The sequence below is a fragment of the Lynx canadensis genome, chromosome B1 (assembly GCF_007474595.2).
Source record: "Lynx canadensis isolate LIC74 chromosome B1, mLynCan4.pri.v2, whole genome shotgun sequence".
Classification (NCBI taxonomy): domain Eukaryota; kingdom Metazoa; phylum Chordata; class Mammalia; order Carnivora; family Felidae; genus Lynx; species Lynx canadensis.
In genome coordinates, this window is record NC_044306.2 from 21,446,868 (window position 1) to 21,518,956 (window position 72,089).

A 72,089-nucleotide genomic window follows, 5' to 3' on the forward strand; every position below is an offset into this window, starting at 1 on the left:
CTTTGTCAAAGATGAGTTGGCCATACGTTTGTGGGTCTAGTTCTGGGGTTTCTATTCTATTCCATTGGTCTGTGTGTCTGTTTTTGTGCCAATACCATGCTGTCTTGATGATGACAGCTTTGTAGTAGAGGCTAAAGTCTGGGATTGTGATGCCTCCTGCTTTGGTCTTCTTCTTCAAAATTCCTTTGGCTATTCGGGGCCTTTTGTGGTTCCATATGAATTTTAGGATTGCTTGTTCTAATTTTGAGAAGAATGCTGGTGCAATTTTGATTGGGATTGATTGAATGTGTAGATAGCTTTGGGTAGTATTGACATTTTGACAATATTTATTTTTCCAATCCATGAGCAGGGAATGTCTTTCCATTTCTTTAAGTCTTCTTCAATTACCTTCATAAGCTTTCTATAGTTTTCAGCATACAGATCCTTTACATCTTTGGTTAGATTTATTCCTAGGTATTTTATGTTTCTTGGTGCAATTGTGATTGGGATCATTTTCTTTATTTGTCTTTCTGTTGCTTCATTGTTAGTGTATAAGAATGCAACTGATTTCTGGACATTGATTTTGTATCCTGCAACTTTGCTGAATTCATGTATCAGTTCTAGCAGACTTTTGGTGGAGTCTATCGGATTTTCCATGTATAATATCATGTCATCTGCAAAAAGCGAAAGCTTGACTTCATCTTTGCCAATTTTGATGCCTTTGATTTCCTTTTGTTGTCTGATTGCTGATGCTAGAACTTCCAGCACTATGTTAAACAACAGCGGTGAGAGTGGGCATCCCTGTCGTGTTCCTGATCTCAGGGAAAAAGCTCTCAGTTTTTCCCCGTTGAGGATGATGTTAGCTGTGGGCTTTTCATAAATGGCTTTTATGATCTTTAAGTATGTTCCTTCTATCCCGACTTTCTCAAGGGTTTTTATTAAGAAAGGGTGCTGGATTTTGTCAAAGGCCTTTTCTGCATCGATTGACAGGATCATATGGTTCTTCTCTTTTTTTTTGTTAATGTGATGTATCACGTTGATTGATTTGCGAATGTTGAACCAGCCCTGCATCCCAGGAATGAATCCCACTTGATCATGGTGAATAATTCTTTTTATATGCTGTTGAATTCGATTTGCTAGTATCTTATTGAGAATTTTTGCATCCATATTCATCAGGGATATTGGCCTGTAGTTCTCTTTTTTGACTGGGTCTCTGTCTGGTTTAGGAATCAAAGTAATACTGGCTTCATAGAATGAGTCTGGAAGTTTTCCTTCCCTTTCTATTTCTTGGAATAGCTTGAGAAGGATAGGTATTATCTCTGCTTTAAATGTCTGGTAGAACTCCCCTGGGAAGCCATCTGGTCCTGGACTCTTATTTGTTGGGAGATTTTTGATAACCGATTCAATTTCTTCGCTGGTTATGGGTCTGTTCAAGCTTTCTATTTCCTCCTGATTGAGTTTTGGAAGAGTGTGGGTGTTCAGGAATGTGTCCATTTCTTCCAGGTTGTCCAATTTGTTGGCATATAATTTTTCATAGTATTCCCTGATAATTGTTTGTATCTCTGAGGGATTGGTTGTAATCATTCCATTTTCATTCATGATTTTATCTATTTGGGTCATCTCCCTTTTCTTTTTGAGAAGCCTGGCTAGAGGTTTGTCAATTTTGTTTATTTTTTCAAAAAACCAACTCTTGGTTTCGTTGATCTGCTCTACAGTTTTTTTAGATTCTATATTGTTTATTTCTGCTCTGATCTTTATTATTTCTCTTCTTCTGCTGGGTTTAGGCTGCCTTTGCTGTTCTGCTTCTATTTCCTTTAGGTGTGCTGTTAGATTTTGTATTTGGGATTTTTCTTGTTTCTTGAGATAGGCCTGGATTGCAATGTATTTTCCTCTCAGGACTGCCTTCGCCGCGTCCCAAAGCGTTTGGATTGTTGTATTTTCATTTTCGTTTGTTTCCATATATTTTTTGATTTCTTCTCTAATTGCCTGGTTGACCCACTCATTCGTTAGTAGGGTGTTCTTTAACCTCCACGCTTTTGGAGGTTTTCCAGACTTTTTCCTGTGGTTGATTTCAAGCTTCATAGCATTGTGGTCTGGAAGTATGCATGGTATAATTTCAATTCTTGTAAACTTATGAAGGGCTGTTTTGTGACCCAGTATATGATCTATCTTGGAGAATGTTCCATGTGCACTCGAGAAGAAAGTATATTCTGTTGCTTTGGGATGCAGAGTTCTAAATATATCTGTGAAGTCCATCTGATCCAATGTCTCATTCAGGGCCCTTGTTTCTTTATTGACTGTGTGTCTAGATGATCTATCCATTTCTGTAAGTGGGGTGTTAAAGTCCCCAGCAATTACCACATTCTTATCAATAAGGTTGCTTCTGTTTATGAGTAATTGTTTTATATACTTGGGGGCTCCGGTATTCGGCGCATAGACATTTATAATTGTTAGCTCTTCCTGATGGATAGACCCTGTAACTATTATATAATGTCCTTCTTCATCTCTTGTTACAGCCTTTAATTTAAAGTCTAGTTTGTCTGATATAAGTATGGCTACTCCAGCTTTCTTTAGGCTTCCAGTAGCATGATAAATAGTTCTCCATCCCCTCACTCTGAATCTAAAGGTGTCCTCAGGTCTAAAATGAGTCTCTTGTAGACAGCAAATAGATGGGTCTTGTTTTTTTATCCATTCTGATACCCTATGTCTTTTGGTTGGCGCATTTAATCTGTTTACATTCAGTGTTATTATAGAAAGATACGGGTTTAGAGTCATTGTGATGTCTGCATGTTTTATGCTTGTAGTGATGTCTCTGGTACTTTGTCTCACGGGGTCCCCCTTAGAATCTCTTGTAGGGCTGGTTTAGTGGTGACAAATTCCTTCAGTTTTTGTTTGTTTGGGAAGACCTTTATCTCTCCTTCTATTCTAAATGACAGACTTGCTGGATAAAGGATTCTCGGCTGCATATTTTTGCTGTCTAGCACCCTGAAAATCTTGTGCCAATTCTTTCTGGCCTGCCAAGTTTCAAAAGAGAGATCAGTCACGAGTCTTATAGGTCTCCCTTTATATGTGAGGGCACGTTTACCCCTTGCTGCTTTCAGAATTTTCTCTTTATCCTTGTATTTTGCCAGTTTCACTATGATATGTCGTGCAGAAGATCGATTCAAGTTACGTCTGAAGGGAGTTCTCTGTGCCTCTTGGATTTCAATGCCTTTTTCCTTCCCCAGTTCAGGGAAGTTCTCAGCTATTATTTCTTCAAGTACCCCTTCAGCACCTTTCCCTCTCTCTTCCTCCTCTGGAATACCAATTATGCATATATTATTTCTTTTTAGTGTATCACTTAGTTCTCTAATTTTCCCCTCATACTCCTGGATTTTTTTATCTCTCTTTTTCTCAGCTTCCTCTTTTTCCATAACTTTATCTTCTAGTTCACCTATTCTCTCCTCTGCCTCTTCCATCCGAGCTGTGGTGGTTTGCATTTTGTTTTGCATTTCATTTAAAGCGTTTTTCAGCTCCTCGTGACTGTTCCTTAGTCCCTTGATCTCTGTAGCAAGAGATTCTCTGCTGTCCTGTATACTGTTTTCCAGCCCAGCGATTAATTTTATGACTATTATTCTAAATTCACTTTCTGTTATATTATTTAAGTCCTTTTTGATCAGCTCATTAGCTGTTGTTATTTCCTGGAGATTCTTCTGAGGGGAATTCTTCCGCTTGGTCATTTTGGATAGTCCCTGGTGTGGTGAGGACCTGCAGGGCACTTCCCCTGTGCTGTGGTGTATAACTGGAGTTGGTGGGCGGGGCCGCAGTCAGTCCTGATGTCTGCCCCCAGCCCACCACTGGGGCCACAGTCAGAGTGGTGTGTGCCTTCTCTTCCCCTCTCCTAGGGGCGGGATTCACTGTGGGGTGGCGTGGCCCGTCTGGGCTACTTGCACACTGCCAGGCTTGTGATGCTGGGGATCTGGCGTATTAGCTGGGGTGGGAAGGCAAGGTGCACGGTGGGAGGGGGGGGCAGGCTTAGCTCGCTTCTCCTTAGGTGATCCACTTCAGGAGGGGCCCTGTGGCAGCGGGAGGGAGTCAGATCCGCTGCCGGAGGTTTGGCTCCGCAGAAGCACAGAGTTGGTTGTTTGCGCGGAGCGAGCAATTTCCCTGGCAGGAACCGGTTCCCTTTGGGATTTTGGCTGGGGGATGGGCGGGGGAGATGGCGCTGGCGAGCGCCTTTGTTCCCCGCCAAACTGAGCTCTGTCGTCCGGGGGCTCCGCAGCTCACCCTCCCTTTGTCCTCCAGCCTTCCCGCTTTCCGAGCAGAGCTGTTAACTTCTGACCTCCCAGACGCTAAGTCGCGCTTGCTGTCGGAACACAGTCCGTCAGGCCCCTCCGCTTTTGCAAGCCGGACTCGGGGGCTCTGCTTGGCTGGCGAGCCGCCCCTCCGCCCCGGCTCCCTCCAGCCAGTCCGTGGAGCGCGCACCGCCTCGCCGCCCTTCCTACCCTCTTCCGTGGGCCTCTCGTCTGCACTTGGGTCCGGTGACTCCGTTCTGCTAATCCTCTGGCGGTTTTCTGGGTTATTTAGGCAGGTGTAGGTGGAATCTAAGTGATCAGCAGGACGCGCGGTGATCCCAGCGTCCTCCTACGCCGCCATCTTCTGTAATTTTTTCTATATAGTTTTCCATAGTGGCTGCACCAGTTTGCATTCCCATCAACAGTGTATGAAGGTTTTCTTTTCTCCAATCCTGGCCAGGATGTTATTTTTGTCTTTTTGGTAATAGCCATATATATACTGTGTATGGTATGAGGTGATACTCCATTGCAGTTTTGATATACATTTCCCTGATTAGTGATGTTTAACACACTTTCATGTACCTTTTGGCCATCTGTATGTCTTCTTTGGAAAAATGTAAGTTTTCAGCACATTTTTAAAATCAGGTCGGTTTTTTGAAATTAAATTATGTAAGTCCTTTATATATTTTGGGTGGTAACCAAAATTGAATGTTTGATTTGCAGTGAACTTTTCCCATTCAGTGGGCTGCGTTTTCATTTTGGTTATGGCTTACTTCATTCACTTTACAAAAGCTTTTTTTTTTTCATGTAATCTCATTTGTTTATTTTAATTTTTTGGTGTCCTTGCCTGAAAATAGTTGGTCCAAAAAATATTTTACAAACAGATCGATGTCAAAAAGATTACTGTTTATATTTTCTTCCATGATTTTTATGGTTTTAGGTCTTACGTAAAGTCACATCTTTAATACATTTTGAATTTGTTTTTTGTATGTGGTGTAAGTAAATGGCCCAGTTTGATGTTTTGCGTGTAGCTGTCCAGTTTCCTCAACATCATTCATTGAAGAGGCTGTTTTTCCCCATTTTATATTCTTGCCTTGTTTGTCATAGACTAGTTGACCATGTATGTGTTGGTTAATTTCTGAGCTCTCTCTTGTGTTCCATTGATCAATATGTTTGTTTTTATGCCAGTACTATAGTTTTGATTACTATAGCTTTGTAATATGGTTTGATATCATGGAGCGTGATACTTCTAGCTTTGTTCTTTCTCAAGATTTCTTTGGCTGTTTGGGGTCTTTTGTGGTCTGTACGAATTTTAGAAATATTTATTCTAGTTTTGTGAAAAATGCCATGGATATTTTCATGGGTATTGAATTGAATCCATAGATTTTTGGGGTAGTATGAACATTTTAACAATATTAAGTCTTAATAGGGTACCTGGGTGGCTCAGTCAGTTGAGCGTCCACCTTTGGCTCAGGTCATGATCTTACAGTTCATGAGGTTGAGCCCCACATCTGGCTTGCTGTTGTCAGTGCCAAAGCTGTCCTCGCAGAGAGCCTGCTTTGGATCTTCTGTCCCCTTCCGTCTTCGTCCCTCCCCTGCTTGTGCTCACACTTGCTCTCTCTCTCAAAAATAAATAAACATAAAAAAAAACCCCAATATTAACTCCTCCAATCTGTGAACATACTATGTTTGTTCATTTATTTGTGTCGTCTTTAATTTCTTTCATAATATGTTATAATTTTCAGAGTATTGATATCTTCTTTCCTTGGTAAAATTTATTCCTAGATACTCCATTTTTTTGATGCAATTATAAGTAGGATTATTTTTTAAATTTCTATTTCTGATAGTTCTTTATTAGTATATGGAAACGTCACAGATGTTAATTCTGTATCCTGCAACTTTACTAAATTCACCTATTAGTTCTAATAGTTTTTGGTGGCATTTTTAGGGTTTTCTATATGTAGCATCATGTTGTCTGCAAATGGCAATAGTTTTACTTCTTTCTTTCCAATCTGGATGCTTTCATTTCTTTTTCTTGCCCAAATACCAAATACCATTTTGAATAAAAGTGATGAGAGTGGGCTTCCTTGTCTTGTTCCTGATCTCAGAGGAAAAGCTCTCTCAAAAGTTTTTCACCATTGACTTTGATGTTAGCTGTGGGCCTGTCATATATGGCCTATATTATTTTGCAGTATATTCCCTCTAAACCCATTGTGTTGACTTTTTATCACAAACGGTTGTCAAATTTCGTCAATGCTTTTTCTGCATCTATTGAAATACGATTTTTATTCTTCATTTTGTTAATGTAATGTATCATATTGATTGATTTATGAATATTGAACCAGCCTTGCATCCCTGGAATAAATCCCACTTGATCATTGGTGTATATCCTTCCAACACATTACTGGATTTGGTTTGGTAATGTTTTGTTGAGGGTTTTACATGTATGTTATGTTTAGGGATACTGGCCTGTAATTTTGTTTTTCTCTGGTATCTTTGTGGTTTTGATATCATGGTAATGCTGGCTTTGTAAAATGAATTTGGAAGCATTTCTTCCTCTTTAATTTCTTGAAATAATTTGTGAAAGATAATTACTATCTTCTTTAAGTTCGGTAGAATTCACCTGTGAAGCCATCTGGTCCTAGGCTCTGGTTTTTGAAAGTTTTAAAATTACTAATTCAATTTCCTCACTTGTAATCAGCTTATTCAGATTTTCTATTTCTTTATGATTCAGCCCTGGGAGGTTATGCTTCACTTTTGGAAGGTTGTGTCTTTCCAGGGATTTATTCGTTTCTTCCATGTTTTCCAATGTGTTGGCATGTAGTTTGTAATAGTCTCTTATGATCCTTTGTATTCCTGTGGTGTCAGTTGTAACTTCTACTCTTTCATTTCTGATTTTACTTATTTGAGTCCTCTCTCACTTTTTCCTGTTAAGTCAGGCTAGAGGTTTAGCCATTTTGTTTAGCTATTCCGAGAACCAATTTTTAGTTTCATTGATCTTTTCTGTTGTTAAGTCTCTGTTTCATTTATTTCCACACTGATATTTATTATTTCCTTCCTTCTGCTAACTTTGGGTTTTGTTTGATCTTCTTTTTCTAGTTCCTTTAGGTGTAAATTCAGATTGTTTATTTATGATTTTTCTTGTTTCTTGAAGTAGGCCTGTATGGCTATGAGCTTCCCTCTTAGAACTGGTTTGACATTCTGTGTTTGTTCCTATGAATTAGGTGGAAAAACTACTTCTGTTCTGGAAAGACTGGCCTTGTGTAGGAGCATCCCCTGTGTAGACTGCATGTGCCTGGCAGTTTGGCGGGTTGAGGCAGGGGTTCCAGGGTGTGCCCAGTCAGGGCACTTTGGTTGGATGGCTAGTGCTGGAGCAAGTGTGTGTGGGGGGCATGTTCATGTGGGATCATGGTCTGCCTTGGTGGGTTGGCTAAGACTGGAGCAAAAGTGGTCTGGGACTGTCCTGGGGTGTGCTGTACCAGGGCTTCCCTGGTGGGACAGCTGGAGATGGAGTGGGCATGGGTGGCGGGTCTGTCCCAGGATGTGCTGCACCAAGGCTGCCTTGGTGGTATAGCTGCATCGGGTACAGGCAAGTTGGTCTCAGAGTGTGCCATGCTGGGGCTACCTTGGCAGGATGGCTGGAGTTGGGGTGGGCACAGCTGGGGAGGCCTGGGGCTCATGGTGCTGGAGGCACCTTGTGGAGATGGCTGGAGCTGGTGTAGGCTAGGCCTGGCGTGCACTGAGGCAGCCCTAGCGGGCTGGAAAAGGCATTTAGGCCCTGCTCCCACTTGCACCCAAGATAGAGGGGAATGTAAAAAAATGGCACTCACCAGTGTCTTGGACTCTAGAAAGAATTCCAACAGTTTCCTCCCAGTTTGGTAGATGCCCTAGGGTTAGTAAATGGTTTTCCTTAGTTAGAAGTCTAGTTTCCCTTTAAACAGGTGTCTTTTTTTTTCCCACTGTGTCCCAGTGTGGGTGAGTCTGACCATTGATATCACTGCTCAGTGATATTCCTCTCTACTGCATTCCCCACCGTGGGGGTAGGGTTCCCATCATTACTTGTCCCCAACTCTTCTACCCTGTCTGTGTGGTCCCTCTACCATTTGTTCTGCAAATGCTGCTCATTCAGCCCTCAGTCCTTCTTCAGAACGACTTGGTCTACATAGGTATAGATTCAGTGTGTCAGTGGGAGGAGGTGAGTTCATTGTCTTTCTACATTGCCGTCTGGGGCCTCCGTCTTGCACACACTCTTGTGTTTCTCACAATCTGTGAGGTAGATACTATCTTTTTTAGCCTGTTTTACACACGAGAATTTAAATGTTGTGGCCAAGATTATTTAGTTAAAAGTGGTAGACCTGAGACCATAGCGAGGGAGATTAGTTGAAGACTCTAACTCTATAATCATTTTTCAATTTCCTGATTAGTATTTGTTGAACGTTTAGTGCATAGTAAATGCCTAGCGTCTAATAAGTGTTAAAAATAAAAGCTGTTATTAATATTGTTATTATTCAAAGTGAAACAGTTTTATTCTCCAATTGGCTTGCTTCCTTGGAGTATAGTGGCCAGGGTCTGAGGGAAAGCTGTTAGAAAGTTGAATGGACAAGTCTGTGAAACTTCTCCGAAAAAGTCTGTCTACAATAATCCTGGGGCAGATATGCCTTGAGTCAAATCAGCTGATTTGGCCTAAGGCTATCTCAAACAGCCTTGTAGAATACGAATCCTCATTTTAAATTTGAGGATCTAACGCTGCTGAATGTTTCACAAATCTTACTTACAATCAATGTTACACTTCCATGGAAGCTATAAAATATATTTCAGTGACTGGAAGCCATTCAAAAGATTATCTAGAGATTTACTACTTTTAAATTGGAAGCAGAATAAATGCAGTGGCTGAGCAACAGAGGAGAAACGTCAGGGCCGAATCTTCACCTAATCCTTACCACCATTTTCTGTTGGTCTTTCCTCATTTCCATCAAATTTGACCTTTAATAAAAGATTTATGGTAATAAAAGGGGAATACTCATTTAAATTTAAAATGGTTGTACTGATTTAGAGTAACAGCATGTCCAAAAAGATTAGGTAATATGCCAGGATATATAGAGCGTGTTGGACAGAATTCTGTTCACAGAGGAGTGGGTTCCCCACATTAACTCTAATGGTTAGATAGGGGGTTCTCATGATCCTATCTCACAGGTTAGGCAGATTTGAAAATAATTATACACGTAAAACACTTGTGCAGTGCTGAACACATAATAGATTGTATTATTTTTCCTACCCCAATTATTAATATAAAAATACCTCGAGGGCTTTTTTTTTCTTATTGGAGACTTCTAGATACCTAAAGGGATGTGTTGAGGATGACTGAATGAACCCCCTTTTAAAAATGAAAATACTACATAAATTACTGAATTTGTATGTGTTTATAGCACTATATGAAGTTAGGGGGAGAGGGAAGGCATTATTTTCTTGTGAAAAATCTCTGAGGAACTGGGAACGTCCATTAACCTCTCTGGCTAAGGTAAGAGCCTAAGAAAAACAAAACAGAGTGGTTTGGACTGTCTTTTGTTACCATGTAGTCTGGCCTTGACCAAAGAACTGCTTATTACATTAGGTCCTTTATTATTGAAGACACTTGTTCTAATTCTTAGTTTTTAACCTGTCAGTGATATCTGGCTAACTTGATTCCTGCAAATGTGCTCGTTTGTTTTGTTTTTCATTTTATGGACATTGCAAGATGGAAGCAGGTCTTTTCTTGAGACAAAGCTTTTATCTCTCTTCTCAGTGCTCTGACACTTCCTTCTTAAGAATATTAGATACAGTATTGGCACTAGCAATAAATAGAGAGAAGTTTCTGGGGGAAATATTTAAAAAATTTCGTTTCCTTCAGTATCTTTCCACCCCCGTTGAAGTAGTCTACTTGTTATTCATTGACTCACGGTAGAGATGCAGTAGGGAGGGAAACCAGGTAAATAGTCTTTCTGGAATTGGTTTCTGAAGACTGAATTTATTAAGGAGTTTAGACTTGGGTCCTTCTGCGGGGAACATCAAAAGCAAGCATAAGTAAATTCTGAAGACCTAATGTACAACATGCTGAGTATAGTTAATAATAATGTATTGTAGACTTGTAATTTGGTTCCAGGCATCGTTCTCAGCTCTTAAAGGTCACCTACTTTCCTTGGCTAATGGGTCCCTGTGTCTTCAAAGCCAGCAACTATGGCTTGGGTTCTTTTCATGCTTCATTGTTCTGCCTTCCCTTTTGTATTCTCTCTCTCTCACTTTCTCTGCAGACAGATAAGGTCCTCATCTTTTAAGACTATGTGATTAGCTTGAGTTCACCAGCATAATCTAGGATAATCTCCCTATTTCACTTTAATCACATCTGTCAAGTCCTTTTTGGCCTGTAATGTCATATGCATGTTCTGATGGTTAGGATATAATCACTACTCATGGTGGTGTGGGGAAATCATTCTTCTGCCCACAGAGCTTCTTTATTTTCACACTTGGTTAGTCATTTGGGAATAAGAGATTACAGGGCTCACTTCCATTCTATACTCAACTGCAATGCACAAATTCTTAAATTCCATCTTTATTTACAGTAATCTATCTAGACCAAGGTTTCTTAACTTCCGCATTATTGACATTTTGGACTGGATAGTCTTTGTTGTGTAGATCTGACCTGTGCATGGGAGGATGTTGAACAGCATTCCTGGATTCTACCACTAGATGTCAGTAGTTCCTCTTCCAGTGTAACAACCAGGAAAACCCAGCTCCAGACATTGCTAAATGTCCTTTTGGGGGGACAGTATCACTCCTCCTTGGGAACTACTCATCTAGACTGACCAGGTCTATTTGACTAAAAAACTGCCATTGTTTTTTGTTTTAATTAGAGCCCCCCACTTTTCTTCATGTCTGTAAAATTCCACTGGCACATTTACAACAAGATCTGATCAAAATCAACTTTTCCTCTTGTGCGACGCCCCTCCTCCAGGAGGAACAAGTTACTTTCTTTCTCTTTCTTTCGTTTTGAGTAGGCTTCATGTCCAGAGTGTGGAGCCCAATGTAGGGCTTGAATTCACAACCCTGAGATCAAGACCTGAGAGGGGACTAAAAGTTGGATGTTTAACCAACTGATCCACCCAGGAGCCCCATGTAGTTACTTTCTATGAAGCCATTAACTGCTTCCTTCCTAATTTGATAGTTAACCCCTATACATTATTTCTTTTTTTGAATTTCCTTGTTAGTAACTTAATTAGTATTTTTGCAAGGCAACCATAATTCTTTCAATGTATTACCTATTGATATCTTTTACACATTTTTCTATTCCAATGATTATTTTTTGCTTATTAATTCAATAGGTCTTGCTGTATTTAATATATTAACTTACTCTGCAATATATACTGTGAATGATTTTTTTTTTCCAGTTTTAGGCATTATAATGTATTATGATGCCCAAGATATCAGAACAGAAAATGAAGATCCAATCTATAAAGATATTCTGAAAGAAGATACCAAAATAAAAGAATGTAAGGAACAATATAAGATAAAAGGAAACAATTCTAAAATCCCATTAAAGTATTGAGAATTCATTCATTTGGCAGTTACTAATTACAGAGTGCCTTTTCTGTCCCAGGCACTGTTTTAGGCACTTTGGATACACTTTGGATATTTGGAACATGGTAGAGAATGCTTTCTGCCTTTTTGGAATTTATTACTAGTGGGTGGGGACAGAAAAAAGTAAAAATACTGACTAAATTAAATGGCATGGAGGAAGATGAAAAGTACTATGGAAAAATAAGACAGAATAGAGCAAGGTAGGCAATCAGAAATTCTGAGGGCAGAATGGGGAGTTTCAGTTTATAATACCAAATAGCGTCGTCAGGTATCACTGTGAAGGTAAGATCAGACACATGATTTGAGGGCTGCCTGGCTTGCTCAGTTGGTAGAGCGTGGGACTCTTGATCTTTGGGTTGTGAGTTCAAGCCCCATATTGGGTGTAGAGATTACTTAAAAATAAAACCTTAAGACAAATAAACAACAACAACAAAAAAGAAACAAGACTTGGAAGAGGTGAAGGAATTAGCCATGTGGGTGTCTTGGGGAAACACATTCCGGGCAGAGGAAACACCAGTGAAAGCCTCTAAGATGGAAACTTGCCTGGCTTGTTTAAGAGACGGCAGGAGAGAACAGTGTGGAGCAGAGAGGATAATGAGTGATGAGCTCAGCTAGTTATTATGTCCGAGGAAAACTGGAAGCCATTACAGGGTTTTGGGCAGAGAAGCAGCATGATGTAATTTACATTTTTGTCTAACATTTTATTCTGAATGAACTTCACTCTTACAAAAGTTACAAAAAGTAGTGCAGACAGTCCCTGTATACCCTTTACCCAACTTCCTTCAATGTTAATACATTATGTAGCCACAGTGTAATTACTGAACCAAGGAAATTGATATTGATGTGATACTTACTCTACAGACATTATTTAAATTTTCCCAATATTAGAACTAATGCCCCCTTTCTAGATCCTTTTCTACACTCTCATACTACTGCATTTATTTGTTACCAGTTTTGAAGACTACTAGCTATTTATTTTATAGGATGGGTCTCAAATTTCGTCTGATGTTTTGCCATGATCAAACTGATGTGTAATTTTTGCAAGACTAATGCAGAAGTGATGTGCCCTTCTGGGTGGATCATGCCAGGGTGTACATGATATTGATATGCTTCCTTACAGTGATGATCACTTGATTAAGGTGGTACCTGCCAGATTTCTGTGATATGAAGTTACAATTGTCAATTTTTAAACCGCCAGTATATTGTGGGGAGATCCTTTGAGAATATGTTTCTTATATTATTTTCACCAACTAGATTTATTTATTTATTTATTTATTTATTTATTTATTTATTTATTTATATAAATACATATATTTATATAACACCCAGTGCTCATCCCAACAAATGCCCCCCCAATGCCCATTACTGATTTTCCCCTCTCCCTCACCCCCCACCCCCATTAACCTTCAGTTTGTTCTCTGTATTTAAGAGTCTCTTATGGGTTTGCCTCCCTCTCTGTTTGAAACTTTTTTACCTTTCCCTTCCCCCATGGTCTTCTGTTAAGTCTCTCAAGTTCCTCATATGAATGAAAACATGATTATCTTTCTCTGACTGACTTATTTCACTCAGCATGATACCCTCCAGTTCCATCTATGTTGTTGCAAATGGCAGGATTTCATTCTTTCTCATTGCCAAGTAGTATTCCATTGTATGTATAAACCACTTCTTTATCCATTCATCAGTTGTTGGACATTTGGGCTCTTTCTATGATTTGGCTATTGTTGAAAGCACTGCTATAAATGTTGGGGTACATGTGCCCCTATGAATCAGCACTCCTGTATCCTTTGGATAAATTCCTAGTAGTGCTGTTGCTGGGTCATAGGGTAGCTCTACTTTTCATTTTTTGAGGAACCTCCGCACTGTTTGCCAGAGCGGCTGCATCAATATTTCTCATTTGTCCCAGATTTGTCCCAGCTACTTCAAGTTAGTTTTGGCGTCCTTTGACATGCCCCATTATTTTTCAACCATTTTCTTAATGTACTGGCACTGTAAGATAGAATATACGGATATAGGGATATCGGGTATGAAGATATTTCAGTAAGTTAAGTGAGATGAGGTGGCTTGGTCCATGGAAGTAACAAAAAAAGTAAAGACAAGGGGTTGGATTCTATATATATTTGGATGATGTAACCAAAAGATTTACTGCTGGAAAGGATATGGGGTATGATAAAAAGAGAGGGATCGGAGATGGTTACAATTTGGAAATGACAAAGGAAGACGGGAGAGCAGGTTTTGGGGAAAGTCTTAGGAGTTTAGTTTTGAGTATGCTGTGTTTGAGATGTACTGAAAACAGCCAAATGGGGATTGTATTGGTCTGTTCAGGTTGCTGTAACAAAGTGCCATAGACTAGCTGACTTAAGCGATAGAAATGTATTTCTCATAGTTCTAGAGGCTAAACATCCATGATCGAGATGTTGGCAATTATGGTTTCTGCTGAGGAAAATGGCCTGCAGATGGTTGTCTTGAGCTGTATCCAATTGGCCTTTCCTTCTGTGATTTTGATGAAGAGAGAGCAATCTCTCTGGTGTCTCTTCTTATAAGGACAGTAATCCTGTTGGATCAAGGCCCCACCCTTGTGACTTCATTTAACCTTAATTACTTCTTTAGTGGCCTCATCTCCAACTACAGTCAAGCTGAGGGTTAGGGCTTCAATGCATCAGCTCTGGGGTGGACACAGACATTCAGTCCATTACAGGAATTTTGAGTAGGCAGTGGAAAAATAAGTTTTGGATTTGGAAGAGATGCTTGAACTGAAGATCTCAATGATACTTTTGGGAGCTATCTGCATGTAGATGAGAGTTTTGACTATCAGACTGATGAGACCATCAAAGCAGGGAATGCAGATAGAGAAGGTGGAGGACCAAAGACTGAGTCTTGAGTTTTTAGAATGAAATCGAGAGAGAAATCTGAGATCAAGTAAAAAGGCAGATCTTTTGAAGAACTTCGGTGTGGAAGAAAACAAAGATATGTGGCACTATCCAGAAGAAAGAATGGCATCAATTTTTTTACTTTAAAGATGGAGCATCAGTAGAATATAAGCTGATAGAAATAATCCAGTAGCAAGAGGAAATTGATAATATAGCAAAGGGAGGAAGGAATCACTGGACAGATATCCTTGGATAGGTTAAAGGGAACCGGTTATAGTCTACAGGTCAAATAAGTACTGTTAGAAAAGAGAAAGAATCATTTATCTCAGGGAAAAGTTGGGATGGAAGAGTGAACGAAAATGCTGGTTGGAGGGTCGATATGATTGTGAGAGTCTGAGAGGGTTTTTTTGTGTAGGAAACAAGATCATCTGCTGAGAATGAAGAAAGGGAGCAAGGGCTGGAGGTTTGAGGTGGAGCGGAGAAGGTGGGAGATAGTCATCTAAGTAAGTGGAGTATAAATGGACTGAATAAAGTATAACATGATTCCCAGAAAGCATTATGAGATTGATTGTTTCATGCTCATGAATATAAAACAAGTAAGACGTGCCAATCTGATTGTGGGTTTTTCTTCATCTAAATTTACCCACCTAAGTTCAGGGGGGAGAGTAGGGAGAGAGTTGGATTTACCCTGTATGTGGTTTTGTCATAAGAAAACAAGAAGAAAGAGATCATTGAAGTCATATGCAAAGATGTGATTATAATCATTGATCATGGAATCTCAATGGGGTCAAGAAAGAAGTAGGATGCAGGGGGTGTTTGAAAGTAAAAGTTGGAGGTGATAATGGATTGTCATTTCTGTGAGGACAAAAGATTGTTTGAAATGGGTGCTACAGGAAGTGAGCAAACAAGATCAAAGGTGGTGGTCAAAGAATGGGAATCTTGAAATGGAGATTATGAAGAAAATGTTGTTATTACTGGTGACAAAGTCTAGTGATGACCATAAGCAGTGATTGCAAATTCATAAGTTTTGTGTCCATATGTGTGTTTTAATATACTCTGTGGAAAGAAAGAATAGTTCTGTATTACCATGTTAGGGAATATTTGAACTATGTAGAACTCCTAGAATTTTCAGAAGGTAAGTAGAAAAAGAAAAAAAATAGTACATGATTTTATCTCATCTCTATTAAAGCCTGGTTTTGATGACTAGTGATGATTTTTAAGAGTTTAATGTCATAAAGAGATCCATGGCTGATGAAAGCAGTTCTAAATCTATAAAAAGGTAGAGTTTTGAAAATTGTCTTAATTTCAACAAACTTTGACACACACACACACACACACACACACACACACACACACATCTTTTTTCCCTAAGTTCTGAAATGTGTGGTCACTGTGCAGATCACTGACCATCTGGAACCTACTCAATTCATAGACATTTTCAATCTGGTTTCTAGGCAGTTCTCCTAGAAATGAAGCAGTACCTCCATGAATACGAAATGTTTATGAATAAACTGGAACCATGGCTTTCCTGCTATTCTTCTGACCTTTGCGAGTCAAATGCAAAATCCAATATCACAGACCACAGATTTTTATAGGATCAAGACATGACCTGGAATTATTTTCATTGCACTTAAGTAGCTGCACTCTGATCTAGAAAAGCATTGTTTGTTCAGATCAATGGGTTTCCATTATTTCTTGCTTGGTTTAACTGGTTGAAGTTCAAATTTAACCACAACTCATTCGTTAGAAAGATGTGGATTTTTAATGTACATTTCAGTAATTTTTTGGTGTCCCTGAAATATGTTTATAGTGATCAGATTCAGACCAGAGAACGAAGCCTAAGATAAAATTTGATTGAATTACTTCCTATCTCGTGTTCATGGCAGTTCATTTTTTAAAAACATTATCTACCTACTTACTTACCCACCTATCTACTTATTTATTTATATTCCTCTGAATCTACAATAATGCAGAACTTTGAAAACTGTCTTATCTCAACTAACCACACTACAGAAAAGAATTAAGGCAGCCTATGGCAGTCTGTACTTGTTATACAAACTTATTTGCCCTTTTTTGGACGCAAAATCCACTAACAGTGGTTCTTTTCCACTTAGGTTCCGACAGCCTTCTCTGCGACATAACTGTACTTCTAGATATAATACCTTGCTTCCTGAGGCTTTCACGGGAGGTTCTGGGTCCATGGCTTCAACTCTCTTTCTGGTCCAGATTCAGTACCAGCCAGGTTAAGCTTGGCAACAATGCTCCTCAGGTAAAGGTGACATAGCATTTATATTCATTTATGCCTTCAGATGATCTGTGAGACTGAATATAATTATGTACTGGAGTGAGAAATCCAGGTAAGTCAAAGTGATGCAGGAATTCAGTATAAAATTAAGATCTGGCTGGGATGTTTCTTTGCTTTTACTTATTTTGAGCAGGTATTTAATTTTCAGGGTCTTCTCCAATCCTAAGGACCAGAGGATAGAAAGTCTTTCATTATACTTGGAAACTTTGAATGCTTCTCCTTGATCATGGTTGTAATGCCTTTGCCACTTTTGACCAAATTTCTGGTTCTGGTCTCAAAAAGTAGATGGAAATGACAGGGCAGAATATTATATATATATTATATAACATTATATATATATATTATATACATATAATTATATATATATTATATATATATTATAGACATATATATCTATATATATATCTATATATGTCTATATATGTATATATGTCTATATATGTATATATACATATATAAACATATATAGATATAGATAGATATATTATATATATAATATATATATTATTTATAATATATAATATATATTTATAATATATATTATATATTATATATAACATATGTATATTATATACATATAATACATATTATATACATGTGTATTATATACATGTATATAGAATATGTATATGAAATAATATATATATATTTAATTTATTATTTTTTCTTTTGAGAAGGATTAGTGTTTGCTATCTACTTGGTGTGATTTCAGAATTCTCAGATCTCTGAAATACTTTCTCCACTAACTCCTTGTTGTCTGATACGTTTCCAGTAACTTTCTTCTTCATTGATTTAAAGCTTTATTCATGGTTAAAAATACAAATGTCTGTATTTCATGTAAGTAATCGTCTCAAGCAAGTGTGACAAGCTCTGCGGGTCACTGCCCTCTGCATGGGTTTTGAAGGAGAGCTAACAGAAAAGGTAACAAATTTATTTTGAGAGAGACTAAGAGAATATGAGTGGGGGAGGGGCAGAGAAAGAGAGGGAGAGAGAGAATCCCAAGCAGGTTCTACACTGTCAGCGCAGAGCCCTATGCGGTGCTCGATCTCACAACCGTGAGACCACGACCCGAGCCAAAATCAAGAGTCAGATGCTTAACTGATCAAGCCCCCCAGGCGCCCCTCATGTTCTTCTTATCAAACTTCCTCCTCAACTTACTGGTCGTATTCAAGCCTGGTTTCTCCTTCCTTCCTTGTTTCCTCCTGCCTTCCCTCTCTTCTTCCTCCCTTTTTACTTTTGCTTTTCCTGGCTCTTTTCCTGTTGATCTGTTTTTTCATTTATAAATTTCAGAAAAATCTCCAGTATATATCTCAGTTTTGATGATTCTGTTTAATATTTATTTATTTTATTTCTAGACATGGTAGTCTCCTTTAATTAGCAGATCCACTTTTTTCCCCCTCTTACATCTCATGAAAAATTTCTTTAATATAGAAATGTACTGTTTTCTCCTCTTCCATTTATAGGACAGAATACAAGGTTTCCCCAGAATGAAGACCAATTGATTTTCTTTTGCTAGATCATCATTATCTGTCTGAGGTATCTATTAACTCTCTCCTCAGGGATTCACCATCTGTGTGTTTATTCTCTGTGTTCTTTTGGCCTCTGATTGGGTATTTGGCCTCACGTGTTTTGTGCGATTTCAAATTTATTTATTATTTCTGTAATAGTATTGCTTTGATCCCCAGTTTATCTTTTTAGCTTTGTAATCTCATTTTTCACTTTATTCTGTTGTCTTATCCTTTCATCTTGAATGTCTTGTTTCATTGATTTCATGTTGTTCGTGAGTTCTTCTAAAGTACAAATGACTTATTGTGGAGATTTTTTCCTCTTGTTCTTTGGGTAGAGTTTAACTCAGTAACTGATTCTATTTGCTGTTCCTCCTCCGTCTCTCTCTCTCTCTCTCTCCTTTCATTTCACTGAACTTTTCCTCCTTATTTTGTTTGGAATTTTAAATAAGAATTACATGTTTCTTATTATAAGAAAACATTCTGGAAAGGTATAAAGAAGAATTTTTTCTTTGCTCTGCACTCCCCCACCATGATCTCCTGAGGTTACTGTTGCTAATGTTATATGTATATATCCATAAAACAAAATTTGCTTTTGTTTTAAAGATTTTATTTTTAATAATCTCAACACCCAGGGTAGGGCTTGAACTCAAAACCTTGAGATCAAGAGTCACATGCTCCACCGACTGAACCAGCCAGTCACTCCAAAAATTTGCTTTTTTTAAGCTTAATAATCCCCAGTAAATCTCTTCCCCAAGCACTGATCTAACTCATTTTTAAACAGAGCTGCCTGATAGTCTGTTATATGGATGTGCTAAATCTTATTCAATTATACCACTATCAGGAGCGTTTTCTTTGTTGTTACTGTAAACAATACTTCAGAAGATGCTAAAGTGCTACATTTGTGTATACTAATGGTTTTATATTTGTTGAATTGATTCCAAAAGGGGAATTACTGGCGCAGAAGGTATGTGCATTCAGTTATTGATAGACACTATTGGATTACTTTCCAGAATGCTCCTCAAAGTTCATACTTGCTTTAGCATTGCATGTGAGTGGCTATTTTAGATATAAAAAAAAACAAAAATCGTTCTCATGTGTATGAAGTCTTATTTTCAAATTGCTACATTTATTCTCAAATTACCCTGAGTTAATAATTAAATTACTTTAGTTATTATTTTGCTACCACATAAGTTCTGTGTTCTTTTCTTTTTTCTTTTTTTTTCTTTTCTGGAATTGATTTTATTTTGGTTGATATTGGGCTTTTTTTTTCCTTTCATTTTTCAGACATTTTTGAACAATTATTCAAAAAAGTCTTTTGAGCACTTTTTGTGCCCCAGGCACTATTCTAGGCACTGTGGATAGTGTCAGAAACAAAGCTGACAACCGTGCCCCACGGAGCTTTCATCCTGGAGTGTGAAAAATATATGAGTAGACAAAAAATAAATATCATAAGTTGACATAGCACTCAGCTGTGGGATATTCATATGGTAGAGAGTGACTAGGTGGTCAGGGAAAACCCGTCTAAGGAACCTGGGGCTTTAAAGAAAAAAATAGTAACTATCCATGGGAAGGTCTGGGAGAAGAGCATTTCAGGGAGAGGGAGAGCAATTATCAGGGTTTTGAGGTTGGGGCAGTCTTCAGTAATCTCTAATGAGCCCAGGCCTGAGTGTTTACAGCAGAGTGAGAGAAAAGGAGGCATACATGAGATGAAGTAAGGAAAACCGGCAAGGGCAATGGCACCTGTGATCTCCTTGCCGTGGTAAAGGGTTTGAATTTCATGGTGAGTGACGAAGGAGTCCTTTGGGTGGATTCTGGGAGGGATCTAACTTTTGATTTACGTTCTGAAAAGGTCACTCTGGGTTCTCAGTGGAGAATGCATTGTAGGAAATCACAATACATCTGAACGCTTTGTAGGAAACCCAGGGCAGGGGTGGAGGTAGGATAGCTAAAAGGCTTTTGTGGACATTCCCAGTTAAAAGATGGTATTGGCTAGGACTTCACGGTGTCAGTGAAGCAAGGAAAAGTGGACTAGTTCGAGGTAGGTTTAGGAGTAGAAATTGACAGAACTTGCGTATGGACTGAGGGGGAAAAGAAGCATCAACCGTGACTCCTAGGTTTTGGCCTGAGCAATTCAGTGGCCTGGTGTGCCACCTACCAAGATAAGGAGAGAGCAGCAAAGGAGCTCCTGGGTGGGTCGGTCGGTTAAGCACCCGACTCTTGATTTCGGCTCGGGTCACAATCTCAAGGTTGGTGAGATTGAGCCCACTCTTGGGCTCTATGCTGACAGTGTGGGGCCTGCTTGGGATTCTCTCTCTCCCCTCCCTCCCACATCCTTCCCCCACTCATGCATGTGCATGTGTGCATTCTCTCTCTGTCAAAAATAAATAAATAATACACTTTAAAATAGTCAAGAATTGTCATTTAAAAATAATAGAGCAGAAAAGAGATTTGAGGGATGGTAGATTAAGAGTTCTTTGCTTTTTGAGATTTAAAAACAGTAAGAAATTGGTATTGTGGTATAGATTTCAGAGGTACCAGCAAGTACCAGAGGTACTTGAAATGATGGAATTAATTTTCGTACATGTCAAAGAATAACTTAATAGAAAACTTGACAAGTGAGATCTGGGTACGTGAATGGGGCTAGTCGGATCTAAGGCTTTTTGTAAGGACAGTAGAATGGGAGCTGGTTTTAATTATGGAGCCCAGAAGCCCAAATGCTGAGGACCTCACTCTTGAGTGTCAGCACTTACATTAGCTGTCCTAGTTCTCTGTGGGTAATTCATTCAAGTATTGTATTGTTACTAGCAAAGACCTTTTATTTTTCTCTAGAGTCTGCATGTGCAACAGATCTAAGTCGAAGTGGGTTAAAAATCCCATATAGAGGGACACCTGGGTGGCTCAGTTAATTAAACTTTGACTCTTGATATTGGCACATATCATGATCTCACAGTTTGTGAAATCAAGACCCATGGTAGCCTGCTTGGGATTCTCTCTCTCCCTCTTTCTCTTCCCCTCTCTGCTCTCTTTCTCTCTCTCTCAAAATAAACTGTAAAAAAAAATTAAAACTGCAATATAGAGACTTTAAAAAAATTTTTTTTAATGTTTATTTATTATTGAGAGACAGAGAGCCACAAAGTGTGAGCACGGGAGGGGTAGAGAGAGGGGGGAGACAGAGAGTCTGAAGCAGGCTCCAGGCTCTGAGCTGTCAGCACAGAGCCTGATGCAGGGTTTGAACTCACAAACTGTGAGATCATGACCTGAGCCGAAGTTGGAAGCCCAACCAACTGAGCCACCCAGGTGCCCCACACAATATAGAGACTTTTAACCCATCTCCTTGTGCTCAGTTTCTTACTGCCATGCTCTTTCAGACCATCTTTCAGATTTCCAGATCGTTCTGAGATTCTTGATGAGCAGGCTGATGCTTTCCACTGTAGGACCCTTTGCTTCCTTCTCTCTCACACTGTATGCTTTCATTCTCATAGACCATTTTGGAACTTACCCCATTCATGACTGCCTCCCACCTTTTCTCTTTATTGTTGATGGATCACAGCTTTGTGATGCTCTTATTGTTATTTTCTTTTTTTTTTTTTTTTAAAGCTTAGTTCTTTGAGAGAGAAAGAGAGACTGGGGGAGTGGGAGAGACAGACAGAGAATCCTAAGCAGGCTCTGCACCATCAGCACAGAGCTTGATGTGGGGCCTGAACCCCCAGAGTGTGAGATCATGACCTGAGCTGAAACTAAGAGCTCGATGCTCAACTGACTGAGACACCCAGGCACCCCACGTATTATTATTTTCTAATTTTTTAAAATTTTCTTTCTTAATTTTTTTGAACATTTATTTATTTATTGACAGAGACAGAGCATGAGCAGGGCAAGGGCAGAGAGAGAGGGGACCATAGAATCTGAAACAGAGTCAAGGCTCTGAGCTGAGCAGAGTCCGATGTGGGACTTGAACTCACAGGTGGTGAGATCATGACCTGAGCTGAAGTCAGATGCTTAACCGACTGAGCCACCCAGGCGCCCTCTTGTTGTTATTTTCAAGATCACAAAAGGAAGAGAGAAACACAGGTATGTAGTCTGCCATCTTGAAATGGGAAACTTTACTTATTTTAAAACACTCATTCATTCATTCATTCATTCATTCATTTTTGAGAAATAGAGATTGAGAGAGAAAGAGAATCCCAAGCAGGCTCCATACTGTCAGTGTGGAGCCCGACACAGGGCTTGAACTCATGAACTGTTAGATCAAGAGTCAGACATTTAAGTGACTGAACCACCCAAGTACCCCAAACTTTAATTTTTATGTAGACAGAAATGTTTCTCCTTTACAAAGTTGTTTCTTCATCTTTCTAAAACACATTATATTCATCTTTATTTTTTGTCGTATTTTTTTTATAGTTGTCATCACATTTTGGGCTCCATCGCCCAACATGGGGCTTGAACTCATGACCCTGAGATCAAGACCTGAGATGAGATCAGGAGTTGGATACTTAACCAACTGACCCAGCCAGTTGCCCTAGTTGTCATCCTATTTTATTTAATTGTATTGGCATTTATTGTGGGCAATATAGACCTTCCATGTAATATTTATCAATTCTGTCAAACTCTTTCCCCATCTTACCTAAGACATGTTTGTCTTATTCTCTTGAATGATGTACTTGATTTTTGTTCTCCTTTCTGTATAAATATTCTTTGATCCTGCAAATTTTCACTTCATTTAGAGACTATGATCACCAAATATAAAGTTCTGAAGGCAGTGTTCCTTTTTTATCCATCTTTGCGTGCCCAAAGGATCTATTCCAAGACTGAAGCATAGGAATTCAAGAAAGGCTTGATGAAATAAAAGCTGAAAGGGGACATTTCTGTTACTCACTTCTATTAACTATACTTGTTTATTCATTCATTCAGCAAACATTTATGACAAATCCCTGTGTTTCAAGCTTTGAGCATTGCTATACACTGGGAATCCAGAGCTGAACAAGGCTGCCATGCCTTCTAGAAATTCATGAATGTTAACACTCATCATCTCTTTTGTTTAGCTACCTTGTTTAGTGAATGTTTTTTTCTCCCCAATAGATGATTGATGGTGAAAGCTATTTTATATATTTCTTTGGAACTCATTCCCTTCCCACAGCAAAAACTACATGAATACTTCATTAAAGGTCCATGGTTCCTCTTGGTGTGTGTTTTGCTGACATCAGACACCTTAATCTGCTTACCCTGAGACAGAATGTTCTTTCCATGGCTCTTTCTTAAAACCACATTTATGGCATGGTACCTGGGTGGCTCAGTCGGTTAAGTGTGCAACTCTTGGTTTCAGCTCAGGTCATGATCTCATGTGGTTCATGGGATTGAGTCCTGTGTTTGGCCCTGTGCTAACAGTATGGAGCCTGCTTGGAATTCTCTATCTCTCTCCCTCTCTCAAAATAAATAAATAAACTTAAAAAATCACATTTATGGCCCTCTTTATTTATACGCTTCCTCAACATTTTTTAAATAGTGTTCAAAAACATTATCCAATTAAAGATCATAGTAGGGATGGTGCAGGCTGTATTCGGTAGTGTCTAGAATAAGACTGTTCACTTGGACAGTGTTGAGGTGGAACAAGACAAGTTCAAGGTTTAAGGAAGTGGTAGTCAGAGATGGCAGAAATGAAGGTTTGGGTTTGGGAGTAATCTTTCAGCATTTTTGAGAAGCTCTTTCCATTTCCTTGAGCACAGAAGACCGAGACAAGAAAACATAGGGTGAGTGACAGAAAGTAGGTAGGTTGTCTTCTCTTTGTTGGCACTTTGCTGTGCGCTAGATTTTTGTTTTTCTTCTCTAGTGAGATTCATAGAAGATCTATTTGTTATCTCATTGTTTTTGGTCTTTTTCTTCCTGCTGAGAATTTGGGTGTGTCATGTCTTAAGTTTTCATGTATGTATTTTTAATTTTAAAAGTAGGTAGTGGTAAGGTTGGCTACAGGTCTTGAGGTAGTTATATAGATTATTTCACTATGGTGTATATTTCTGATATATATGTATCTATATAAATATATATATATAATATATGTAAACACACACATATAAAATATATGTAAATACACATATAAAATATATGTAAAACACAGTATAGCACACAACAATGAATAGAATCCTTCCTATCTATTAATTTAGGTAGAGCTCAATTTTAAGCCTGCCACAAAGTTTTCTTTATCTAGAAGTTGTCTCATTTATCTATAACTTAGCTGGCAATCCAAGGCAGTTTACAATATAATCTGTTTAAATATTAGGAGTGATATATATATATATATATATATATATTTTTTTTTTTAATGTTTATTTTTTGAGAGAAAGAGAGACAGAGTGTGAGTGGGAGAGGGGCAGAGATAGAGGGAGACACAGAATCCGAAGCAGGCTCCAGGCTCTGAGCTGTCAGCATAGAGCCTGACATGGGGCTCAAACTCAGAACTGTGAGATCATGACCCGAGCTGAATTTGGACGCTTAACCAACTGAGCCACCCAGTCTCACCTAAAAGTAATATGAATAATAATAGGCCTCACGTATTGAGTATTCATATATGCCAGGCACAGTGGCAGGCAAACCCAGATATAAAATCCCAGTAGAGGGGTACCTCGGTGATTTATTTGGTTGAGTGCCCAACTCTTGATTTCGACTTAGGTCATGATCTCTTGGTTCATGGGCTCAAGCCCCACATTGGGCTCTGCACAGACAGCATGGACCCTGCTTGGGATTCTTTCTCCCTCTCTCTCTGCCCCTGCCCAACTTGAGCTCTCTGTCTCTCTCTCAAAATAAATATATAAACATTTAAAATCCTAGTAGACAGGAACAATGTATTTGAGGTCACTGTATCCCCATTGTATAATGGTGTCTACATAATAAGAACATAGAACAAAATGATCAGATTATTGGTTGAATTTGTAGATACTTTCAAGTTTCCCATCTTTAACTTAGATCAAGAATTTTAGAAATATTATATAATTAGCTGTCTGAAGTGTTTGAAGATACATATAATATTTGATTTTACTTATTAGATACCCAGAACTTTAGTATGATTAAGATGAAGTGTATTCTTGTCATAGAATATTAGTAATTGATAAGATTTATTGATTACTTATTATATGCCAGATGCTGTTGTAATAATTTTAAAGGAATAGTTTTTTTAATCTTCAAGATAAGTATCCTTATTACCATAGTTACAGAGGAAGAATCCCCCCCAGTGCTATGCAGCCTGTCAACAAAAATAACAACATTTTGATTTTGTGCTTGTATAATTCATTTATTTTTTTTCCAATGTATAGTATTTGCTGTTTTGTTTTGATTAATGTAATGTATGTCAGACTGTACTTTTACAAAAAACGAAAGGAAACTATGTGGGAAAAAATATATTCTCGATAGTGTATGATACCTTTGTGAGGACGGCCGTTGATTGAAAAGCTGTATCCATTTAACCACTGATAGGGTGGCTGGTCTGGAATAAAAGGATACTCAAGTTCTACAGATACCTGCAATTGATCGGTGGCCTCATTCGCATTCAGGTAAGCAGCGCAAAAACACAGTTCCCAGAAAAATCACGAAATAATCCAAATGCCAGTATGGTAAATTTTATAAAAATGAAATAATCATTACATCCGATCCAAGAATGAAAGAAAGCTTACTCATGGATGAGATTTTATGTTAAGCTCCAGTACAAATCTGTTGATCCAGAATATTAACACCTGCTTCTGCTTATTGAAAAACCCTCTTCCTCTTCTAATCATTTCCTCATTTGTATAGTGGTTAATCAGATATGAGAAAGTCAAGATACCTAGGATTTTGGAGTTTATTCAAATATACTGATAACTCCAGGCATATCTATGTCTCTTAGCTTCAAAATAAATTATTAGTTAATGATCACCATATCTTGGAGCTGGGATCAAAATATTATTCTCACTTTGTAGGTTGCTATAGGCACAGACCAGATAAGTGCCTTATCAAAGATTGTTGGCAAGCCAAGGGGCAGATAGGGAATTAGATTGTCAAACCCTGGATGATTCATCTTGGGTTCAGTGCAGACCCTGTGGGCAACTGAGGAAGCAAAGTTGTAGCTGAGAATCAGTGCTACCTGGGTCTGCTTGTGGCTCTCACTGCGAATTTCCATGTGTTTGGGCGGAGTTAAGAACCCAGGAACCCACAAAGTAACCTTCAGATAATAACACAACAATCCATGTTTTTCAAGTTCATATATTACTTTGAGTTGGCAGCCTGAACTCCCAAGTTCACTGCCGAGGGCCAGTACTGTGCTGAGAATTACCATGAAAATATTCATCATACCAGAAAATAGATAAAGAAAATAAAACGACTGTTTTCTTTCCCATTAAACTTGTGACTCTGTTTATAGAAAAGTGCAACAATGCTTAGTAAAAAAAAAGTCTATGACTCTGCTGTATATTCTTGCAAAACGAAACTGTATTAGGTACACAAAAGGTGTTAATCAGCTGAGTGAAATTCTACAAAACTGGCCAGACAGAGTGATATAAAAATGAAAGATTAGAGGCTCACTTACAGTTCCAACGTATTTATGGTTTTATACTGAAAACAAAAAGCACTACTGAATAGGTCGGCTTATTGAAAACTCAGCTTCTGGAGTTTCACAGTTTTGGAAGAAAGTTATTAAAACATAAATTGCCTGGTATTTTCTTGACATAGACAGAATGGAAAATTTGATTTATGAAGATTGTCAGTTGCAATAAAGCAGATCAGAACATAGTCATTTTACCTAATAAGTGATGTGATGTTATAATTCTTATCACAATTTCAAACATTACCAAAACATACAGAAAGAAGCTTCAAAACCAGAAAGAAGACACTAGAGCTAACCTAAATAAACTCACCCAAAAGGAAGAAAGTGAGAGGTTATTAAAAGCGCAATTTGTTTTTCATTTATTAGAGAAAATTCAGAAAATTTCGAGGAAAATAAAAACTTACATATCTTAAACCAGAGTAAGCATTTGTTGTATTTTCTTCAATATTTTTCTATTTGCACACATTATTAAAACAAAATCATTCAGCACACCCATTTTGTAGTTATTTCATATATTAATATATTGTAATGATTTCCTAATTTTTCACTATTTTTTTAACGTCTGGTTTAAAAAACTTAGATCTTAGCCCATCACTTATGCTACCATAATCCATTTAACTAGTTTTGTATATCTGGTCATTTGGATGTTTTCATTTTTTACCTATTATAAATAGTGCCATGATAAACATGTGTATACTGATATTTTGTATATATATTTGATTGTTTTCTTAGGAGGCATTTTTATTTATTTATTTTTTTTTAATTTTTTTTTTTTCAACGTTTATTTATTTTTTTTGGGACAGAGAGAGACAGAGCATGAACGGGGTAGGGGCAGAGAGAGAGGGAGACACAGAATCGGAAACAGGCTCCAGGCTCCGAGCCATCAGCCCAGAGCCCGACGCGGGGCTCGAACTCCCGGACCGCGAGATCGTGACCTGGCTGAAGTCGGACGCTTAACCGACTGCGCCACCCAGGCGCCCCTTAGGAGGCATTTTTAAAAGTGACTTTGCTATTGATTTCTGAACTTTTGAGTAATCCTTTAAACTTTTGATGAATACTTTGAGAATCTGATATTTAAATTGTTCATATTCAAAAGTAAAATTGACATATATTTGAATTGTTGAATATCTGATAATAAGATGTTTACTTAATCTTCAAAGAGAAGAAATATTTTATGTATTTATATATTGGTTTATAATTTTTACCACCTAAAACTCTATAGATGTTGTCCCATTATTTCCTGGTATTTGATATGGAGAAGTCTGAGGTTAGTCTGAATTTTTTCGTTTGGAGGCAAACTTTTCTGTCTAGTCAAGAACTAAGTTTATGTTATTTTCTTCACCCTTGAAATTATAAATTCAGCAGAATCACTTCAGGTTTTCATCCTTGTTAATGTTGCCTATAGTCACTGAGACTTTTCATCTGTAGACTCAAGACTTTCTTTTATTTGGGAATACACAGTCCTATTATAACCCAGATTTATTGTTTTAGTTAAAAGGGTTCCTTTCTCTGGACACAAATTATGTTGCACACCATTTTTCCATCAACTGCATCTACTTTTTCTTCTCTCGTGATTTTAATCTCCCTTCATTTCTCATATTTTAGAGGCAGCTGTTCAAATTTGTTCTACACATTACTATTCACTTTTCAGCGGTGTTGGCTTTGTTCTTTAGGGAATAAAATATTGAGTGATTCTAATCTCATGAAGATATTAATTTTGCCATTTTGCTTTTAATTTATTTCCTTTTCATTTCAACTTACCTCCTAGCCAGATTCCCTTTCACGCCAGTATGTTGTCTTCTCCTCTCAAAGGTTTATCCTTTGAATTTCTTTGTGAACAGACAACCCTGTTTCTAAAATTGTATGGCTTGTAGTGTCCTTTAAAAGAATCCATTCATGGAGCCATGTTCGTTTATGTTACAGAAAAATGTTCTAATCTCCACCCTTCCTCGGCATTTTAAATTCATTCCCTGAACGGGCAGTTAATCCAGCCTAGTTGTGTCTGGGAAGCAGGGATGTTATGTCAGTTAGAATTGCTTTAGTCTGAGGTAGGAGAAAGAGCCATAGTGGCTTAATCAGATGGAATCTTTTATTGTCACATGACCAGAAGTCTAGAGCTAGGAAGTCCAGAGCCAGCCCAGTGGGTCAAGGAATGTCTGAGAACCAAGGCCTCTCCTGAACAATGTAATTTATTCTTATGGTTGCAAAGTGGCTGTACCAAATCTAGGCATGTATGTATGTATATATATCATATATACCCATTATCAATATATTAAAATATATAATGGATATATGATATATATTTCATGGTTTTATATATGCATATATACATACAATATGTATATGTATTTATAATGGGTATCTCGAAGAGGAAAAGATGGGTGTCCAATTTTTTTATTGTTGTTAGAAAAATAGTATGTTTGTGAAAGCTCCACTCAGGACACTTCTGTTTCTGTTTCATTGCTAAGAACTGTGTCTCTGGTCACACGGTCACCAGTAGTTGCAATGGAGTTTGAGGACAGCAGTATGTTTAGCTGGTACAAACCATCACATTTTATTCTTAAAAAAATTTTTTAGGGGCACCTGGGTGGGTCAGTCGGTTAAGCGTCCGACTTCGGCTCAGGTCATGATCTCGCGGTCCGTGAGTTCAAGCCCCACGTCGGGCTCTGTGCTGACAGCTCAGAGCCTGGAGCCTGCTTCCGATTCTGTGTCTCCCTCTCTCTCTCTCTGACTCTCCCCTGTTCATGCTCTGTCTCTCTCTGTCTCAAAAATAAATAAACATTAAAAAAATTAAAAATAAAAAAATTTTTTTAATGTTTATTTATTTTTGAGAGAGAAAGGAAAACAGAAAATCTTTAGTGGGTTCCATGCTGTCAGAGCAAACCCCAACATGGGGCTCCAACCCACAAGCTGTGAGATCATGACCCGAGCCAAAGTTGGATGCTCAACTGACTGGGCCACCCAGACACCCGAAAACCATCATTTTTAAAAAAACAGGGATAAAAACCAATATTCACAGGTGTAAAAGGTCTTTGCTGTTTTGTATTAGTGGTAATACATGTTAAAAGAGAGCTACAGGGGCACCTGGGTGGCTCGGTCGGTTAAGCCTCCGACTTCGGGTCAGGTCATGATCTCTTAGTTCTTGGGTTCAAGCACGGCATCGGGCTCTGTGCTGACAGTGCAGAGCCTGGAGCCCGTTTCAGATTCTGTGTCTCCCGCTCTCTCTGCCCCACCCTGCTCGTGCTGTGTCTCTTTCTCAAAAATAAACATTAAAAAAATTAAAGAGAGCTACAAATGAGGGACTGTCCCTGGCCACATGAGAAAACAAGTCCCCATGAAGACGAGCAATCTTAGAACTTCTTCTCTAAAGCAAAGGACATGACCCTGGATGGTGATTCTTGTCGCAGCATCTTAAGACTTACTACTAGAAGAAATTATTTCCAGATTTTGCAAGTAGGATGTTAGTTTTTGGTTAGTGTGTTTTTTCTTCACAAATGTTTGGATTAGTGTTCTCTGAAGTTAAAAAAAAAAAAATCCCTGGGTAGATGTGAAAGTAATATTAGTTGATTAACTTCTGTGTGGGAAGTACTAAGATATATACAAAGGTGAAATCGATTGATAATGCCTTTTTTAAAATTATCAAGTAGAACACGTGATTTAGGAACGTAAATAATTCTAGACTAAAACTCTCCGAGGGCATTGCATATGGCTTGGCCAAAGTTTTTCTCCTGAATTTGTTTATTGCCTCACTGATAGAAGTAAATAGTCGATAAGAGTTTGCTAAATTAGCAATACGGAATCACCTACTATAGATAAATTCAGTTATAAGATATGTATATTGTGCTTTGGATCACAGAATGGAAACAGATCTCAGACCAGGTGGATTTGGTGACCTTGAGCTGGGCCCTCCAAGGCGAGTAGGACTTGTACAGAAGGGAAAATGCTAAATGACAAGAAAACAGAGAGAACTGAGGACTAGCATGAACAGGCATGGTGATCAGTGAAGGAAGCAATGCGAACATACAGAAGGCAGATCCCATCCACATCCTAGGCGTTCTTGACCTGGTCTTTATTCTTTGGACAATATGCAGCTTTTGAAGTTCAGAGAATGTAACGGAGATATGTAGGTCGAAGTGGAGAAGGAAACACTGGGGACAGGAAAATGAATCTGGATCTTCTACCTGGTCTCAGTGGCTCCAGGAGTGAGGGTTCACATAGGGTGATAAGATTATATATTAAGAAAATTTAAATGAGGAAATTTAATTTAAAATAAATAAAATAAAATTTAGTTGGGAAAACTGTAATCCTTATGATATAACACTCTCTTCATTTTCTAGGCATAGTTTGCTTTCATTCAGCCATATATTTATTTTTATGTAAAACAATGGAATAAGCACTATGAACAGCAAACCAAACTGTTCTCCCCAACCACCTGGTACTTCTTCTTCCCAAATGGTTTCTGTGGCAACCATTTCCTTATTTCCTTTTTCCATGGTTCTCCTGCATTTATGTGCATGTCTCAAAAAGCCTGTTTTTTTCTGGTTTGTTTTTTAGTAGTTTTTAACTTTCTAGAAAGGTATTATGTATGTATTATTTTGGGACTGATGTCTCTCACTTAATTATTTTACTAAGACCCTTGAAAAACATTAAAATGCAATTTTCCTTTTGCATTTTTAATAATTTTTCTTTTAGTTGTGATGAACTTGATAATGACCCATTGGTATTTTAATTCATTCATTCATTTGCCAAGTTTAGTTTGTTGCCACTAGGACAAATTCATGAGAAAGCTGAGTCCACACTTAGTTTCATCTGTCATAGCCATACAAGAGTTAAAACTGTTAAATTCAACCTTAACTTAATTGAAATGGCTTTGCTATCATCCAGTAAATATCAGTTATAAAATATAAACATAGCTTTTTTGGCTATGCATGGTAGGACATTGCTTCAGATGCACCATAGTGAGATAATTTTAGCAAAACATCATACATTTCATGAATTTGTAGTTATCATCCCCCTAATCCGAATATGCATTAAATATGTGCTAAAGTAGTAAATATTAGATGTGCCAGTTACAGATACATATAAAGATGATAACTCTGGGTGATGCTTAATCTCTCAGATCAAGCAAAGCTGAGTAGAGAAATTTTGTCATATTTGACTATTCAAACATTTTTTGGATATTACCCTAGAAAAAAGTTCTGAACCACATGGATTTTTTTTTTTTTTTAGTTATTCACCGTCTCTGGGAAAAATCTGGGACTTGATTAAACAGAAAAAAATGCAATTGCCTAATTTCACAAGAATGTACACAATTTGACATGCATTTTTCTGAATCTAAGTCACATCAGAAGGATATTTTTCCAGATATGTGTGTCTTTTCTGGATTATGACTTTCCCTGCTACCTAATAATATTCCGGAATTAGGGGGGGGGCAGCTTATCCCAGTTTGCCTGGGCTTTCCAGTTTTAACACTGAAAGTCCTGCCTCCCAGTAAGGGCCATGCCCATAAATGCTTTGTCAGGCACCTAGAATCATGAAGAGTTAGGTCACGTCATGTATCACTAACACACACTCTTCCAGTGATGGATTTCAGATATATTAGATTCTCATTTACATTTTAATACAACATTTGTACTATTTCAAGTTAATATTTTGTAGTATGTATGAAAACCCTAAAATATAAATATTTAAAAGCTATCCTTTTAACTAATTTGAATTATAGAATATTTATAAATTCATTTTATTTCTTTTAAGTGTATATAGTCATTTGAACTAGAATTTCTCATTATACTTTAATGAAGAAATGAGAACGATCTGTAACTAGTATTTCAGTTGTTTGTATGCATTGCATGAAAATAATTTGTTTTAGCAATACTTAGATTTAAAGAGCTTCCTGTTCTAATTTTCTTTCTCTAAAAGGGCTTAGGAAAACTTATTCTGAGAGGAAATAGACTGTCGTACCTTCAAGCATGTCTTCTGAAATCAAAACCTGGGAGCAAAAAGCCTGACTCTTCCATATACTAAACTATGCGATTTGGGCAAGCTGCTTAAGCTTATGAAGACAGTGTCTTTATCTTCACATGGGTCTAATAATTAGTACCATTTAGGCTCTCCAGTCACTGTTCTTTGGCCACTGCCCTTTCCTTCTCCTCCCCTGGGTCCCTAGCCCTGCTGATTGCTCACAGCCCTCCTGTGGCTGCTGTGTGTTGTCAGCACCCCACCCTGTGACACACGTCCCCGTTGCACTTGCCCTGGGCTCCTGGGTCCCTGGGTCTTCTAGGCGGGCCCTATTAGTTCCCAACATGATGTCAATTACATGGCTATGGGACTACCAGAAAAAAAAAGAAAGTAGTGGCACACCTTGAGAAGTTAGATACAGGATGGGCTAATTTGGGCAATCCTTGCCATTTCACCATGATTTTCAATCAAGGCTTTGAGATTGTGTTGAATGACTACAAGTGGTTTGCCTTTTTTAAGTACAAAGAAGAGGGCAGCAAAGTAACCAGTAGTCGTAGACTCTGGGTCTGGAGTTCTTTCTTGTCCAGCAAGATAGTGGATGCAGAATTGACATGTGAGAGAGCGTAATGTCTGGGAGGAGAAAAAAGCCCCAAGTAAGGGTCCTTGCTCCATTTTTATTAGGATCAGAAGGTTTACAAGAGTGATGGACGTGCACAAAGAGACAGTGGAACCGTGAACATTAACTCATGGGTGTGAGGAAAAGGGGGTTTTGAAGATTTGCAGCGTTAGGGGTTTGGGTCAATACCAAACAAAGTCCTGGTGCCTGGCAGATGGTTAAGGCAGGCATGAGGCGCCAGGTCTGTTTACCTTATCTTGCCTAGGGGACAAGAAAGACAGAGCATGCTACCTCAGGGTCAACAAGGCACCTTTCTTTTGGTAATTAGCTCTGTTCTGGGCAACTTGGCCCTGCTGTGGTCTATAGCCCTGTTCACCTGTTTACCTATTTTGGTCCTTCCTTCCTTTGAAAGCAGCTTTCTGCTATTGTACTAAGTTGGGGGGCGTTTCTGCCCTGAATACTTAATCTTGTCTACTTAATTTTGGATGCTTTCATCCTGAGGCTTCCTGTTCCTATATGCCTTGTTAACCCATGGGTGCGAGCTCAGGGAATTCCTTAGCTTATCCTCCACAACGAGTTACCACCTCAGAGACCATGCCTGGATGGGTGCATGATGTGCCAAGCTGGAAGTAGGCTCATTTCCTCGGAACTAAAGTGGGAACTACCTCTGAGAAGGTGAACATGAACACAGCACACCCTGAGAGTCTCCAGGGAAACTACTCTAATTCTAATACCCTCTACAAATATAACCATGGTTTTGTGAAAGTGATCCATGCCATTCAGAAGTCTTAAAAAAATTTTTTTTAATGTTTATTTATTTTTTTGAGACAGAGAGAGACAGATCCTGAGCGGGGAGGGGCAGAAAGAGAGGGAGACATAGGATCTGGGCTTCAGGCTCTTAGCTGTCAGCACAGAGCCTGACTCATGGGCTCGAACCCACAAACCATGAGATCATGACCTGCGTCGAAGTTGGGCGCTTAACCGACTGAGCCACCCAGGTGCCCCCAGAAGTCTTGGACGGCAACCACATACATGGAACATGTGACGTTTACCCTAGGAGAGAGGATTAGGAGAGGCGGTAGCCACAGCTGGAGAATCCCACCACTGACTATTGAAATACACGAAATGGTTTTACATTTGCCAGCGTCTTGGGACTAGAGAAATGTTTGTGGTACCAATTTTGTTCCTCCTGTTCGAAGCCAAGCATCTTGTGGAAGCTGCTACTCATTTGCTTCCGTGGGTATGCTGGAAGCAAGGATCCATACACTAACCAACAATACTCAGACCCCAATCTTGAGTCCCCAGAGGTTGTCTCTTGCAGCCAGCACGCTCAAGGCTGTGAAGGTGGGCCGTACCTCATCACAGGAAAATATGCCCATGATTTTGGGCTGATAGAAGAGCCACGCTTCCCTTACACAGGCACTGATTCTCCATGCAAACCGAAGGAGGACTTGCTTCCATTACTACTCCTCCAAGTACCACTAATGTGGCAGGCTTCTACGGGGGCTGCAATGAGCTGGCCTGTCGTGGCCCCATGGCAGTTGCTTTTGAAATCTATGATCTCTTCCTCCACTGGCACAGGGGGATCTATCTACTACTACACTGGTCTGAGAGACCCTTTTTTTGTTTTGTTTTTTGACAGACCCTTTCAACCCCTTTGAGCTGACTAATCATGCTGTTTTGCACGTGGGCCACGGCACCGACAGCCTCTGGGGTGGATTGCTGGATTGTTAAAAATAGCTGGGGCCCTAGCGGGAGCGAAGATAGTTACTTCGGGATCCGCAGAGGAACCGATGAGGGTGCAATTGAAAGCAGAGCGGTGGCAGCCACCCCGGTTCCCAAATTGGAGGGTGCACATCCCGGCATCTCATCTCGACCGCCATCAATCACGAAAGGGCAGACTGGAGACTCTCACAGCAGCAATTTCAGAACATTACAAATAGATTCCTATGAAGATTTCTGCCTTCAGCGTTAAAACTGCCTTCGATTTGGGTACACCTCCCCCTTGACCACCGGCCTGCTTTCCAGCTATGCAGTACCAAAATGCGGGATTTTGTTAGTCATTTGTAATTCGCACGTGCTATAGTTTTAAAAGCCTTTTTGAGAACACAGCCTTATTTTTACGTTGTGAAAAATCACAGGAAAATATGCAAGGTCTGTTAAATGTTTAAAAAGTTAAAAGATTTTTAAAATATTTTATTTCCTTGGAGACCGAGAGAGAACATGAGTGGGGGAGGGACAGAGAGAGAGGCAGAGAGAGAATCGCAAGCAGACTCCGAACTGTCAGCATGGAGGCTGATGTGAAGCCCAGCCTCATGAGCAGTGAGATCATGACCCGAGCTGAAATCAAGAGTCAGATGTTTAACGGACTGAGCCACCCAGCGTCAAAGGTTTTCTGTAAAAAAAAAAAAAAATAATAATAAATACCATGTGGACTCTTTTTTATAAAGACTAAATGAAATAATGTAAGGTAGTCATGTATAGTGTCTCATACTTTGAAGTTTTAAGATTTTTGCTAAAGTAGCTACAAGGTAAGTTGAGCCCGGATTTGAGCTCTGGCAACATCTGTTCTATTTATTTATTTTTTTTCTGTAATGGGAATGAAGATTTTAAAATTAATTTTTGGTGTGTGTGTCTGTGTACTTGATGGCCTCATCACTGGGGAACTCCAAAACATATTTGATGAAGGAATTGTAGCATCTCTGGCCAATTGCCCTTTTAATTGAGTACCCAGGTAGCAATGGGACAGCTAACCTGAGGTAGATTATTTCTCCTATAACTCATTGTCCTCAGTCAGATTTTTCTCAGGGGATGGGGCTAGAGTGAGTAAATTGACTATGTTTGCTCATGTTCATTCTCTTATTGTAGATATGTCTTCCTGAAGTAAATGTTGAGTTTTTAATTGGTTTCAGAATGATTTAATCAGTGTTTATGCTCTGGTCATAAAGAACACTCTGTGATAGGTTTGCCATCTGTTCAAGATAAAAATGAAATCCCTTTTGAAGAAGTGGGCAGTTGATAGAAAGATTTTAATGAATGTTTAATGTTATTGTATCTATGTGAGGGGCTTATGGTGACAGTAACATAAATGTGTAAGCCTAAGGGCTCAATCTTAGTGTTTCAGCTTCTATTAAGTCTCTGTTGGAGAATTGTATTTTGAATCTCTGAAGTTGTATGCCGAAGTGATAGAGGGTAGATTTAATGCAGTAAAATGTTTGCTCCAGTCAAGTTCTGGTTTGAATCTGCTCACTCCTGCCTGGTCACTGCCTTCCAGTAGAATGAGTCTGTTCGTTCCGACAGAATGGTTTTCTCCTTCAGGAACCCATCATTCTTTAAAATGTATGGATTTTAGGAAATACTTTCATCTGCTTGGAATCTAAACAATATTTAGATCTTACTACTCTAATGTACAGTAGGTTTTTGTTGTTGTTGCCGATATACATCCTAACAATATTTCTTTCATGTTTGAATGACCTTGCTTCTCCTTCCAGGTATTTTGTTTCTAAAACACGGACCCATTATAGTATCATGCACATCTTCTCAGATCCTTGGTGTCTCTTCAAATTGAAGCACACAGTCCTAGCAAACTCAGTAAGAGGTCTAGCCAGGGAACAATTTTCTCATTTAAGGTTGTCACTGCATATCGTTTAGTTTCCACTTGGATTTGTGATTGAAGTTGCTACAAGGGTATTATAAAAGAAAAAGGAAGAGGAAAGCTTTTCCCAAAATGTGATATCATGAAGTATATAAACTTGACCTGCAATGTGAAAATTTAGTGTATTTTCTTCCATATAAAATGCTATTTGGCACAGTATATGTTTCCCAGTGTCATATTGCTATAGAATAGTTGCCTCTTTGCCAGAAGCTATCTGTCAGTGTTCTCAATATCTGCAGGTGGTAAGTATGCTTCAGAATTCAGAGAAGGAGAACGGTGTGCTCGCAGGGATTTGTGAAAGTGCTTGACAAAAAATATGACCTTATTTTGGACTACTTGTGCATAATCAAGACATTTGCTAGATTTCTTGCTGCCAGGGACAGTTTAATCCATCCTAATTAGTGATGGTGGTTATCATTACAATTTAGACAGCAAAAATTTTCTGGCATACATTTTATGTTGTAATTATTATATTTTCATTAAAGTCAATGTAATTTACGTACAAAAGAAAGTAAAGAATCTGGTACCTACCAGGAGAAATTGTGCTGGTGTAAATGTCAGGATACAGTAGCATGTACATACTTATGACAATGGCCTTGAGAGTTGAAGACAAGTCCACTAGGGTATACAAATTAGGGTACTTTTGGCTGTGGATGATAACATACCATACTACATGCGGTTTTTGGTAATAGAGACTTATATTTTCACATGAAAAGAAGCTCAGACACAGATAGTTCCAGGGTTGATTTAATGCTCAGTAGCATCAGGGCTCTTCATATTCTGTTTTTCCAGGGAAGAAATTCTGTCCCAGACGGGCCTGGCAGGCTTTCCTTCATACCTCACTGCTGAAACCGGGATAAGGTGACTATAGCCAAGCCCTTCACTGATGGGGGTCCAGGAGGGGCAGGGAGAACTGTGTGATAAGCTGGGACCAATCACAACTAGGTCCCTGGAGCTGTGCCCATTCCCTGAGCATGTTGCCATCTCCACAAAACTAGAGTTCCCTTATCAAGGAAGATCGGGATGGGGTGGGCCCGGCTGCTGGGGACAACACATAGTTTTTGCTACACAAGCCACTCAAGAGCATGGGTAGAAACAGTAAATTGTAGGGGCGCCTGGGTCGCTCAGTCAGTTGAGTGTCCAACTTCAGCTCAGGTCATGAACTCGTGGGTTCGTGGGTTTGAGCCCCACCCCAAGCTTTGTGCCGACAGCTCAGAGCCTGGAGCCTGCTTCGGAATCTGTGTCTCCCCCTCTCTCTGCCCCTCCCCCATTCACACTCTATCTCTCTCTCAAAAATAAATCAAACATTAAAAGAATTAAAAAAAAAAACAAAACAGTAAGTGGCCACCTCTGACTCTTTTACAAATCCAAAGACATGTTAGGTTAACAACATGGATTCTTCAAATCCAAAGACATGTTAGGTTAACAAACAAGTTTGTCAGTTGGATGGAAGTGGCTTTAACTCATCATTTTCTGTTACATTTATGATAAAAAGTGTTGCACTTCCCCTGGTTCCCCTAAGGTTCTCTTTGGACGTCCGTACTTGGTACCATCAGGGGAAATCTGTCATCTTGGGTAAAATCGCGTTGCAGATGCTCAGTATATATACCAGTGGTACGGTAGAGATATAAACAGGGCTCAGGAATTTGGGGCAGCGTTTGGTTAACCATGCAGACTGAAATCGGTTCATCTTTGTTGCATTAGTTGTCTCACGTGGAGGGAAATGGGAGAATTTTTCAACTCTTTAAGAGGGGCCATGCTGCCCTCAAAACACGTTGCATTTGTAGAAAACCCAGTAACATTTTCTATTTGAGTCATAAAACTTTCAAAAACCCATTGCGTTCCTTGTCATAAACATGCATTTTGTACTGGTTTTGTAGAGACTGTATTAAGTGTTGGGTGACGTGACATATCTTATTTTCAAAATAAAATCTCATACAGTATGGCAACATTATAGTCACCAAGAGCACAGGCTTGGAAGCCAGAGTGTTTGGCCGTGAATTCTAACTCAGTAGATTTTGAGGAGGTTGTGCCTCACCGTTTGTATGCATGAAATAGGGACATTACCTACCTCAGGGTTATTACGGGGATTAAGTTATTATTTTAGTATTCTTCAGACATGCCTTGCATTATAGGTGTAGGCTTTCTTTAATAAATACATTAGAAGAATTTAAAAACTTTAGGAAAATGTCATTCTCTAAATATAGCATTCCTGTGGCATGTGCCTTTTTTTCACTCCTGCATGCATTTATGCAAGCAATTACTCAATAAGATTTCAATGAGTCTCTGTATTATATTATTTTTTCTCCATGTAAGCCTATTGTAGATAACAATAACTTCTTTTTTTTAATTTTATTTTTTTAAATTTACATCCAAATTAGCATATAGTGCAACAATGATTTCAGGAGTAGATTCCTTAATGCCCCTCACCCACTTATCCCATCCCCCCTCCCACACCTCCTCCAGTAACCTTCTGTTTGTTTTCCATATTTAAAAGTCTCTTATGTTTTGTCCCCCTCCCTGTTTTTATATTATTTTTGTTTCCCTTCCCTTATGTTCATCTGTTCTGTATCTTAAAGTCCTCATATGAGTGAAGTCATATGATATTTGTCTTTATCTGACTGACTCATTTTGCTTAGCATAATACCCTTCAGTTCCATCCATGTAGTTGCAAATGGTAAGATTTCATTCTTTTTGATTGCTGAGTAATACTCCATTCTGTGTATGTGTGTGTATATATATATATATATATATATATATATATATGTATATCTATACACATACTGCCTCTTCTTTATCCATTCATCCCTTGTTGGACATTTGGGCTTTTTCCATACTTTGGCTATTGTTGATAGTGCTGCTATAAACATTGGGGTGCATGTCCCTTCAAAACAGCACACCTGTATCCCTTGGATAAATACCTAGTCGTGCAATTGCTGGGTCATAGCATAGTTCTATTTTTAATTTTTTGAGGAAGCTCTATACTGTTTTCCAGAGTGGCTGCACCAACTTGCATTCCACCAACAATGCAAAAGAAATTCTGTTTCTCCGCATCCTCGCCAACATCTGTTGCTGCCTGAGTTGTTAACATTAGCCATTCTGACAGGGGTGAGGTGGTGTCTTATTGTGTGGTTTTGATTTGTATTTCCCTGATGATGAGTGATGTGGAGCATTTTTTATGTGTCGGTTGGCCATCCAGATGTCTTCTTTGGAGAAGTGTCTATTCATGTCTTTTGCCCATTTCTTCACTGGATGATTTGTCTTTTGGGTGTTGAGTTTGATCAGTTCTTGATAGATTTTGGATACTAACCCTTTATCTGATATATTGTTTGCAAATATCTTCTCCCATTCTGTGGGTTGCCTTTTAGTTCTGCTGATTGTTTCCTTTGCTGTGCAGAAGCTTTTTATTTTGATGAGGTCCTAGTAGTTCATTTTTGCTTTTGTTTCTCTTGCCTCCGAGATGTGTTGAGTAAGAAGCCGCTGCAGCCAAGATCAAAGAGGTTTTTGCCTGCTTTCTCCTCAAGGATTTTGATGGCTTCCTGTCTTACATTTAGGTCTTTCATCCATTTGGAGTTTATTTTTGTGTATGGTGTAAGAAAGTGGTCCGGGTTCTGCATGTCGCTGTCCAGTTTTCCCAGCACCACTTGCTGAAGAGACTGTCTTTATTCCATTGGATATTCTTTCCTGCTTTGTCAAAGATGAGTTGGCCATGTTTGTGGGTCCATTTCTGGGTTCTCTATTCGGTTCCACTGATCTGAGTGTCTATTCTTGTGCCAGTACCATACTGTCTTGATGATTACAGCTTTGTAGTATAGCTTGAAGTCTGGGATTGCAATGCCTCCTGTTTTGGCTTTCTTTTTCAAGATTGCTTTGGCTATTTGGGGTCTTTTCTGGTTCCATACAACAATAACTTTTTATTTATTTTTTTATTTATTTTTAATTTTTTTTTAAGTTTATTTATTTTTGAGACAGAGAGAGACAGAGCATGAATGGGGGAGGGTCAGAGAGAGAGGGAGACACAGAATCGGAAGCAGGCTCCAGGCTCTGAGCCATCAGCCCAGAGCCCGATGCGGGGCTCGAACCCACAGACCACGAGATCGTGACCTGAGCCAAAGTCGGACGCTTAACCGACTGAGCCACCCAGGTGCCCCAATAAATTTTTAATATCCAGGCAGATGATGCATTATATATATATACCACTCTATAATGCTGATGAGAGGGGATGATATCTAATAATGTGCATGTTGAAGTTCAAATTGGTGAATCCATTATCAACATCATGTGTAGACAAATGAAGTATATAACATATATATATTATACATATGTATATATTATATACATTATATAACATATATATGTTATATATACATGTAATATATAATATATACATACATATTATACACACACACACACACACACACATATACCCTGTGTTGTGAGGAATAATTATGTTACTTAAAATGAAATGTTTTGGGGTCACCTGGGTGGCTCAATTGGTTAAACAGCCAACTCTTGGTTTTGACTCAGTTCATAATTTCATGGTTCGCCATTTCGAGCCCTGTGCCACGCTCTGCACTAAAAGTGTGAAGTCTGCTTGGGATTCTCTCTCTCTCTCTCTCTTTTTATGCTCCTCCCCTGTTCATGCTCTCTCTCTCTCTGTCTCTCTCAAAATAAATTAAAAAAAAACTGAAGTGTTTTGGGACACCTGGGTGGCTCAGTCGGTTAAAGGTTGGAGTCTTGATTTCAGCCCAGGTCGTGGTCTCACAGTTCATGAATTTGAGCCTCCATTCAGACTCTGTGCTGACAGTGCGGAGCCTGCTTGGGATTCTCTCTCTCTGCCCCTCTTCACTTGCTCACACACCCTCTCTCAAAATAAATAAGTAAACTTATTTACTGTGATTAAGAGAATATATTCCTGTGTGAATTTAAGAAAACATACTTGTGGTACTAGAAAATTCTGCTTCTTGTTGTTTATCATGTCTTTTACCTATATATCACTAACAAAAATAGGAAACCTTAGTTCTACAGAACTTGTTTAATGAAAATACAGTAAGCAAAAGTTTTCTGAGTTTACTTCTAAATCCCTGAGGCCATACAATTTAAAATAGAAACACTGGCTGTTTTTCAATGATCTACCTGACATTTAAGTATAATTCCCAACTTATTCTATTATCTTCTAATGTTTTGATATATACCTCCCTTGTTAGGGTGATTAATAGTACAGTTCTGACCGGAATAACCTAATTGCTGTTGATGACTACCTTTTAAAACTGGCAAAAACTGTCAGATAAATTCCGTATCTAAATATTCTTCTCTTTACTTGTCAACATAAATCTATAGTTTAGTATTAAAAATATCTTGCCTCATATTATATTCTCTCAAAGTTAGTTCTGAGTCTTTACATCTGAATGTGGGTATCTACACGGACACCTGGGTGGCTCAGTTGGTTAAGTGTCCCACTTCAGCTCAGGTCATGATCTCATGGTTCATGGGTTCAAGCCCTGAGTCAGACTTTGTGCTGACAGTTCAGAGCCTGGAGCCTGCTTCATATTCTCTGTCTCCCTCTCCCTCTGCCCCTCCCACCCTCTCTGAAATATAAACATTTTAAAAATGTGAATATGGGTATGTGTGCTATACAAAATAGCAACTGTGATGTTCAAAGTTACATTATTGATGGCTAAGAATTGATATGAAAATTACAAGCCATAAATTAAGCAAAGCACCTTCTATTGCCAGAAATGTTCTGGAGAAGTACATATCGAACCAGATTTTACCTAAATTGGATCTATTATTGAATTCCGAGACAATCAAAAGAGAACATCAAGCAGTTTAAACAGAATCATTTTTATCTCAATTGTTTAAAGCTGGATTATTTTCTATTCAAGGCCTAATAAAAGGAATCCATTTTTTGCTCCTTGAATGCCAACTAAATGTTACACATGAGGCTCGTAAATATCAGAAGTGACTTTTTCTTGTTACATGAGGGCAGTAAGATGTATTTTAACTAGGAGCATAGCTGGTGAAAACACGGGATAGCAATGCTAAAGTGGATATTAGAAATTTTCAAAAAGAAATCAGAAGCGTAACGCTAAAATAATTTTGAAGAAACCGGTTAACTTAGTAATAAACATAATTCATTCTAAAAAGTGAGCGTGAACCTTTAATGTCTGGCAACATCCTTTGCCTTTTTCAGTTTGAAGTGATTGGAATCACTGAAGCAAACCAACATTGCAGTCAGCTATAGTGCTTCACAAGATGGAGAACAGCCAGATAAGAGTGTTGTTACAAGGGAATATTCTGGTGAGAGCCTTGAGCAAGGTTTCGAGGCAGGAAAACAGCCTCGGAAAAAAACCCAACCAACCAAACAGACAAAACAACAAAAAACCAAAAAAACAAAAACGGAGAAGGTGGGTCTTGTCCCAAGACTCTTTGCTTCAGAGAAATGGATGCTTCAGAGTCGTATTTTTTAAATGTTTAAATTTGAAGGCAGAGGTGAACTTTGTTACTGACGAAATATTAACACAAAGGTTTACATAGAAATAAGCATATATAAACCATCTATGAATAGGCCAAAATCGTTGCCACGTAAATTTAAAAATAAGCACGCTCTGTGTACTCAAGCTTTGCTTCTTGGTGTATTTTGTCTACTTCTGTGTAGTTGGCAGAGAGGAGGGAGGCCAGGAATGGGGGACGGGAGAGAGTTCTGGAAAGCATTCTCTTCAGTTCACACAAAATACTGTCATCTTTGCTCTCATGTCTTGATTTACACTTTCTTGGTTCTCCATTCCTACTTTTACCCCATCCCCCCAGGCAACCGTTTTCAAATATTTTAACTTTTTGTTGTGCTCTTGTAAAAATGTATATATTGTTTGTTGGTTTACACATTTATCATCAACGGGGTTGTGTTATATACTTCCATCAGATTCTTTTCTCACTTAGCACTTTATCTTCAAATATTCATGCATATTTCATGTCTCCACACCTGCTTGCTAACTGCTGTGTGATATTCCAAGCTGGGCACACATTTTCTTATCCATTCTTCCTGTAATGGACACTGAGCATACATCCAACAGTCTGTAGCCGAACAAGAAGCCATGAACATCCTAACTGTCCCCTTATGGAGTTATATGAGCAATTCTTAGGCCTATATATCTGGTTTAAAATTTTTATTTATCATTCGTAAGTTGGATTTATCTGCTTCGACTTTTATTGTAATTATTTCCCTCTCTGATGGAAATAAAAATGTGAAAGAATTTCCCTAAGGATTCTTACTGTGTATCTTTAAGACACACGTTTTTAGTATTACAACTCATCACAGCATACTAGCTTAGCCATTAATGTCACCTCACTGTGAATGGCAGCAAAGACAGGGGATCTCACCCCAAATACACTTTATTTGATGCTTTAGGACAAACTGGAATCCACAGCTATGAGGAGACCTTCGTGGCCATTCAAACCCAAGAAGATTTTTTACTTTATTTTTTTTCAATTTACTCCTCTAAGGGACACAAACAAAGCCATAAAGGTCAGTTTATGGAACTTTCTGAATAAGCTTCTTGATCTTAGAGCATGATTATATGTAATGAAAGAAAAAAAAACACTGAAATATATGTTCAGTCTCTAAAATCAGTGTGGGGGAAATGTCTTGTTATCACTTGAATTCACAGGTAGTTCACTTTCTGCATGAAATAAAAGCCATAATTTTATTTTTGAGTTGCTACCTGTTTTAAAGCCATGGATAAATATAATTAAAAGAGTCAGACATCCTCAGATTGAAATATGAATCGTGGACCCAAATGAAGAGGCTTTAATTTTCTGTGTTAATCAAGGGGAACAGTAGCATGTAAAACAGTCACTAATACACGCACATAGATCCATTCAGATGCATACTGATCAGTGTTAACACATTCTCTTCAGTATCTTTCACATCTATTCCTTCCATTCTATTTTTCTGCCACTGTTCCCTGATATTCAGGTCATTCATTCATTCAGGAAATATTTAACAAGCACCTACTATCTTCCTAGTTCTGTTGTAGATGCCTGGCACATGTCAGAGCCCCAAACAGATTTTTGTCCTTCTAAATATTCAATTATAGTGAGGAAGGGAAAAAGAAAAATAATAGAGATAATAATTGAGTGGATAGGGGCGTCTGGGCGGCTCAGTTGGTCAAGTGTCTAACTTCAGCTCAGGTCACGATCTCATGGTTTGTGAGTTCCAGCCCCGCATCGGGCTCTGTGCTGACAGCCCAATGCCTGGAGCCTGCTTCAGATTCTCTGTCTCCCTCTCTCTCCGCCCCTCCCCCTCTCGCACTCTGCCTCTCTCTCTCAAAAATAAATAATAAACATTAAAAAATTAAAAAAATAATTGAGTGGATAATATTGTATGCTAGAATGTGATAAGTGCTATGAAAAAGAAAAGAGCAAAACAACAGAGATTAGGAGAGCTGGACGTTGTTGGGGTGGAGGTTTATTAAAGTATTAAATTGGTATTAAAAACCAATGGAAGGGGCACCTGGGTGGCTCAGCGGGTTAAGCATCTGACTTGGGCTCAGGTCATGATTTTGTGGTTTGTGAGTTTGAGCTCCACATGGGGCTCTATGCTGACAGCTCAGAGCCTGGAGCCTGCTTTGGATTCTGTGTCTCCCTCTGTCTCCGCCTCTCCCCTGCTTGTGCTCTGTCTCTGTCTCTCAAAAATGAATCAACATAAAAAAAAAAAAAAAACAAGGAATACTGTATTTGCAATGCCTGTCACATATCCAAGTGGAGACTTTGAGCAGTCAGTTGGATACGTGAGTCTTGAATTGGAACAGTGGTCTAGGCCAAAAAGACAAATTGGGGACTTGCCAACATAACAATGGTAGTGATAGCCATAAGACTAGATGGGAGTCTAAGGAAGTAAGCATAAATAGAGAAGAAAAGAGATCAAAGGCTCAGCCCTCCAAAATCGTGGGCTCAGGAACAAGACAGGACCAGACATGCATAATTAGTATGGCCGAAGGAAATTCAAGCAAGCGTGGTATCCTAAATGCAAGGATGCATTCAATGGTTCATCGAAGATTGAGACAAGAACTTGTTACATGGAACTAGCTCACCACCGTCTATAAAATTGTCTTGGTAGATCTTTTCCTTTGTATTGTTTAATGAACTTTGCTTGTAAAACCACCAGACATTCTACTGAGAGTAGGGCCAAGGAAAAACTTGCCTCTTTTGAAGGATTACAGTGGTTCCCTTTTAAAAATGACAAGACTCCCTTTAACTGTGTGTTTATTTATATTGTACTTTATTCCACACATTTTTTTAAAAATTGAAAATTTGAGTTCACTTCCAAATGTACCTGAGCTAGGAGAGAAGAAGTAAGAAGGTGATAACGTGAAGCCAAATAGAGACGAGGGGACGAAAGAATAGGAGTCCCTTTCCTCTGTAAGAGGAGGTCAAAACTTTAGCTTGGACCTTCCCGTAGCTAGAATAAACAGAGAAACATAAGCGGTTGAAAGAATGATTGTGTCTGTAAGATAAAAGTAAGAATAAGTTCTGGTACTGAATCGTAGAGAAGGTTTTCTCATGGGTACTCCTAAAGGGTTCTGTATGTCTTAATGGATGGTGCAATCAATAACACCCTAATGATACCCAGCATATTATATTCACTGCCCCTTTCTCATTATTCCATTTCTTTTGAGATCAATTATATCACGGAGAAATTTCTTCAAATCACTCTGTGAGGAACCAAATCAGTTTTATTATTGTCTGGATTGAGCCAAACATCGCATTATGTGTCTAAATTACAGTTTCAATACCTCTTGTCTATTCCCTTTTGATTCAATTTGTATGTGGGTATAAAAATTGTATATGTCTAGCTGTGTTTTTATGGTAATGGCGATGATGTGAATGGTTAATAAAGACAGCTCTTTGGACTTTTGTTTATCTTTCCTTTGGGGGAAAGGAAAGACGGCAATGTTAAGACAAGAGACGTTTCTGGGAAGGAAAATGGTGGCTTCCTGTACATTTCATGTACATTCAAGTCACATGCTCCCTTCCAGACTTGATGGCACCTGTTATACTCCTCAAGCTAGATTTTCCCACCATTGGTACTAGATCTTTACACTGAGAGTAGCGGCAGTTATTGTGCCGTGTTGAAGGAAGGAGATTAAATTCTTCCAGCCACTCAGCCATTAAATTATATTCTAATGTTCAGTGGTGTTTTCAAAGTGAGCCTTACTCTAATATTAATGCAGTCGAATTTGATGTTGTACCACATCTCTGAACTGGTCCTGCTACTAGAGTAGAGGCAGCAGGAATCCTGAAAGGAATTTTCTTTAGCTTGCTTTTAAAAGGGAAACAGTGTCACTGAGGGTGAGAAAGCAGTTTGCCAAATTGCCCATTTTCTTCGTGTCTTCTTAATTAGCGAGGGGCTTGAGCGGAGATGACTTAAAGAAGTGGCAGGAATATAAGGAAGGGCATTATGTTTAATTGCCTCAATGTCGGGTAGTTTATTACATTTAGAGAAAACATAAAATGCTAAATAGGTGATCACAGGAAACCCAGGATTCATTTGGTAGTTGTGTAGTTCTTAGTGTAGTCATGAAATAGTTATTGCAAATATACAGTTAAGGAATTTTAATAATAATAATAGTATTTCAAATCAGTACACAAACAGCTAAGATGCACAAATAATGTGTTTTTCTCTTATCTCTCAAATACACACCAAATACTGAATATACCTGATATATTCTGCAGAGGCAGAATATATAGAGGCAGCAGGAATCCTGAAAGGGTGGGGGAGCAGGGAGGGAAATAGCATATGACTCTTGAAATGGAGACAGTATTATATAGAATTTTTAAAATGTCATTAATAGCACATTTACTGATACACCTAATTAAGTCAAACTTTCTGAAAAGAAATAATGGATTAGATACCATTTTTGCTAACAATCATGATATAACGTGGAAATATGTCATCAGGATCCACTAGGATGCTATCACTTATTTCCTGCAATGGAGGCAGTTATGCAAACGGTAATGATTTATCGTTACAGTTGGCCCCTGAACAACATGGGTTTGAACCGCAAGGATCCGTTTACAAGTGGATCCTTTTAGATAAATATGGTACATTATTTCTCTTCCCTGTTTTCTCTTCCCTATGATTTTATTAATATTTTGTTTCCTCTATCTTATTTTACTGTAAGAATCCAGTATATGAATCATAGGACATATGAAATACGTGTTAATTGACTTATCAGAAGGCGATAGTAGGCGATAGTAGTTGAGTGTGGGGGAATCAAGAGTTATAGCCAGATTTTCGACTGTGCAGGGGGCTGGTCCTCAACCCCTGCATTGTTCATGGGTCAAATGTACTTGCAGTGATAAGTCTCATCCATGCCGTGAGAGAGAAGATAAATGCAAATACCTATTTAGTTATTTGTGAATTAGGGATGCGTGCATTAGTTCATTGACTTGATATTGTTATTCAGGTTCTGCCATAGGATGTACCCCTGGATAAAGGAGAACGTTTCATTAGTATTTGATGGAAAAGCATTTTACGACCTTTTGTTAAGGTCTTCTTTTCCACCTCATTGAATCCACATTTTCTACTTGCTCTCTCTGGAGCTCTTCAGTCAAGTTCACTCCACTCCAGTTCATCTCACTCCTAAGTAGCCCCAGTTGTCCCAGTACATAGTTCAGTGAATCAAGCTGATCAAGCATTAAGACGGTAAAACATTGTGGCTGATCAAAAAAAGTGGTATTTAGATGAGAAATATTCCTGAATGGACATTGAGAAACACCAGATTACACTGGACCCGTAGTTTGATGTGACTTCTACCAACACCGCAAAGACAGGATCCGGTATTTACGCTGCCCCATTTCAATACTGATCTGAGTTGGGAGTTAAGTCTCCTAGATATGTTTTTCAAGTAAATGTTGGCTGTGTTTCACATCTTTCCCTTCTGCACTTGTGCAATCACTTTTTTAACATAAATACAGAGGATTTTTTTTAAATGTGTTATTTATTTTTGAGAGAGAGAGAGAGAGAGAGAGAGAGAGAGAGAGTGGGGGAAGGGCAGAGAGTGAGGGAGACACAGAATCCTAAGCAGGCTCCAAGCTCTGAGCTGACAGCACAGAGCCCGACACGGGGCCGGAACTCACGAACCGTGAGACCATGACCTGAGCCGAAGTCGATGCTTAACTGACTGAGCCACCCAGGCACCCCAATACAGAGTTTTTAATTTATCTTTTGAATTTGAGATCCAACCTCCATAGTGATATGTGATCTTAGTTTTATTATATTACTCTGCTTCCCAGTTCTGTGAAATCTGCAGATGTGGTGAGAAAAAATTTTACATTTTAATTACAGCTAAAATAATTATGCCAATTGTTAAGCCTAAGTGTGCTATGTATTTGTAAAGTATTTCACTTAATTTTCATAGTGTGGGTAATGGGCAAAGTCAAAACAGCTACTGCAAGAAAAAAGACGCTTTTGAAACTTAAATGTTGGCTCATGTAAAGACTATTGAAATAGCTCCAAAGTATGAAAGGTCAGAGTAAAACAAGTTGGACTGAAGGAGAATTTGAGCAATACTTTGCAAAGTGTTCAAACGCAAACTGTAGGAGACCCTTAACTAGTCAAGAAAGGAAGCTAGCTAGAGAATCAATAGGACTACTTGTTGAGAGTCAATTTTGGGTTCAGCAATTAAAAGTAGGGGCACCTGGGTGGTTCAATCAGTTAAACGTCCGACTTTGGGTCAGGTCATGATCTCACGGTTCATGGGTTCGAGCGCATATGGGGCTGGGCTCTCTGCTCTCAGTGTGGAGCCTGCTTGGGATTCTCTGCCCCACCCCCCACTCTCTGTCCCTTCCCTGTGCAGTTCTCTGTCTCTCAAAAATAAAAATAAACATTAAAAAAAGAAAAATAGACTAATGTGCTTTTTATCTAGGTCTGTAATGAAGATGTGAGGAACAGAATATTATTATTGAGATGCGATTTGTACAGCTACAGTGAACATGACCTATGAATCTGGAAAAATCACTCAATAATCATGAATGTGCATTGTAAAAACAGAAAATAATTTCTAAAATGCCTCTGGTTTAAAGTCACTTTCTTTATCATTGGGAAAATTATGGTCTAAGATTACATAAAATACTTCCAGAGCCAGTAAGGAGGAATAAGGAGCATAAAATGCTGCCTTTCACTATTTGGGTCTATATATTTATTTACTCTTTCATTCCAGAAACAGTTATGTAGTATCTTCTATGCTAGGAATGCCTTCCTCAAGCATTTCACCATCTGGTCATGTTCCCAATCTCTTCTGGGGCTAAGGCTGCATGTGCCTCCTTGTTGTCACCTGGCCGTCATCCCCCCTGTGAGTGTGTCCACTCCTTGGATGGTCTTACTGGAGACACAGTCTTAGCATATATTGTGAAAAAAGGCCGTGCTGATGCCACAATGTTGACAAGGCACTATCAGTCTGCAGATAATTGTGCAATGCAATTACTGTGTAAACCCAACATCTACTTAGAAAGAAAAGTTCCTTCAACCTACCACTATTGAGGAATTGTATCTTAGCAATTACAACATTTAGGTTGATCTATATTTTATTAAAATATTTCAATGACTACCAAGTTCCCTGGCCTAGAAACTAAGGCGGAGAGAGGGAATAATAGTGTGTTTAACATGTTATCTTATAGTTGAGAGGCAAAGTTGAATATGTTATTTTTGGAAATTGCTCCTTTACTAGAATGTATAATTTATATTTATTTTCTGTTTCTCATCTTTGGTGTTCCAGAATTAGAATGTAAGGATCATAAAAATAAGGATTTTGTGTGTTCTGTTTATTGCTCTATCCTCAGGGCCTGCTGCGTAGCAGGTGCTCTAAAAATTTCTTTTCCCAGTGATTGAAATGGAAAATAAAATTCTCTTTAGCAGGAATTAAAGCAAATCAAAACAACTTCTCCCACATATGCTAAATGATTTAGGAGTCACAGAAAGGTGAGGAAGGGCAAGGTACCATGGCTTACACTTGGGCATCGAAAGACATTCTGCATTTTTATTTTGTGCAGGAGAGAGTTACGTGAAGGGCAGAGAGGCTCTCCTTTTTCCCTCCACTACTAATTTCAGGGTTGTTGGGTGCAAAAATGAGGTGCAGGTATGTAAGCTGAATCTTGCTGTCATTACGTTATCCCCAATCTTTTTTTTTTTAATTTTTTTTTTCAACGTTTATTTATTTTTGGGACAGAGAGAGACAGAGCATGAACAGGGGAGGGGCAGAGAGAGAGGGAGACACAGAATCGGAAACAGGCTCCAGGCTCCGAGCCATCAGCCCAGAGCCTGACGCGGGGCTCGAACTCACAGACTGCGAGATCGTGACCTGGCTGAAGTCGGACGCTTAACCGACTGCGCCACCCAGGCGCCCCTCGTTATCCCCAATCTTAAGGTCATGCTTCTCAATACACAAGCATTGCCACATAGACCCGAGAAGTCAACATCCATTTATTGAACTGACACTGTCTCTTTAAAGTTTATTTTTTTAGAGTGAGAGAGAGAGAGGGAGGGAGGAAAGGCAAACAAACGCATGCCGGGGGAGGGGCGGGGGCGGGGGGAGGAGAGAGAAAATCCCAAGCAGTGTCAGCACTATCATTGCAGAGCCAGACTTGGGGCTCAAACCCAAGAACCATGAGATCGTGACTTGAGCCGAAATCAGGACTCACACGCTCAACCGACTGGGCCCCCCAGGTGTCCCCATACTGTCTCTTAAAGGCAAGAGGAGCCTGAAACAGGAATTTGGGTGCCTGTGATTTGTTGAGGAAATAAATAATCTTCAAGAAAGAATGGGACACAGGGAAAGGGAAAGAAGGAGGAAGGAGCCCAGCAAGGATACGGTGTTAGATGAAGTCTGACCTTGATCTGATGCATGGAGGCTGGATATATATGTGTGGGGGTGTGGGCACTGGGAACTCTGGAGGATTAACTTCACAAAAGGTAAGGTGGTTGACCTTTTGAACCCCTGTCTGGGGGCTGTAGTTGGGATGGAGGTAGGGAGGCTAAGACAGCGTCTACCAGCTGAGAGCAATTTCTGGAAAAGCAGCTGTGAGCTTTTAACAGCCCGTGGAATTCTACCCTCGGGCTGGGTAGGATTAAGGTGAAGAACTTGAATTAGTAATGGTCTTTACAAATATCTGGAACAAAAGCCTTAGTGAAGGATTGTTAAAAAAAAAAAAAAAGGAAAATAAAAATTATAGGAATTACAGCAGCAGATCCTGACTTTGCTTTTCTTTTGACACAGGTTGTATTTCCTAGAAGACAATAAAGTTATAAATGATTTAACTGGATAGAGATAGAATTTCTCTGTTGATTTATAGAAATACTCATGGCATCTCATACTTTATCACTAGTTGCTTTACCTCGGATTACAGCTTCTGTCAGGCCACAGCTCATCGTGTGCCTGAGGTTGGAATGCCTGAAAGTGACAGTTCTGTGATAAGAACTTACTCTAAATCAAAGGCAGGATCGAGTTCAATTTCTCTGACAGTGGGTTCTTGAAAGGCTCTGAAGAACAGTAGTTAGTTGTAGGAGTGAAGGTGCTCTGGCCCTTGTGGATTTCCTCCTCACAAGGAACTGAATTTTCATAGAAGTCTTTATGAGTTTTACCAGGTCCAAAATAACCTGTATTTGCTTGGTTGCCTTAGTTGCAATACAACCGGTTTCTAAGCGACTGTCACCCATGATTAGCTGTGAAATTTGCTTCATTTGAATTAATCTTTATTACAGGTAAAATTCTGATGACGCCAATAGCCCATCAGTGATTATTACTACCCTGTGTAAAAAGGACGGGTCCAGAAAAAAATGTTCGTTTGGAAATTACCTCCATTTAAAGTCTCCAAGTTTATTTCATTACTATTTCAATGCAATATACTTTTAAATACACTTATAATATGCATTATAGGATATAGGATAATAGGATAAGTCATCCTATACTCTGTTTAAAGACTCAAAAGTGTTTTACCACTATGACACGTAAATCACAAATGTCACTAGTTTATATTGCACAACAATTGGACACATCTTATGTTTAAAATATTTTTAAATGATTTAAAATATAACCATACTACGGAATGTTTAGACACTAGGAAAAACAATCATTTGTCCTTTTACTGTCCATATCATTTTGGGTTTTTTTCCCCCCTCTGCAAACGCTTTTGTTCCTCAGAGTTGTAAATAGAACTCATTCAGTTTTATAACCTCCTTTAGCACGTACATCATGAACATGGCCCATGTTATTGATTACCTACACCCACCATTTTAAAAAAATTAAACTCTTTCTTCTTCCTGAATGAAAACGTCACATGAGGTCATTGGAGAAAATGAAAAAGAATAAAAAGTTAATCCAAATCCCACTGATAACCCATTCCGCCCCCCATCCCGCTCCTGAGCCCCCGGTTGACAGTCTGGACCTTCTTGAGTGTGGCTGGCAGAGGGAATTGTCCTTTTGACCTCTCTTGGGCCCTAGTGAAGCTGGGGTCAGGTCTCAGGTATTTATGGGGAAATCATCAGGTTGACTTTCCTAAAAGTTCCCCAAGCTTTATACTTAAGCAGCTCTACCTCCGGCCTCCTTAGGTTGTTGACTTTGCCTTAGCCCCTGTCAGAAAAGGCTGATTCTTTTTTGACTGGTCTGTTTCTACCATATGTGTTACATCTGACATTGGAACTCCTCATTGGTTCATTTCCCTAGAATTTCCAGGTGGTTACGTAAATATTCTCTGGCCAAGTCTTTCTGATAAGTGCACAATGGTAATTAATTCATTATGTATTTTAAAATAAAGTATATTCAATACAGAACCTAACTGTGCCCATTTTGACTACTTCTCTTTCTCTAAGAGGAGAAAAAATTATAAGTCATCTGTTGGAAATTCCTGACATGCAGATAGACAGTTGGTTCTCCTTTTCTTATACTCCAGGCTGAGATGATGAAATTAGAATTTTAAAAATCTCTTTAAATATGGTCATGCGGCTTTTTGTTAGGGAGATTTGCCTGTTTGTTTATTTTCGTTTTTAACTGCAGTGTTCATTATTGAGATATAATAGACATATAATATTGTATATGTTTATGGTACACAACTTGATGCTTTGATACATATATATATTGTGAAATGGTTACTATAAGGTTAGTTAATACCTGCCTTACCTTACATAATTACTGTTTGTGTGTGTGTGTGTGTATGTGTGGTAAGAATATTTAAGGTCTACTCTTTTAATAACTTTCAAGTATATCATATGGTATTGTTGGTCACCATAGTCACCATTCCATTGATCTGCTGTGCATTAGACTGCCAGAATTTGTACCCTTTGACAAACCTCATTACCCTCAACTCCAAGCTCCTGTCAGCTGCCGTTGTAATCTGTTTCTGTGAGTTTGTCTTTTTTAGCCTCTGACTTCTTTCGCTTAGCACGATGCCTCCAAAGTTCACCCATGTTGTCACAAATGGCAGGATCTCCTTTTCATGGCTGAATCATATTCCATCATGTGTGTGTGTGTGTGTGTGTGTGTATACACATACATATATCTCTTTGAGACAGTGGTTTCATTTCCTTTGATAATAGAGCCCGAAGTGGATTGCTGGATTATAAGGATAGTTCTATTTTTAATTGTTTGAGGAACTTCCTCACTGTTTTCTATAGCAGCTGCACCAATTTACATTCTCACCACGAGTATGTGACGTTCCTTCTCCGTCACATCCTCACTAACACTTATTGTGGTAAGAGCCATTCAACAGGTCTGAGGTGCTATCTCATTGTGGTTTTGATTTGCGTTGCTCTGATGATGAGTGATGTTGAGCATCTTTCATGTATCCGTGGACCTTAATTGTGGTGTTTATACTTAACAATTTATTAGAGGAATTTACCCATAAAGTATCTTCATCCTGCACACTGCAAATATTTGCAGCTTATTAAATGTTATTTTTACGGTACCATTTTACTTCTCCATAATTATTTATAAAATTTCCATTCTTTGTTTATTTGTTTTTGTAATGACTTGTACAACAACAAGTTGTTGTTAATTGTATACAAGTTAATGGTGTGATTTCACTACCAGGCAACTTTGCTCCGCCTCAGTTTCTCTATTCTGCGTTCTTCATTTAAGTCCTTCTAATGGTTACTCAGAGTATGTCTGTAAGTAGATCTTTTTAAAATATATGCTTATTTTAAGGGAGTATCTGGGAATGTTCTATTGCCTTCCTATGTGGAACATTCACTTTTGTTTTGTTAAAGAATGTCTACTTTATAACATTTTCACGACTCACAAATGTATGTACTTAGTTCATAACGTTTTTTTCAAATAATTAGGCAGAATATATTTTTCTTTTGTTCTACCTTGATGTTTGTATGATTCTTTTTTCAGATTTGATGCTCAAATTTTTTTCACAAGAGTACATTAGGTATTTAACTATATTCATTAATTTTGTTTCTGGAAAGTTTAAGTCCCTTTAGATATGCAGATTGTAGCCTTCAAATAAGGGATATGTATGTATATATATGCATATATATAATATATTTGGTTATTGCTTCTATTCCATTTTATATAGTCTCTCCTTCTGTGATGCGATATAACCATTTTGTCCTCTATATTGTATTTTCTCTGGTAGTTTTCTTCTTTGTCCTATTTCAGTGGATTCTGATTGTTCTGGTAAATTGATTAATTTGATATATTGGATAAACAGATCTAGGAAATTAATTTTTTATCTTGGATTAAATCTGATCTATTTTTACATTTAAATCCTGCTTTTATCTATGGAATTTCCAATTTTTTACTTCTTTGCCTTATTCAACTCCATTTTACTTACCTACTTGTCACCTAATGTTTTTTTTTCTCTTATTTTAAATACTTTATGTTTGATAAAGTTATATTGAGAACTTCATAACAGTCCATCATTTACTTCTGTTTTCTCAGTAAATATCATTAACGGCCTATATTTTACTTCTTTAACTTGGCACGATAAATATCCAGGCCCAATGTTAATATATCCAGGATTTCGTTAACATATAATCAATCCAGCCCGATATTTGTCACAAGCACAGTCAGACGCAGTTCATTTGCATCCTCTCAGTGTCCACAAGAACGTTATTAGAATTCTATTCTGGTGGCTTTTGCAGAAGAATTGATGAAAGGTGACATTATCAGCTGTGGGATCCAGCAGCTGGGATAAGGACATTCCAAATAAATGGACTTTATTTCAGTGCAGTGTGTCCTGTGTATTTGGTGATGCTTTTTGGGGAGGGGTAGGCTTTCCATGTCTCATTCTTTCCTCAGACTTCATCGTAGATGTGTGTGCATTGGGAGCTGACATAATGTCTGCTTCCTTCCTGGTGCTACGGGCCACCTGTCAGGTCCTCTTGTATTCCATAGGTTTCTGTGCCTCTGAGTACGGTCGCTGTCAGAAAGCCCTGTGAAATGTTTTCTCTCTGTTCTCTATTCATCCCGGGCGCCCAGCATTCATACTTTAAATTCAAGGTGTTCAAAAAACGTACTGGATCTTTTGGACTTCAGGTGACACTGTCTCAAAGACTGTGGCCTGAGAATGTCATCTTGTCTTTGTGTTAGTGTTACTGCCATTTCCTCTTGACTTTATTCTTCTTTGATTGCTTCAACAGGGATCGGAGGGAAACAGTAATTCAATCCCGGTGGGAATGTCACAGTCAGCCTAGGCGCACTCTAACTGCCATGTCAGTACCTACATCATGCCATCATGTGAAGTCCTCGGGATTTTAAAATTTTTTGTACATTTATTTTTTTTTTCAACGTTTTTTTTTTTTTTTTTTTTTTTTTTTTATTTTTGGGACAGAGAGAGACAGAGCATGAACGGGGGAGGGGCAGAGAGAGAGGGAGACACAGAATCGGAAACAGGCTCCAGGTTCCGAGCCATCAGCCCAGAGCCTGACGCGGGGCTCGAACTCACAGACCGCGAGATCGTGACCTGGCTGAAGTCGGATGCTTAACTGACTGCGCCACCCAGGCGCCCCCTGTACATTTATTTTTTTAATTTAATTTTTTTAAAGATAGAGAGCAGGAGCAAGCTGGGGAGAGAAGCAGAGGGAGGGAGGGAGGGAGAGGGAGGGAGGGAGGGGGAGAGAGAGAGAGAGAGAGAGAGAGAGAGAGAGAGAGAGAGAGAGAATCTTAAACAGGCTCCACGCTCAGCACAGAGTCTGACATGGGGCTCGATTCCATGACCTTGGGATCATGACCTGAGCTGAAATCAAGAGTTGGAAGCTCAACCAACTGAGTCACCCAGGTGCCCCCAAATATTTGTGCGTTTAGATTATACTATGTGTACAAATAACTGTTTTTCTAATGCATGAAATTTTGATATAGAATATTGGTATAAAATTCAAATCTTTTTTCTTTGTTGAGCTTTGTTTTTGCTGTGGGGACCCAACAGTTGATTGTTTCCTGTTATTTCCTTGGGTGGTACACTTTCTGAGGAATGAGATTTCATGGTTTCTTAGTCCAATCTCATATACTCCAATGTACAAATAGTGTATATTAAGACAATGGGTTGGTTGTCCGGAGTCATTGGTAGGATGCATATCAGGCCACTAGATCTCTGAAAAGAGTTATTCTTTGTCACGGGGTCAGACTATTAAGTGTAGTCTGCCCTGGCCTCCCAACTGGGACCCCCTTCTCTTTCTCACATTATTATCTTTGCAGAAGAAAGGCATATGCCATTATTTCTAAAAGCCTGGGTTTATAGGATACTCATCAGAACATTGATCACTGACCTTTCATCTGCAATGCTTGTTATCCAAAATGCAACACAGAAATTTCTACTCTCCCTCTGGCATTCAACTATGTGCAATTTCAATAGTTCCACACAAAACAAAATGCTGTAAAGAAAATACCCTGACCTCCTATGTTAACCAACGTTATAGAAGAAGCATATAAAATGTACATTTCCTAAATCCCTTAGTGTTGTAAGCTGTAAAAAGCAATATATTGCCTTTATAGATACTCTTAATTCCCCAAGGATTTGCAGAGACTCAGAATGCCCCTATTTTTAAACTTTTCAGGGGCTTGTGCTATTGTTTCATGCATCTCCAAAGGCTTGTGGTGTCGTGTGATATACGGAGCTCTTTGATTTGATGGGTCACCTTCTGCATATTGCAGCATAGGTTTTTCTGTGCCTGTTTTATCAAAATGAAAAGATCACAGAAGATGAAGAAGATTTTCCCTAATGGTTTGTTTGTGTTCACATATTGTCTGTTGTTTATATCGAGCACTAGCTATACCCATTTTTTTTTCCTGGAGTTATTTGACTATTTTCTATGGGCTTAGTTACTGAATTCTTTGTGTCAAAATATGTTAGAAATGTCCAGAATTAGAATTGTGGAACCAAAAAATATTTGAGACAAAACCATGATACTAGACTGTTGACCACATTCCCATCAGTGATTGGGAATGGGATACGCAGTGTAAACTCTTTGTTTAACTGACATCTAAATCCTCTTTCTTAGCTGGGATAATTTGGGGTTGGTGGAGATACTGGGAGAAGGACAATATTCTGCCTTGTAGATTCTAAGAATGTACTTTTGTCTTCAAAATACAGAAAGTATTTTGTGTGTGGCACATGTAAACCCAGCTTGTAGTGCTATGTTTTTATAGGAGATCATATAGCCTTAACCTCTCTCTTTATTATAAATGTATATCTGTCACCCCTGCCCTTGATGGATTTGCTCCCTTGCACCACTATGAGAAGTATTTGTCATAATGCATAACACACATTGAGACCATTATCCTGGGGGGATTTTTGATATTTGTTCCCCATCTTTTTTAAGGAAGCTCCCCTTTTGCATCATCCTTCTTCCTGAATTACTTCTTTCTTTCGGATGCCGCCAATACAGCAAAACAGGACTGGAGCTGTTTCTCCTTTGGGGCAAGGCTCCTTGAACTTTAGAAGTCAAACATGGCCACCATAGGGCACAGAAGAAATGAGAGAATGAAAAGTCGTGGTGAGCAAACATTCATTGGCTTATTTTTGTATGCCTGATGTCACCACTAGAATATTAACACCTACAGGGACAGGATCAGGAAGTGAACCTAGGGAATAACACAAATGATAGCTCACATTTATTGTGTGCTCATTTCCAGTTAGCAATTTTCCCTGTTAGTAAAATATTCAATCCTCTCAGGAGCTTGACCTATTCTCATTATATGCTCAAAGGGCAAAAGGAGTTTTTGATCTATCACATCTGGACCTTTCTCAGTGGTAGGAGAGAAGATGAGAATTTGGAGCCCAGTAACAGTAAGAGAAATGGCCCTCTGCCAGCTACTGTCTGTGCACTTTTTCTTTGGCACCTACTAGGGAGATAATCTGTAGGCTTAGGATTCGAGGATTCAAAATCTTACTCAATGATTTCTGTATCTGAGAGATGTTCATACTATGGAGATCAAGAAAATGTGCAACTCTCAGGACATATTAATTAAGACTCCCCCCACCCCCTCCACATGTTATTGTAAAAGAAAGCTCATAGCAGTTTTTAGGCTCTGTGTATATACAGGTAAAAGACCTTGTAATCAATTTTACTACAACTCACAAGATGGGGCCTTGATTACTTTCATTTCCTTTAGTCAACACTAGAGAAAGTTATCAAAAATGACTTTTTTTCTTTTTTCTTCTAAGAGCTTTCTGAATCGATTTGGTAGTTTAAGTCACTTAATGGCCATTCCAAAAATCTGTAATGCATCTTTCTTTAAATTAAAATATTACTATGATTAATAGATGCTGCATGTGAGTACACATATTCAAACATTTTTCAGATTCTCTCCCAGAGTTCAATGAACAAACTTGACAATGTGAATTTCAAATGACATTCACTGAATAATTTGATCTCAGACAAATCTGGGATTTATAAGGATATTTTCCTGTGCCTTTGTACCAAATGGATTATGTACATTTCTACAAGGCTCTGTTACAGCTGTTAGGATTTGAACACACACACACACACACACACACACACACACACACACACACATCACTACAGTTGTGACCTATAGTTCTTAGTGCCTGGGATGATGTGGAAATCTTGCCTTTCCTCTTGAAAATGATCTTTGTGGCCGGGGAAATGGATCTAGTTATTAATTTAGAGATACATTGTGTCAATAGCTTGGTAAAATGTCAAAGAACAAAAATTTATTGTTGCTTAGGGCTATTTTTTTGTTTTCTGGGATTATGCTTTAATGTTAAATACTTGTTGCACTAATTAGCACAGTACCGGTGTCAGCTCATGTGAAGCCTTCCCTGCTGCCTGAAGTCTAGTCTACTGCTATTTTCAATACCATCATCCTTCTCAGTTTGCTTACATTTAATGGAAAAGTTTCATCACTTACTGGAGAGACCAAGAAAAAATGGCCTTAGTTTTCCTTTTGGGTTTTCGTTTTTGAATGATATTATTGAAGTTCTGCGGAAAATTTTTTTAATGTTTATTTATTTTTGAAGGAGAGAAAGACAGAGTGTGAGCAGGGGAGGGGCAGAGAGAGAGGGAGACACAGAATCCGAAGCAGGTTCCAGGCTCTGAGCTGTCAGCACAGAGCCCATTGTGGGGCTTGAACTCATACACCGCAAGATCATGACCTGAACCCAAGTCGGATGCTCAACCAACTGTGCCACCCAGGCGCCCCTAAAGTTCTGCAGAAATTTTTAAATGATTTAACAAAAACACAACGGTTTTCTGAGTTTAGGAAATAATTAGTTGGCCTCTGTTCGAGGTCATGGATGTACAATAAAGTCAAGAACTGGGTAGTAAGCATTTATGAGCGTCTGCCTAGCAATGCTGATTATAACAGTCCCAAACTGGAAACAGTCAACATGTCCTATAGAATGAATAAGTAAATAAATAGTTACATATTCATACGATGGAATGCAGTTTAACAGCAGTATTAAAAATACAGTAACGTGGACAAAGTTGACAAAACATAATGTTAGATAAAAGGGCTCCTAAACAGAATGATGGACACACACACACACACACACACACACACACTGTATGATTCCATTTGTATATAGTTCAAAAAACAGCCCAAATGGATTGATTTCGTTAGAATTTGCGATAGTGGTTACCACAGGGACTTCTGTCTGGAAGGTGGTGCTGAGGCTTTTGATGTTCTGGAGATGCTCTGTTTCTAGGTGTTTATTTTACGGATGGAATCACTTTACCAAAATCACTTTACCAGAATCAAATTTAGCTCAATGAACTTTTTTATTTGTGCATTTTCTGTTGTTTGTTATATTTCAACAAAAAGTTTTACATTAAAAAAAATGGTGACGAGGAACCAAGAGAAATGAACCAAGTCTCAATACCATCTTTGCTGACATGTGAAGTGTTCTTATTTTAACGAGTGTCCTTTTACTTATTTGAAGTCTATATCCATTTCAATTTAGGTGCCATATGACTGACTTACTTTCTGCTTTTGACATCCTCTTAAGAGAGAAGTTGAGGGGCGCCTGGGTGGCTCAGTCAGTTAAGCGTCCGACTTCGGCTCAGGTCATGATCTCGCGGTCCATGAATTCGAGCCCCGCGTCGGGCTCTGGGCTGACAGCTCGGAGCCTGGAGCCTGTTTCCGATTCTGTGTCTCCCTCTCTCTCTGACCCTCCCCCGTTCATGCTCTGTCTCTCCCTGTCTCAAAAATAAATAAACATTAAAAAAAATTAAAAAAAAAAAGAGAGACGTTGAGTTAGGTTCAAATGGCATAAAGAGTAGAAAAAGAACTACTGTTTTAGAAGGCCATCTATGATTAGAAATAGAGTAGTAGCAGGAGATGATTAATCTAAATTAATAATGATATGAGCCTATCAGTCTATATTTCCTGGATAGTTTCTGATTTTTTATTTATTTCTTCTAAATACATTGCTTTTTTTCTGTGTATAATTGCGTATTTTCATTGTTAGTTTGTTAGAATAAAGAAGAAAGAATCTGCATGGATAAAGAATATCAATATCTTCTCTTTGCAAATGAGCAAGGAAAAAGGCATTTATTTATAGCTAATGTCTTATTGAACATATGTGAGTAGGTTTTATGTCCACACTTGCTTTTTTTCCAAGTGGAGTAATGTGGGGAATTTTTACAATGATCTTTTATTTTTTTAGTGCAGTATTGAATTTACAGAAAAGTTGAGAAGCTAATACGGAGAGTTCTCTTACTTCCAAGCCCAAATTTTCTTATCAATGTTTTACAATAGTATGGTACATTTGTTACAATTAATGAACTGATATTTGTACATTATTTTTTAAATTTTTTAAATGTTTTATTTAGTTTTGAGAGAGAGAGAGAGAGAGAGAGAGAGAGCATGAGTCGGGGGAGAGGCAGAGAGAGAGGGAGACACAGAATCCGAAGCAGACTCCAGGTTCTGAGCTATTAGCACAGAGCTCGACATGGGGCTCGAACTCCTAGACAGCAAGATCACGACCTGAGCCAAAGTCGTATACATAACTGACTGAGCCACCCAGGAGTTCCTGTACATTATGATTAAGTAGTGATCAAAGTTTACTCAGATTTATGTAGCTTTCCTGTTCCAGGATACCATTTAGGATGTCACATTACATTTCATTATTGTGTCTCTTTAAGGCTGCTCTTAACTGTGAAAATTACTCAGACATTGTTTATTTAAAAAAAATTAATCTTTATTTATTTTTGAGAGAAATATAGACAGAGCATGAGCAGGGGAGGAACAGAGACAGAAGGAGACACAGAATCCAAAGCAGGCTCCAGGCTCTGAGCTGTCAGCACAGAGCCCCATGCGGGGCTTGAACCCACGAACTGTGAGATCATGATCTGAGCTGAAGTCAGACACTTAACCGACTGAGCCACCCAGACGCCCTAGACATTGCTTATTTTTGATGATCTTGACTGGTCAGATGTTTTATAGGATGCCTATTATTAGAATTTGTCTGATGTCTTTCTCATGATAAAACTGGGGTTGTGGGTTATAGGAAAGTAAGGCTACAGAGGTACCATTTTTATCACATCACATCAGAGGTATATACTATCAACATGACTCAGGACTATTGATGTTGACCTTGACCAACTGGCAAAATAGTGTTTGCCAAGTTTCGTCACTATAAAGTTACTCTTTTTTCTCCCTCCCCTTGTTTTAATAGGAATAAACCACAAAATGAATTACTTTCTCCTGTATAACCATGAACTCATACCATCTGAAGCACAAAACTTTCTTACTTTTAAGAAGATGAAAATGATAGTCACACAAATGACATGACAATCAAAATTTCTAACATAATGTTCGTGTTTCTTGTGTCATTTCTCCATGGTGGTGCTGCTTTTCTTATTACCGTGGAAAATGGTTAGAGGAGATACTAGCTATCAGACTACCTGATATTTTGCGAATGTTTGCATAATTGACTTTTCACTCACTCTATCTATTTGGATACGATTTTAAATTACCCACAAAGCTGACTAATGTAAAGATCTTTTAAAATAGTTGGTGGTACTATTACCTTTATATCAGATGATTGCATTTTATACTAGAATATGAAAAATGTATTATCTTTACAGAAATGTTTATCACTTTTCTACAGTATTAGGTGAGTTATTTTTTTCGGATGATTTAAGAGAGGAGAGTCCTGCTATAAGACTGAGAAAACTTACTCTGTGTTATGTGGGAGGAGAAATTCTCTTAGTGTTACCTTTACTTGGTAAAATTAGAATACTTCGGGAGAAATTTCAAGTGGCACAAACTGCTGACATGAGAAATAAAAGTGATTATAGGTTTACTCAGAAAAAAAACTGATTATAAGGTTTCTAGAGGTGAGCCACAGGATTTTGAGTGAGGGTTTGTGAATCATAGCACTTGACAACAAAGTTTATCACTTTTTCATTACTCGTTCTCGATTTCTGATTTTATTTTTAATTTATGACATGACGGAATACTTTGTGATGAATCTTTCAATTCCTTTAGAATAAATAATTCCCATTGCCTTTAAAAATAGATGAAATACACCTATATAATAAAGTGATTCTTTTCAAAATGATGTGTATTCAAAAGTCTATAAACATGAAGTTTATTTAGGCAAGATTAATTGATAGATTGATGCAATCGTTCAGAATAAAACTATTGAAAGACTAAAATAAGAACTGCCGAGTCAATTGGTAAATAATGTAGTTAAAAGCAAAATGATCTCCATTTTATTTTGTATTAATAATGTATAATGAAATCATGTTGTTTCTGATGGCCTTGATTCTAGCTAAGCTGACCCTATCAGAGTTCAATGCCATTCATTTAAATCATTAAACCAGTTGCCTGGTTCACTTACACTCTAATTTTCACTAATGGAGTTAAGGTCACTTGACTCAACGCTGGTAGGCTTACTTGCATAAATAAAGCTGGCAGAGTTTTGCATGTCCCACTTGCATTTACCAAATTTAAACGACTTCCAGGTGATGGATTGCTGGTTAAAGAAACCCCTGTCACATTTTTGATTCTGGCTGCCTCCCTCGAACTTGACTGAGCTTGTGGCCAGTGATGCCCCGGGCTTCCTTATAACTGAGGAAAACATAGTATTGGAAGAAAATCTTCAGAAATAAGGATACTACAGTGTGAGTAAAAGAGTATAAAATTTAAAGGAAAGATAGAAGCTATATATATATATGTATATACACACACACATATATAGTATATTATATATGCATATGTATTATATATACATATACACACAGCAGAGTGGAGGACTGAGAATTGAAATAAGGACACACGTAGAATATCTATTTGCTTGTTGCTTTCCAAAGCAAATTTAAACTAAGTCATTCACGTGGCTGAGGTTCATTAACATTTATAACTCAAAGGAAAAAAATCCATTTTTTTACAGCTCTGAAAGCACAAAATCATATAATGAAAAGTATTCCAGATTTAGGAAATCTGCTTATTTTAGATTTTTTACCCCTAGATCTTGTGCTGTTAGTAAATCATTCAAATCTGTAGGGTGTCAATTTGTTCGTTAAAAAAATAAAACTAGTTTTGGACCAGATAATAAGTCCTTATAAGTGCTTGCCATTATTAGGTACCTATCATACATAAAAAATTGTAAACATGGTCATATTTACTCATACATTAAAAACTTGTGTGTATTTTCCTGGTTAATCCCTGTGAGGATTCTGTGAGGTGGTCTTCTACAAATACGTAAATGGAGGCTAGACAAGCCACTTTGCTCGGGGTCACCTGGCTCACGTGTGGCCAAACGCAGATTAGGATACAGGTCTGTCTTCCTCCAGGTCTTTGCTCTTTATAATAACAATAGCCTTCATATGCCAGGCACTGGTTTTGGCCTGAGGACACAGCAGCAGGCAACAGAGATCAAGATGCTATTTTCACAGGAGACATTTGCTAGTACAGGTGTCCCCACGCTGCTGAGGCGGGCACTACAGGGAAACAAATTCACAGTGGCCCACAGGATAATGTAACTTTTTGAGGGAACCACAGTGAGCTCTGTGAGACTCCATACAAACTATTTGGATGTGATTGCTGAGTAAATTGAACTCTTCGGTATTTATTTTGGTGTGAGGGTGCATGGGCACAAGAGTTTGAGAACTTACGTTCTAGTGGTTTTTGGTAAGGAGTGGGGTAGAGGAAGAGGCTAGAACATTACAAACTGTATACCAACCAAAGATGCTTTCTAGCTGTGGTGTCCGACAGTAAATGAGCCTGGGGAAGTGCTTTTAGAGCAAGGGATAATTTAGGGGGGGGGGGGGGGTAGGTGAAGTCTTCTTGGGGCCATGGCTTTGGAACTTGAGGGCTGAGTCTTTAAAGAGACTGTAGTGCAAAAGCCAGAGATGATTGTTCCAGGCCCAGAGGCTGACAGGGCTACTTGGCCTGGACGAGAAAGAGCCTGGCTCTGTGTATGGAGCAGAAGGAGCCTAGAGAGAGAGAGAGAGCGAGAGAGAGAGCGAGCGAGCAAGAGGGAGCCAGGTCATGCTGGCTCTGAAGAACACGATAGAGTGTTTTATCCTAAGCACAAGGTCAACAGCTTCCTTTCAGCTACACAATTCAGTAAGTCATTTATTTGTCATATTCTGGCTGATTAATAAACAAAATATGAACCCACCATTATCTAGACTTATTTGTGCTTTTACAAATATTTTATTATTGTCAGTCAATGTCCACAGCCACATATAATAGAAAATAATAGATTGATACTCTGGGAAATGTCTACGGATACTCAAATTCACCTGGCTGGGATATGGCTGATTCCAGGGAAGTCTGGGGGATGTGATTTATTCACATGCAAAGTTAGCCAGTTTCTCTCTCTCTCTCTTTCTCTTTTTGAAACTGTAATTAATGAATAAATGTATTGTGAATTGCATTGTGCTTTCAAAAATATAGGCTGAAATCGTAACGTCCAAACCTGTGGATATAACGTTGTTGGGAAATAAGATATAATCAAGTGAATATGTGGTCATTCTGGATTTAGGAGGCCCCTAAATGCAGTGACTGTGTTTATGCAAGAGAAAAATGTGAAGGCAGAGACATGCATGGGGAAAATGCCATGTGAAGAGAAAGACATGTGACAATCTCTTCCTCAAGGCCTCCAGGAGAAGCCAACCTTGCTGACACTTTGATTTGGATTTCTGGCTTCCAGAAATGTGAGAGATTAAATTTCTGTTGTTTTTTTTTTTAACTGTTTAATTTATCATTTTAAAAGGGTCAGGTTATTAGTAGAAGGACAGAATGCTCTCAGGTTTCCATCTTCCTTTCTTTCAATACAACATTATTTTGATGCAAGAACTTGGGCAAAGCTTATTTTGGTGTGTTGGCAAGCATTCTTAAAGAATAGGAGACAGAATACAGATGATCTTACAGACTACAGAATAATATTAACAGGTAATATTTTTATTCTGTTATCTCACAGATTTCCCATGAAATGTGCCATGGTTTTAGAAATTAAATGAGTCAGTTTTTGTTTGTTTGGTTTTGATAATACAGTAAGAAGATGATGTATTTGTCTCTCCTATCCTGAAACATCAGGAAAGATAAATGGTCTCTCTCTAGATGCCTTGGCAGCATTAAAGAAGTAAATAGTGGCTTTTCATTCTGTTGGGTGGTCGTATAGTCTCCACAGAAAATTGATATTTCTCAAGCACTCACAGAAAATATTGTTTTCATTTGAAGGTATGGGACAAACAGTCCGTTTAAAACAAGGCAGCAACATAACCAGAATTGGCACTTTAAAATGTGACCAAGTTTGACACATCGTATGGTTAACAACACTGTCAGCCACATCGAAATTCTGTTTGATAAGGCACCAGAGAAATGTGATGATTTTAACTTTTTTGAATATTTATTTTCCATAGTGGTAGCATATCAGAATTATCTGTGATCTTTTTTTAAAAAAATATATAATATAAATAAATGCCTGGGTCTACCTCTGAGATTCTGATTCAAAGGTGTTAAGTATTGGGTATGTGTAGTTTATTTATTTATTTTTTAAAAAATGAGTGGGGTGATTTTATTTTTGGATGATATACAAAACTGTTAAATGAAATTAGAAATTGCAGTTTAAACAGTGGCATCAATTAAGAAGATTTTCAAGCACTTCTTTCCTTGACCTGGATTTTTTTTATATGTAACCTTTCTTTTATTTTTATATAATTAGTTTTTCTGGCATTCTTTTTTTTTCATGTGGTGTTAACTAGTTTTCAGCCTGAAGAATTTCTCTTTACTATTTCTTTTTTATATATAATTTATTGTCAAATTGGTTTCCAACAAACACCCAGTGCTCATCCCAACAAGTGCCCTCCTCAATGCCCATCACCCATTTTCCCCTCTCCCCCACCCCCCATCAACCCTCAGTTTGTTCTCAGTATCCATGAGTCTCTTATGGTTTGCCTCCTTCCCTCTCCGTAACTTTTTCCCCCCTCCCGTCCCCCACGGTCTTGTGTTAAGTTTCTCAAGATCCACATATGAATGAAAACATATGGTATCTGTCTTTCTCTGACTGATTTATTTCACTTAGCATAATACCCTCCAGTTCTATCCATGTTGCTGAAAATGGCCAGATTTCGTTCTTTCTCATTGCCAAGTAGTATTCCATTGTATATATAAACCACATCTTCTTTATCCATTTGTCAGTTGATGGACATTTAGAATCTTTCCATAATTTGGCTATTGTTGAAAGTGCTGCTGTAAACATTGGGGTACATGTGCCCCTATGAATCAGCACTCCTGTATCAGTTGGGTAAATTCCTAGCAGTCCTATTGCTGGATCATAGGGTAGATCTATTTTTAATTTTTTGAGGAACCTCCACACTGTTTTCTGGAGCGGCTGCACCAGTTTGCATTCCCACCAACAGTGCAAGAGGGTTCCCATTTCTTCACATCCTCGCCAGCATCTATAGTCTCTAATTTGTTCATTTTAGCCACTCTGACTGGCGTGAGGCGGTATCTGAGTGTGGTTTTGATTTGTAATTCACTGATGATGAGTAACGTTAAGCATCTTTTCATGCGTCTGTTGGCCATCTGGATGTCTTCTTTAGAGAAGTGTCTATTCATGTCTTCTGCCCGTTTCTTCACTGGATTATTTGTTTTTCGGGTGTGGAGTTTGGTGAGGTCTTTATAGGTTTTGGATACTAGCCCTTTATCTGATATGTCATTTGCAAATATCTTTTCCCACTCCATCGGCCACCTTTTAGTTTTGTTGATTTATTCCTTTTGGGTATGCGTAGTTTAAAAATCTTATGTGTGGTTCTGATGTACAGCCAAGATCAAAACCATGGATCCAACGGAAGTGAGTACTGCTAATAAAAAAGAAGTATTGGTGGGGGGTGGGGTATTCATGCTGTGTGCATGAATATAGCATAAGGTTCAGCATCTTAACAAATGTTTTAGTTTTGTAGTAGAACTTCCATAACTATTTCATTCTGGTTGTCCTCATTTAACTGGAGGTAGGGGCCAGGTTTAGAAGTTAATTAAATCCAAACTAGTCATCTTTTCTACAGGCCTGGATGATTCATGTACATTAGATGATTAACTCCCAAACTTTAATGTCTGAAGAATACTTAGGCAACCAGACTCCGTCAATTTTTGAAGACAACTACACTTATAATTAAATTGCAGCATACAGAATGACATAATGCTGTTTGCAGAAATGATATAATTTAAAATTTTTAGTTTTAGTTATTTTCATATTTCAGAATAATTTTTCCAGATCTTACTTTTTAAAATTTTTGTTTATTTACTTTTTTTAGCCACTGTGAAACTAGTAGTTGCTACATAAAAACCAATAAGGCATATTGGTAAAATCATCCTGGACATATTAAAACTATCTCTGGAACATGGTCTAAGATATTTGCTGATACTTTCCAAACCACTTTAGCGTTCCTCCTTCAGTCTCATGTAAAATATAATTAGACTTCAGTCAAGCTCTGAATTGAATATAAAAGGCATGTAAAGCATCTGAGAGCCTGATGCTACGGCACTTGAAGAAATGGCCTGAAGACACCAAAAGCTTGAGAAATAGCTTTATTTTCAGCTTCTTGCAATTAAAGAGAATTCATCAGGCATATGCACTTGATTACTAGGCAATGTTATCAGACATGTATATATGCATTAATTAGGCCAGAGCATCACAACACACAATAGCTGTGTTTTAATTATTAGACCAACTAGTTGCAGGTGCACGCACACCTGCACGCGCGCACACACACACATACACACACACACACACCCCTTCACTCTGAACTGCTACTTTAGATATGTTGCTTTGTGAGTGTGAAGGAACATTTATCTCACCTCAACAAATGTCAGTTATACAGGTGCAATTGTTTTATTGCCCCAGTGATTCTGACGTTATTTTTTGAGAATCATGAAAGCTGCTTGTGACACAGCTCGATGATTTTACGGACATTTAACTGAAGATTGTATCTTTTTTGTACTATGCTCTTAATTCTAAAATACTGGGCTGTGCACGGAAAATGTGCTGTTACTACAGAAACCAACAGATCAATTGACAGGACACCCTTTGTCTAGAGCATTTTTGCAGGTCTGCATGTCAAGTTGGATGATGAATTGGGGAAGATACTTTGAAGGACAGATACACAGCATCAGATACACACACACACACACACACACACAGACACACTCTAATGAATGCATATCTTGATGTTATATGGTACTTACCACTCAAGGGGATACAATGTTTTGTTATTGTTCTTGACACTGACCAACTATGTCACTTCTGAATCTGATATTCCCTCTGTCATTCCCATTATTGGATCCTGGCAAAGTTACCTAATGTACCACAGCAGATCCACTACAAGTAAAAACTAGAGACTCTCTCTAGATGGTATCAACATACAAGCAATTTGTTTCCTTTGGCTAATAAAGGAGGATGCAACTTTCTTTCACCAAAGGCTGAGTTGTTGAAAACTTACACGTTATTCTGTTGGTGTTCTCGATGCGATGAGACAGCATTACATCGTGGCAACTGTGCAGTTAGGGGGCACAGTTGCCTAGGATTGGGTCCCATGCTATCCCTTACTTCTGGGCAAACCCGGTCAAGTATGTAAACTCTCTGTGCTTCAGATTCCTTACCTAGACAATGAAGCTAATAATAGTACCTCTATCAGTGGGTTCAGGGAGGACTCGATGAGCTAATGACTACTAAGCACATAGAACAGTAGACAGCACAGTCAGGAATGTTAACCTTTGTTATCCTGTGATTACTTTCGATATGCTTTTCATATCCATGAAACGACCTTTTCACCTTTAACTTTCTTCCTCATGATTTCACTTGGTAAAAACAAAAGTTGAAGCCAGCGACTGATCTGTTATGAAAAATAATCTTGGAGGTAAAGAATTAATTTCTGGCTACTTGAGCTCAAAGAGAAGATAATGAATAAATCACTTTGCAAATGGGTAAGGTTTTGCACTGAAAAACATTGTATCAACCAAAGAAAGCTTAGGATGAATAAGGGCATTTCCTTTAATATGAATCTTATATTTTTAAGTATTTATCAAGATTTTAAATGAAAAAGTTAAGTAAAAAGAGAAGTGAGACAAGATATTAACAATTAGCTACTAGAGATCAATTATGAACTGAGGAAATGAAGACTAATTATTTCCTGACCATCTGCTGAGTTTGGAGGAAAGTAGTAATCTTTAATTCATAATTTTGAATATATCATTGATTTTCTGATTTAAGTAAGCCATGTACACTGTAGAAAACATAGAAATGTAAAAAACATTATAATGAAAAATACAATTTCTTCATTGTTTTATCAATCTAGGATAAGTACTGGTAACATTTTAAAATTTTTTTATGTGAAAAAATATTTTTATGTGAGATTTAATACGCACTCACAGTTTGGATCCCACTGTTAGGGATGACTGTGATAGCCTAGTTTTATTTTTATTTAAATAGTGTCTCTAGAGAAGTTTGTCACATTTTCTACATAAATATGACTTTTTATTAAAATGCTACCTTTATGATATGTCAATTATAAATATAATTAACTCAATATGGTTAGAATTAATTGACCATATGCTCAAAAGGTATAGTACTAGATATTAAAATCTATCCTGGAAATAGCATACCTCCAGGAAATAGCATCTTCTTTTTAAGAGTTAACTTTCCAAGTAACTGGTGTCTAACCCTAATTTCTGGGTAGAAATTATTTTTGATGCAGAATTTTCAAATAAATGTATTATTAGTATTTATTGATATAAAATTGGTGCATACGACTGTATGTTTCAAGTATACAACATTATAA

At 38.3% G+C, this 72,089-nt stretch overlaps 1 pseudogene; it reads left to right on the forward strand.

Annotated features, from left to right (window-relative positions):
* Nucleotides 1–7,661: 7,661 nt before the first annotated feature.
* LOC115512921 lies at nucleotides 7,662–35,656 on the forward strand (annotated as a pseudogene).
* Nucleotides 35,657–72,089: the final 36,433 nt, after the last annotated feature.